This window comes from Macrobrachium nipponense, chromosome 35, assembly GCF_015104395.2.
Source record: "Macrobrachium nipponense isolate FS-2020 chromosome 35, ASM1510439v2, whole genome shotgun sequence".
NCBI classification, from domain to species: domain Eukaryota; kingdom Metazoa; phylum Arthropoda; class Malacostraca; order Decapoda; family Palaemonidae; genus Macrobrachium; species Macrobrachium nipponense.
Window position 1 is genome coordinate 54,151,655 of NC_061096.1, and position 72,089 is coordinate 54,223,743.

The 72,089-nt window shown below is 36.4% G+C and overlaps 1 protein-coding gene and 1 long non-coding RNA gene across 4 annotated transcripts; one reads left to right on the top strand and one right to left on the bottom strand.

Moving 5' to 3' along the window:
• The first annotated feature begins 8,612 nt into the window (after window positions 1–8,612).
• Window positions 8,613–32,412, top strand: LOC135208785 (protein CREBRF homolog). Of its 2 annotated transcripts, XM_064241307.1 has the most exons (10): window positions 8,613–8,798; window positions 13,950–14,003; window positions 16,074–16,104; window positions 23,340–24,426; window positions 25,275–25,379; window positions 25,656–25,860; window positions 26,720–26,810; window positions 27,012–27,097; window positions 27,912–28,162; window positions 29,104–32,412. In XM_064241307.1, exons 2-10 carry the CDS (start codon window positions 13,978–13,980, stop codon window positions 29,268–29,270), a joined length of 2,049 nt encoding a protein of 682 aa, XP_064097377.1. In that variant the 5' UTR covers window positions 8,613–8,798; window positions 13,950–13,977; the 3' UTR covers window positions 29,271–32,412. The 2 variants fall into 2 exon arrangements, with proteins under 2 accessions (XP_064097377.1, XP_064097378.1); XM_064241308.1 differs by lacking the exon at window positions 16,074–16,104.
• Window positions 32,413–53,219: 20,807 nt separating this feature from the next.
• Window positions 53,220–67,441, bottom strand: LOC135208786 (uncharacterized). 2 transcript variants are annotated; one of them, XR_010313216.1, is made up of 5 exons: window positions 67,251–67,441; window positions 63,001–63,218; window positions 61,064–61,236; window positions 59,868–60,069; window positions 53,220–55,952 (listed from the first exon to the last, which is right to left on the bottom strand). It is a non-coding gene; the product is annotated as an uncharacterized LOC135208786 (long non-coding RNA). The 2 variants fall into 2 exon arrangements; XR_010313217.1 differs by lacking the exon at window positions 53,220–55,952 and adding an exon at window positions 55,996–56,830.
• Window positions 67,442–72,089: the final 4,648 nt, after the last annotated feature.

Sequence of the window (72,089 nt, forward strand, 5' to 3'; positions counted from 1 at the left end):
TCTCTTTCCCAATAATATTTCCACAAAACCATTGCCATTCTCATTTCCTCTCATGAAGTCCATATATACAAAGACCCAGTTTTTCATTTTAAATCATCTCGAACAATCATCTCTCACATTCACCAAAATCAGCCACACACATTCAGATTTTATTAAGCCTTTTATTTGGTTTTCATTCTTTTATCATCCAGGACCTATAAAACCTTTCCTCCTTCCACATTCAGTTTTACCCATACAGTCCTAAAACCGAGGCAGCTATGCACTTTCTCTCATCCCTAGTGTCATGATACTATAAATGCTATCCTTGTACTTGCACACACACACACACACACACACACTCCCTTTCACCTTTGTACTGCTAAGAGCCAGATCCGCCAGCTTCCTCTTTGAACAAATTAGCTGTCAATGTAAAACCACGTCCATTTACAACCCTTAAGTTTTATCACTTTATTTTGCTCGGTTTGTTCTATTATTGGTCATGTTTAATGGCTTTTAGATTCAATGCGCTCAACCACTCAGCAACCCTTTATTAGGATTTCCTCTTCACAAAAGTAAATTACATTTTCATTCAAAACCACTGGTACTTTCTAGGGAAGCGATATCTAGGTTTTGCCATTTACTACCCGATCAAAAATAGTCCTTATTAAATACACTGGCCGCACTTATGTGGTTGCTCCTAGCCTCAACCGAGTGAGAGGTTCATCTCACCAAAACATTTAAAACATTTCCCCTCTTATGGGATCCATAGTTCCCCCTTTTGCTTGACACAATGACACGATGCCATAAGCCATAGTTTCCATGATAAGTTAAAAATGATTTCGTTTATAATAAAGGAGTTTTAAAGAAATACAAGAAAGTGAATTACAAAGATGGATTTCAGCTGTGGATGACTTGTCGGTATCGGCAGGTGTCACAAAGTTACGTGTGCATAAGGACCTGGACTCTCTCTCTCTCTCTCTCTCTCTCTCTCTCTCTCTCTCTCTCTCTCTCTCTCTCTCTGTTTACTAGACGATCAATTGAAGTCGATAACAAGTTGAAGATGTACTCTACCGTTATCTTTGTGAGCAAGAAAGACATCGCATAAACAGGTAAAACAAACAAAAACCCCAAAACCCAGTATTATCTCCTCTCAAGTCCCGATCACATAAAAACAAAGAGTTACAAACATATTCATACACACGCAGCATCAACAACACAGCATCCATGGATAATCAATGATGCTATTTCGAACAGCCTAAAGGTAAACAGCCGAGACGAAACTCCCAGCCACAACTCTCCCGTTGTTTACGTGCTGTGGGAAACACATGGACGTGTCGGGGATTCGTTGCCATAACAACAACCACCTCATCCTCTCTCTCTCTCTCTCTCTCTCTCTCTCTCTCTCTCTCTCTCTCTCTCTCGGTCCGATGCCGAGTTTGATATGCCTGGTGAGCGATGCCTCCCGCTCCGTGACACGTTAGTCTTATTTTTTTTCTTACGTTTCAAACTGCTTTGGCGGACGAGAGCAAGTGGAGACGTGTGCAATCATTGACTCATAAAATTGATTGCCGGTTCAGACGTCGTTTCCTTTATCTATTTTTTTTTTCAATGGCGATGCAATTACGGATTGCTCAACTCCGTATGGCTACTAATCAATTTGACAGGAGTATTTAATCGTTACAACTCCACCTGTAACTTGGAATAAATCCGGAAAAGTGTAAAATTTAACCAGTAGGTGATATCTATATCAATAAAATTGTATCAGTTTCCTAGCAGCTGTAGTAAGGAGAATTTGACGGCCCACACACATACACACGAACACACACTCACAGTAATATATATTATATATATATATATATATATATATATATAGATATATATATATATATATATATATATATATATATATATATATATATATATATATATATATATATATATTGCGTGTGTGTGCGCATGTATGTATGTAAGTGGATGTGTGTATATATTTCATATATCTTCAAGCCAATTTTCCTAACGAGGGACCTTTCCATTGAAAAACATTAATCACTGCCACACCTATACACTCGAATTGCTGAATCACTGATAAAGCAACTTTATTGGACAATGCTTCGACAAGCGCAGCTTTCAAGGACAGAAGAGCACCACGATACTTTGAGGAAAAACTCGTTCGCAACTTTATAAAATCCTCAAAAATCTCACACTGAAATTAGAACGTTAAAATAAACTAGAAGCAGAGAAGAGACAAAGTCCGGAAGAGTCACACGAACGTAATCTTGGAGAGTAATCGGGGCTTCACAAATAATTGGCTGAAAGTTCTCAAAGATAATTAATCAGTGGGGATTTAGGTAGGAATCTTGAAGTTCCCTGAAAAGGAAGAAGCAATACGACTTCTTAACCGTCATAGAGCCTGCATCAAAGAATTAGAATTTCGAAAAGACTATACAATTCCGAAACTGCTCGTCTATTGTTTTTCGAGTCCCTGTGATTCATGCCAAGATTACGAGGACTCAGTGGCCAAAGATCTTGATTCTTATTTTCAGTTTTTCATATCAGCTGTTTTTCATCTCGCACTCGCTCGGTTTTCTTATCCTTTATGAGAGGGTGGCCTCCTTTGGTTGCTAAAGCTCATTTGCGTATAACAATTCAAGACTATTTCTAGAGTTTTCTGTGAAGAACTTTTCATCTGGCATATTTTATACTTCTGTAACTTTTCCTGTTTATAAGTTTTCTTCTGATTTTCTAAAGTGTCTCCTGAAAGTCTAAATTTTGCTTTTTATAACAAATTAATGCATTTCTTGTGTTATTTTCTAAGTCCTCTTAGCCTTGGAAATGTGATGATGAGTCTTGCAACTTTTGGCAATAAAGACGATGAAATATGTTGTCTCCGCAATTTCTAATTCCCCGGGCTTTATCCACAATGCAGCAATTAAAGTATGGGTGTAGAGATTAACATATATATATATATATATATATATATATATATATATATATATATATATATAATATGTATGTATATGTAGTGTGATATATGTGTATATATATATATATATTATATTTATATATATATATATATATATATATATATATATGTATGTATATGTGTATATATATCTATATCTATAATATATATATATATATATCGTAGATATATATATATATCGATATCTATATATCTCTTCTCTATATACTCTAATATATATATATATATATATATATCTAGATATTATGATCTATATATATAATATATATTATATAGATATATATCTATATATATATTATAATAGTATTATGGGATATATATATATAGAATAGATATATATATAGGAATTATATAGATATATATAGATATATATATGATATATCTATTTATATATATCTATCTATCTATCTATATATAATATCTATCATCTATATGTATATATATAATATATATATATATGATATATATATATATATTGACTGAATCACGAAAAGATGGAAAGTGATCACTATATAAATACAGACCAACTCCACGAAGGAAAGAGCAACAATGGAGTACTGCAAGACCTTTCGACTTCTTGTCTTTTACTTATCTAAGTAAAGAGACAATTAGTCGAAAGGCCTTGCAGATCTCCATTGTTGCTCTTTCCTTCGTGGAGTTTGTCTTTATATATTTATATAATAATAACTAAGCTGTTTTCCATAACAGGGAGTGACTCCTAAAAAGCACAAGAGTGGAGTCTGCCACACCCATACTTTAACTCCAGAATCATCATACATCATCCTCTTTATTGCATCTTGAAGAGGAAGAGATAAACACAAGGCGCTTCTTATAAGACGGGGGAACTTAAGGGCGTTTATATGTAATACAGTGCACCTCATGCGGTGCACTGTATGCATGACTTAAGGTTCTTTGCAGCGAGCCTTCAGCCCCTAGCTGCAACCCCTTTCGTTCCTTTACTGTACCTCCTTTCATATCCTCTTTCTTCCATCTTACTTCCCACCTTCTCATAACAATTGATTCATGGTGCAACTGCGAGGGTTTCCTCCTGTTACACCTTTCAAACTTTTCACTGTCAATAACATTTTGATTCATGGTGCAACTGCGAGGGTTTCCTCCTGTTACACCTTTCAAACTTTTTAATGTCAATTTCAGTTTCAGCGCTGAGTGACCTTATAGTTCCCTGAGTTTGGCCTTTGGCCTAAATTCTATATTCAGTTCAATGCAACATTACTTAGTATACCTGATAAGGTACATACTTGGGCACTGATTGGGAGTACAACAGGTAATGGATAGACTGACAGGAAATAGAGCTCTGCGATGGAAGTGTTGGCATTTCGAAATGGGAGAGTGACTGGTTTGGTGTAAAAGTGGACAAGAAGCTAATGTAGTATTTCGCCATGGCTGTTTATAAGCTTTAAAATCACGTTCATGTCGGGTTAGTAAGCAATCTGTACGACAATTTTCTTTTGAAATGAGTAGATATACACTTTATCATATAAATGATAGGCATTAAAAATCTTGAAAGTCAGAGAGAAATATATAAATATATATTGAGTTAACGATGAAATGTCAGCCGAGTTTTTGTATTTTTCATCTCTGTAACATTTTCTTTTTTTATTCTCTGTTTAATTGCATTTGACGGAACTCTCTGACTTCATATGTCATGCACAAGCATTTTTTTCAACTTTTAAAGATGTCATTTCTACTAGTACACTCGAGGCTTCCTGAGTAAGGCAGCTGATCATAGTGCCCCCTATTCTGAAATATTCAGAGTAGCGATTTTTCATTATGAGACATAATCATTACTGTACCTGAAAGAGTAGAGATGTAATGAAAATTTCCTTTCAAAGTACGGATTTAAAAAACTGTAGTACCACTCACATCCATGGACTCTACAGCAATGTAGATCAGCTCTGTATTTTATCTGTCGTATTATCTTCAACTTCCTCATAAAACACATCATTTTATCCAGTCCTCCATTTATATAATGACCTCCTTCAGACGATAGGGTCTCGAGCTCTTCATAGGCCAGTGGATGTGGATCGATGACGTTTTCGAGGTATGAAAAAAAAGGCAGAAGAAGAAAAAGAAGAAAAATGAAGTAAGCGAAGCAGTCTGTCTCGGGGACCACTTCATGCTTGCAGTGAATAGCAAGGTCCCAGGGATGAGGCTTGACCATGGCAAGCTCAAGACAAGGGCCTCTCTAATTTTAATGTTCATTTCCGTTTGTTCTTTGCAATTTGTATAAGTGAAAACATTATATAAATGAAAAAAAAATAGTTGATATGCCGGAATATATCAAGAGACGATGCAAAGACAAGAAGAGAATCGTTTCCTCATTCTCTCTCTCTCTCTCTCTCTCCTCTCTCTCTCTCTCTCTCTCTCTCTCTCTGAGAATACATAGTGATTGAGAGTTGTGAACTACTTACATGAGGATCTTGTCTGGAGAATTTCTGGGTCACCTCCTAATGCATAATGTTTTGCTACATTTTGAATTTCCACGTGTACTGTGGTTATCCTTGAATTTAATCTAGTTTAGTTATGCACTATCATTTTGTCTAATATTGCGCTGATTTCTCCTTTGGTCTGTGTCACTTCTGTTGGGATTTTGTGATTTTATTCATTTTTTTGTTTTTGTCCGCTCGTGACTTGTATTATTAAAAAGAAAAAAAAAACTGACACTTTCCCCTTTTCTTCTTTTTCTGCAAATGGATTTGGCTCAAGAAGATTAACCCTCGCGAATGCTTTGCATTTTTCACTTTTTTTTCCTTAAAACATATTTTTGCATATTAATCTTGCAAACTAATCTTCCTTTTATGGGATCTCGTGCTGTTTGCGACTGAATATTTTCTGCTTTCATCTATCCGTGTTTAGTACTTGTCTCAGTTTTGTTCCTAACCTTTTCGACAACCATTTGTAGATTCCTTCTTGCTTAATTGTATGCTCTCGACACACTACCAAGTTCATTACCGGGCAATTTCCGAGGTCACGTGATTTGTTTCGCCAAGAACCAGCCGTTTTACTTCGGTCTAACAGCTGTCTGACATTTCTTTAACTTACCGAATATGCATTATACTTACAAAGACTCTAACGGCATCCTGATTCCTTATCTTGCAAAACATCGTGCTCTGCAACTTGCGTAATGCAGTCTTCTTTGGCATGTGATGCTTTTTCACACACAGCAGGGGAAGCTGTGGTTGGCTTATGCCCGTGTAGTGATTATTGCTTGAAATGTGTTAGACATGTTATGCATTATTACAAGCACAACGACCCGTGACAGACGTAGGAAATTTTGTCATGCCACTTTAGGGGTAACAAGAGTGTAGATCTTTTATCGTATCATCTTACTGTTGTGCATTGGGCTCATTCATACTGATATTGGTAATAGTATATTCATTCTTAGAAAAAGAGATATCAAATAGCCTAGCGACCACATTGAGTTTGAAGGAGAGAGAGAGAGAGAGAGAGAGAGAGAGAGAGAGAGAGAGAGAGAGAGAGAGAGAGAATAAGAAGTAAAAGTGTCAGTCTAAAAGATTAGCAACTGTAGCAGTTGTGACTTCAAAGGTTAGTCAGTTAATTTTTTTTTTCTTTTTGAAAATGATTATCATCCTCAGGCGAGTTGCTGCTTTCCGGAAAAAGAGGCCACAATCTGCAAGTAAGGATTTGTATGGAAAGCGGACTGATAAATCCCTTCGCCACGCTCAGTGAGCAACAGAAAGACGTTATCCTGGCCTGACACATGATTGCAGTTAAAAGGTGAATCATTCTGGCAGATGTATCTATTTTAACATAAGTAGCTGGCCTTTCTCCTTAGGTTCTGTGGATATCTGGGCAGATATAAGGGAGGCTAAGCATCACTCAAAGTTTCAGCTAAAAAAAACAAATAAATAAACTTAGAAATAAACTTTAAAAAAAAATAATTGCACCACATCATTATAGATCAGAGGCCATTGGGTGCAGTTTTGGTACATCTTACATTTCTCCTTTCTCCTTGGGTTGTTATGGATATCTGTGCAGATATAAGCCACCTAAGCATCACTCAAAGTTTCAGCTAAAAAAAAAAATTTAAAACAATAATTGCACCACGTCATTATAAATTAAAGGCCATGGGTGCAGTTCTTCATACATCTTAAATTCGGACCATTCTTTAAGGTTTCTCTCTGTCATCATTGCAATAGACTCGGGTTTGGCACTCCCTTACTAACTTGAACACAACCTTCAGCAGTCTAACATACTCGTTACGTCACCATGTATTATATATATATATATATATATATATATATATATATATATATATATATATATAATATATACTATATATATATATATATATATATATATATATATATATATCTATATATATATATATATATATATATATATACACACTACCTATGTATCAGTATGAATGAGTCGCCGCTACATAGACTGGTTATGTATCATATTACAGAAAGTCACTCTTGACTGCTGCTTAAGAAATTTTGTCGTCAGACTTCTAATTTTTTTTTTCCTTACTCTTTAATATCATATGTCTCATTCAAGATTACAGGCTTCAGGGGTTTCTCCTCACATAGTATACGTAACTATCAGCCATTTTTCTGCAGCGATGCTCAGAGATAACTAGAGATAATCTTGATAAGTCCAGCACAACATACACTATTTGGTTTTATCTGTCTTTTTCAGTCTGCTTCGAAATTTCGACAGGATTAAAAAAAAAATAAAGGATCTTACAAAAACACCTGCAGCTAACGGATCTAATCCCTCCTCTCTTTCAATGAGCATTGAATAATATGTATTCGTCTTTGTTAAGTGTTCTTTTACATTGATCACTAACAATATTTTCGTTTTACTTCATTGTTTCTGTTTCATAAATAAAATTTCTCTTTGATAATCTCTTGTTGACGATATGCGCCACACAGCGCCAGAAAAACCACGTAGGTATTTGATTTTGTTGACAATGTCCTGATCCAACAACTTCTCCCGCAGCTGTTTACCAGAAGCGAACCTTTTCTGAGAAATCGTGGTTTTGCTGGATACTGGGTACCAGTTGTTGCAAAATGTGTTTTCACATGCTGCCTCTGCCACTTGCTCGGACCATTCTCGCACCACGGCTGACGCAATCCAAAAACATTGCCAAATGTCTACCTTGTGACGTGTAACAGAGGCCTCTCTGATGCTGCAGTCTTTCACGCGGATAAATAGGAGAGGTTTATTTCTACTTTTCCGTAGGAGTTCATTCGATTCTAAGCCTTGTTTCTTGTCATGACAGTGTTTGTTGTGGAAGTTTGGCATAACAGCCTGCGAGCTGCATTTATTCGTTCGTTCGATGGCATTCGAGGTAAGATGTTAAATGGTGATATTTATTGTAGTTATTTCGTGGCTTTGAAATAGCGTATAACATTGGTTTCTTATAATTATTATATTTTATTCGACAAATATTCTCTGAGAATTATCCTATCTCAAGTGAAATCGTAAAAAATAATATAAAATGTGAAGAAAGATTCGGCAGCACTGACGTAAACACAGCACACCCCCTTCTAACTGGCTTGTGATTGGTTCCTGATATGTAGCTGCAGAGCTGACCAATCATAGCTCCATGTTGCGTTGACGTCACTTCTCCCTTGTCACATGAAGAGTTAAAGAGTTTAGTAGTGAAAGAGAAATCTTAGAGCGAGGTGGTAGTGTGCTCATGTTCTGATTAGTGCCTGTCTGTGGCAAGTGAATCAGTGTCATTAGCATTGTATCTTTTGTGAGTTGATATCAAGGCACTTGCGAGTGATTATTTACAATAAAGTGCTCGGAATTAAACGATAAATCTTCAAACTATTAAAAGGTGAGATGGCGCAGTATTGGTGTGTTACATTGCGGTCGAACTCTGAGCCCTGGCGTGTGATCCATCACTGCCAGCCGTAGGATGTTTTGTATACATTTGCATTAAGTAACGTTATGTAATTGAACTCTATTAATATAGATGCATGTTTACTTCTAGAGATAATATAAATTCATTCCAGTCACAATTAGAATGTTGTCGTTTGATTTTGAGATCACTGCAGTTACACCCTCTTGTGAATCTTGCATTCGTTTCCAGGAAATTGGACCCTCCGTTGTCTTCTAGCCAGCTCATAACAATAGGAAATGATTAGCGTGTCAAGCAAGGGTTAAGTAAAGGCGTGTCTCCTTAAAGTAAATAGTTTCCTTCTTTTAGGAATGATATGGTTAAGGAAGAATGTTGGATAGCCTGCAGCGGAGACAAGCTCAATAAGCTTCGTTCGAAGGAGATCGATTGGTTTTATCTTGAATTTACTAGGTTGTGACAAATTATATATGTACTTAACGTTTCCTATAATAGAGAAAGTGTCGTCAAAAAGTAGGACCTTGATCTCGTTATTAGCTTTCAATTTAGGTATTTGTTGAATACGTGAAATATAACGATACGATAAAGTAATACAAACTTTGTCGTAATTTGTTCTCGGTCCAAGCGTAGTTTCTTTGCCAACATGGATGCAACCTGGGTGCCCTTTGTTCAAAATATTGAATTTAATGACTGAAACTTGAACAAATACATTATGGAGAATTTCAGCAGCACCGACATTGCCATCTTTACGGGTAGAATATCACTGAATGATCTGTTAGTTTTAGAAACTTGGCAACTTTGGCTCACCTATTACTAAGCTAGCTTAGTGAAAGTAGGGATTTGGAACAACTTTATCAACCCCCCCCCCCCCCCCCGGCCGACTCGCATTGACTTTATGAGGCTGTCCAAGGTGATGAAGACGTCTGTAGTGGTTAGAGAGATATCATATTCACAGCGTTTAGTCAGTGTCATCCTAGTTCCAATCCAACATGGGTAGGGGTGCTTATCACAAATCACCTTTGGGTGTAATCTTTTTCCAATAAAAAGTGAGTTAGCTAGATGTTAAATTGTCATTAGTAAGTCTTATATAAGTCTTATATATGATTGAGCAATATACACAGCTTACACTTGAAATTACAAAAGGACAGAAGAAAAGGAGTCAGCAGTTTCGTGAAATCATATTATATTTAGAAAGGTCTCCAAGACTACAAGATCACCTTAGCCCCGCTACTCATTCATGGCTGTAGGTCAGCTGAAGGGGTGATAGGTCAGATTGAAATATGGATGGACCTTTCAAATGTCATCGCAGTTGTTTACCGCACACGCACAAACAACTGAAACCTTTTTTTTATATAGTAAAACGGAAGCGAGGGCTCATGGCTTCATAGTCGTGTATGCTAGTCGTATGCATGGTTTTTTTTTTCTTTTTTTTTTAATTGTATGCCCACGAACAAATGTGCTATACATATATTGACACGAAGTGATGATTATGCATATTTTAATTCGTATATTTGTATAAATAGTAATTGTATTTGTGTATATGTGATTACGTGCAAGCTAAACTGAGCTGGATGTAGTTAGGATCTCTAGTGGCACAATATATCCAAGTGATATCCCACACGGGGTGTTAGGGAGAGAGAATGTGATTTAATATATTCTTACATATGTTGTTATTGTGTAACACTTTCTTATCTCTGGCAAAGTTTGAAATGGCAGTGATCTGGAATGAAAGAGGATATCCTTCTTTGGCTGTGATATTTGTTTTTCCACTGTTGAGTACGAGTTAGATGTTATCTTAGGATAAGACACCTGCATTAGTTGTGTGTGTGTGTGTTTTATCATTAGCATTTTACTACATATATAATAGTGAGAGCCACTTATATGTTAAAGTTCTTTTATTGTTCAATTTATTCTCAGTGTTTCGTTGGCATATTAGTGTTTGTGCACAAAATGTTCAATGGATAATCGTTTCATTTCATGCCACCAATACATGTTGCACCCAAGCATGAGAAACATAATTATATAGTAAAATATGCGCATCTGTGTGACCTAATATGAATTGGCTTTAATTATGACAGATGTATTTTCGTGTTTTGTGAAGCTCTATTGAGGCCAAGCGACTAATGCGGAAGGAGGCTGGGCAAGGCCGTTGTACTCTTTGATTAGCACATTTTTATCATCATTGTTATTGTTAGCATTAATATTTTATGATGTTGCCCACCCTCTTATGGAACAGGGAAAGCTAGTCAGTAACTCATAGCAAGATTCAAGTTGAAATCCATTACTTTGACGGGATGTTTGATTCCTTCCGTTGTCATTTGTTGTGACTTCCTTGTTGGTAGGAAACTAGGCGAGTTATCCATCATGTTTAAGTAGATTTTATGTCGCGCTCCAGAAGTCATAAATGAGTGAGTCGTTTCCCCATGGTCTGACAGCAGTTCGATCCAAATTCTCACTTTCTGTATCATGAGCCCAAGCTCACTTTCAGACAAAGCCAGGTAGTAAATAAGTGAGCAGCTGTATAAGGCTCTGTGTTTATGCTACAACACGGTTCAGTATTTGTGTGGCGATTTACAATCAAGAGGTGGATCTATCAAACTTCCTAATTAACCCTTAATCCGTTTGATTTGAATCTTTTAAGACTAACACACAATATCACTCATGTAACACGAACATTGCTGGAATGCTGATTAAAGTTGACCCCTCACGTCTTAGGCTTCGGTGGGTCTGTTCACCTGGTTGCCATTAGGTATCGTAGAGGTTGAGCTCTAGAGGGTTTCAAGGGCATAAAGTCCAAGTGTGTGACTATTCTGCCACCATTTTCAAAAGCCCCCTACACCCCCCACACAGACACACACCCTACTCCTCAGCTTGGTTTCTTTCATTTTGAAACTTGAAGATTTTGAAGTGGCGGGAAATGTGTTTATTGGGAGGTTGCCACTTTATTGATGTCCAAGGGACCCCAAGATATTGATTCCTGTTGGTTGACGTGGAAACATTAATTAGAAGACCGAAGATTTTTCCTTTTAATCTTTTTAAACAGTTATTTTTTCCCCTTGAAATTACAAGACATTTCGAAGCCTTTGATGAATTTATTGAGTAACTTCTTGGAAATAGGCTTTGCTTTTTTTTCCCCTGATGTTGAAAATTGCAATGCCACTTGATTGGCTGCTTTTCATGTGTCATCACGACCCAAAACGTTTTCGTTGTCCGTCCCTTCTTGTGTATTCATAACCGAGGCTTATAAGTATATTGTATATTCACAGCAATCGGTACTTCCTTCTTGTTCAGCTCTTCTAACATAATAGTTTGTGCCCTTCGCTCTAAAAGTCAGTTTAGCCCCTTGGCGAAACTTAATTTGGTACGGCTAAACCCAAGGCTTTTTTTCACTGAGAGGCCGTCTCACGCAGCTTAGTTTGGTAGCTTTGTTTTGTGGCTTATTTACACATTTTTTTAATGGTTACGAACGAATTAAGAGTATTACAACAATGTTTTACTGATTCGACTGGAAATGTAGTTCTTTCTACACCTGAGGACTGTAATATCGAGAATTTCAATTCCCGTGAACGTCGTCAACTTTTTGTTATCTCGCATATTTCTCTGATTTTTATTTCATTCCCAATTTTTTTTGTTTTTTAGTAGAAGATTTTTATATACCGTAACATACTTGTTAACCTTATATTTAAGCCTTTCATATTTACATTTTCAAGTTCGGCTTCTTAGTAGTCCTACGTGTAATTGTAGTCATTGTATTTTGAAAAGTTCAATATTCTTTTATAGGTACTATTTCTTTCTGGGCTTTCATAATTACTTTTTGTAATTTGAGAGTTGAAGTTCTGTACTTGAGTTTCCTTCATAGCTTTGTTTTATTTGATTTTATTTCATTTTTTAAAAATAAACTAGGCTTATCATGGTATTTACTGTATAATACAGTCTACAGAAAATGCAGGTTTCGTTACATCTACTTAGTTTTCTTGGTAAAAGCAGTTCCGGGCTGCTCCTAGCCACAAAAGGATGCCAGACCTGATAAGTGGTGAAATCAGCAGCTTATGAGTCGGACTTTCAGCAGACCCAAGATTTTTTGTGGACCAGTTGGAATAGTGCCACGATTCGTGTTTGCTGATGACACTGTCCTCAGTGATTCCAAATATTCGACAGTATGTCTTCTTCTACTCAAGTTTTGTTGTTTTATATTTCACACAACTTTAACATACCGTGTAAGACGAAATGGGGTTTTTCCGTTTTCTATATTAATAACTTTCTCAAGAACTTCAAGCACACTTTTTAGAGCTTGTTTTCCTGCTTGGTTGTAAGCAGCAGCCCAGAGTCTCTTTCTCTTCCTGAAAATAAAAATGTTCAAAGTGGGGTTTAATATTTCTCCAGGTGTGGTATATAAAATTTTAACCATCTTTGAAAGTTTCTTGTTGGTCTTCTTCCATAAACTGTATTTCAAGGAGGGGTTGGGGGCGAATGGGGCTTTGGCTAGCAACTGCATTTGTTTGCTGTACCTGTGTGCTGTTCCCTCGGTATGTCATCAGCATCACCATCTCTACTCTGTTCATTGGATACGAATGTTTCACCTCTCAGGAAGGAGGATGCTTTCCTTTGCCTTATTTCTTTTTTATTGCTATTAATATTTTAAGTATTTACTGATGTTTAGTCTCTATTTTAGTCTCTATGTTTGCATATATCATATGTTCAGGGTAATTTGACTCACTTTCTTTGTGGCCAATTTTGATGTTACTCGAGTCTAATTCTTTGGGAGTTTGGGTTTTTATAGTGGCTTGTTCACCGGTATTCTTTACATATGAATAATTATAATAAAAAACGGGTTATCTGTTGGCATAAATAAATTAAACTATATATGTATATATCATATATATATATATATATATATATATATATATATATTTATATTTATTATTATATCTTATATATATATACACACACATATATATAAATATATATACACTGTTCGCTTTCTTCATATTTCTAACGGAGGTTATGTTCAGTTTAAAACTTGCTTTTCAAGCTAGTTGACTTCTAGTCAAGTTAGTTTGCTTATTTTGAGTTATGGTATAGACGTCCTTCACTGAATCCGTTGTAAAAGCAGCCTTTCTTCTTTTTCAGGAATTTGGTGGAGTGCTAATTCTTGGGTATGAATCCAAATCCCCCACTACAATGGTAAGTTCAACAAAAGCTGAATCTGTTGCTTTATATTGATTTTTATTTTTATTTTATGTAGACATTCAAACCAACACACGTAGTTTTATACTTGTCTCTTTGTTTTTGTCAATAATATGACCGTCTCCAATCATTGCAACATGTGATACCAAATTTAGGAATTCACTGAGGATGGCAAACATTATAGGAAGTGTTTTTTAATACTATTATTGTTAACGCATATCTGGTAACATAGAGTGACCGTGAGAGACTTTTTTTTTCCCCTTCCTGATTTTACTCGGTTCAGGGCCGGTCAAAATAGAAGTTCCTGTATTTTTAGTGACTTTAATTCCCAGTTGGCTTGACTGTGCAACAGTCTTTGAAAAAAAAAATAATAGTTACTGTCCCGTTAGTTTGTTCACCTTGGCTCTTCCTTTTAAAAATGCGAAGGGAGTAATATGTTTGTGAATGGGAAAATGGGAAAGTGTTCAAAGACAGTTTTCTTTTTCTTAATCTGATCTGTATGAAGGGGGATCAAACTGTGCTCGCCCAGAGGTTATCAAATTGCTCACTCAAGGGAGAGTCGCGCAGGAATTGTGAACCTCTTGCTTTTCCAGAAAGATCTTTGAAGTATACCAGAAGATCATGATGCCATTACGTAATGTTATGTTTGAGTGGATGGTACGAACATTGAACACGACTGTTTTATACACGTAAACATTTGCTCACACAAATTCCCGATGTTAGTCCTATGCTGGTGACTGTTTCACGAGAGAGAAGTCTTGCTTGTTTTCTCTCGGCTGAAACTGAATGCTTTTATTTTCCTCTTATGTTTTTATGTTAATCTTATAAATTCATTCCATTTGTTTACTTATGTCAATTATATATATTTACGCGGAACAGGAGTCAGTCCGTGTTTCGGAGGACGTCATAACATTGCAAACAAACTGCATGCATGCATCGAGTTGCCTCCTTTAGCTTGGGAAATCGTGTACGTGGCGTGACCTTGAAGCGAGGAAGTCCTATTGATTCACGGGGTCGTGGAGTTCACGCTCTGGGTTGTTATTGTTCACGTTGTTGGTGTTGTTTTTGTGGGAGGGGACTCAGTTGCTTGGTGTGAAAAGTGCTTTATTGAAGATAGTACTAAAGTTGAAGATATTACGCGTGGGAAGCGTCTCATGACTTGCCATCATATTTGCAATGACATGCATTTAATATATATTTGTAGGTCGATATGGTTTTTTTTTTTACTTTTTAATTGCTATTTTTAGGGTATTGATTTATTTACTTGATTTTCCTTGTTGAAGAGTCTTAAAAAATCTTTTCGTTGCCACCGTGAGGGAAAGATGGTCTGTGTCTCCTTTTTACCATACGGGATCGACAGTTTAGTTAAAGATGTTGGTTGCTTCACGAGCAAGATGTGGACTATTATTTATTTTTCCCGCCAGTCATGCATTGGATGAAGATGAGTCGTTGGTTTGTCTCCCACTTATTGATCAGTTAATGTTCATTCGCCGTGTGTCACTTCCTCCCGGATTATAGACGATGATATACTTTTGACTGCTTCGGTAAACACCGCTGGTATTAAATGGTTTCTTTTTTCATTTATACATGTATTCGTGTTTTGATATGTATGTAGGAGGAGGGAGTGTGACAGGTGTTATGCCCACGTTGTTTGTTATGGGCATTTGCAATGGACCCACAAAATTGTGCCTCATTTTCAGTTGAATTCTCTGGTGGCAAAAAGCGGAAAGCTTCCTGTTTTCCCAGTTGGTAAAGATGGTGAAACTTTTGAGGCTCGTGTGGGGGAGTTTTTTTTTTTTTCTTTCTTTTTTATGCCAAACCCTCTGGCGCATCGCATACTTTACTTGAGGGTATGTTTGTTAATAATTATGGAAAGTATATCGTACGATTGAAGATACTTCAAGGACGGATTTTCTTCATAATCAATTGCATAATAAAAGCGAGCTGTTTAGGCTAGTATTTTATTTTATAAGTAGTAGAATTTTCAGTAGATTTATGGCTTTTATGTTTACAACAAATTTTATTTCTTTTACCACTTTATATTTTTTTTTTTTCTTTTCTCACTAGGTGTGCTGTCCTAGGAGAGCCTGTCCGACAGGTTTGTGAATTTGTTTTTGTCTCAAAAATAAACTGATGATGTATAACGAGACTCATGAGTGTCTTTAAAAAAAAAAAATAATGGTTACGACTGCATTGCAGAATGAAATGGAGTGGTCTGTGTTGTTTATTCAGTAACTGCTGAAATATGCCTGCATATCGTAACAAAAAAATCGTGGAGAACGAAACTATTTGTTCCATTGGTACTTCTAGGCTGTTTATTGTAAGGGGTTTCAATTGATTCATTCGAGTAAACGAATTGCAGCTGTTTTTGATGATAATATCCTGCCGGGTTGGTGGCTTAGGCTCTCTCATTCATCCTAAACCAGTCAGTCACCACACCCATGGCGAAGCGTGTTGTGGTCTTTTCGTTGACCAAAAGTATCCATAAGTATCCATTCGCACCGACTGATTCTTCTCCAGTTTAAAAAGAAACAATATAATTAACTGGTGCAGTGTCTCGGAGAACGTATTATTTTTTTCCGTCTATCATCTTGTTATTTACCTGATAACTGATGCTGTTTGTATTCAACTTCTGTTGATTGTCTTGTAGTGAATGGCGCAATTATTTCTTATCAGATGTTGTGACATGAGAGTTTCATTTTTCAAGTAAACTCGGTACGCAGAGGCAAGGAAGGATCAGCCGATGTAAAGCACCTGATTTGAAAGAATTTTAAATAACTTTTTTTTTTTTTACACGATAAAATTTCCACTTGTATTTGTATGTGCATGAAATCGTGAAGTTGGTTTCTTCTGTGGCCGAATTGGAAACATCTAAACCCAAAAATGCTTTGTACCCTGACATTACATTATACCTAGGAGCATTAGAATCTGACTTATCGCATGTACCCTATTCAAGGCTAAATTCCTTTCTGAAATATTCGTCTCTCCAAAACCAATCTTGTACAGCCCGGAAATGTGGTCAGTAGGCTACCTGAACACCGAACCAGTGTGTAGCCCGATCCTTCTTGTCGGGTTATTTTAGCAGAGGAAGAAAACACGATACGATGCCTGTTCGTAGCCTAACATGATCGTGTCGATAAATCTCTCTGGCCGCTCCTGGTGTCGAGGAGGCTTTTAGGGGGATGTACCGTAGGCCATGTTATGCAACACAAACCCTCCCAGGCACCGGCCCAGGATGGTCCCACCCTCCACGTGATGGGCTTGGCACGTGATATAATGCTGCTCTTTGCTCTCGTATAGCTTCTAGGGAGCAGACTCTCTCTCTCTCTCTCTCTCTCTCTCTCTCTCTCTCTCTCTCTCTCTCTCGTTTTCCAATGTAACGAAGTATGCTGGGTATTAGTGAGCATTACTAGGACAAGTTTATTAAGAGTACAGTTGCTTAGACCAACGTACCCTCAAACTTAGACATATTTAAGTGAGGGAAGATGACACTTGGCTAGAGAAGACAATTGTGAACGCAGACTTTATTGTGCTGACGTATCGTCTTTGCTCACACGAAATTTTCGGATGAATATTGCGTTTTATCATGTGTTTATGCAAACTGTATAGAATTGACGGGGCCATAATTGTATTCAATTCTTTTGTTTACGATGGAAGCCCCTGTGCTTTTGTTACGATAAGCCGAAGGCAAAAACGACTGAAGTATTTAATGGATTACTGTATGTATACTAATTTCACCTGTGCATTACTGCATGTTAAAAAATGACTCAAATTACAGTCCAGCGAGAGGCATCCTAACTGATAGTGGTACCCCCCACCCTACCCCCACCCTCTAGGAACCCCCGTTCTCCGCCAACGCCCTCCAGCCCTCCCTGCCAGTGCTCTTCAAGGTCACATTTTAGCCACGTGGAGTCATCTTTTCCTACTTGTTGTTCTGCCTCGATCGTGCTGTTGTTGCTTTGGGTGTTGTTTCCCACCCTGCGCTCTTTACTTCTTGCTTTGATCACCGACAGAAGGATCCACGAATCCGTTCTGAATGAATATGGGTCTCTCTCTCTCTCTCTCCTGCTCTCTTCTCTCTCTCCTCTCTCATCGCTCTACTCTCTCTCTCTCTCTCTCTCTCTCCCCCGATAACACACAGTGTCACCATACATATAATTCACTCCGGAAACGTTCAATCAAAATCCTCAAGTTCTAATGCTGATATTCGTTATAGTTAGCTATCTGTTGTATCCTGTTGAGCGAAACGTTTATCGTACTTAATTAAGTCAAGTAAGGTAACTATCATTGTCATGAAATTTGTAGCCCCAGTTTAAATACATAAAACTATGTACAGTTCTTTCATCTATGTACAGTTCTTTCATACATTAGCAATATTTGTTGCTATTTTATGCCAAGGACTCATTTCCACTGGTAAGCACTGGCATGAAATTACACCATTCGCTTGTTTGGTTTTCAGGTTTAAATGCATTAATGAGTTTTAGGTGAATTTCATGAAGTCATTGTTAACTTGGATGTGTTTAGTATAGCCTATGTATGTATGTGTAATATATATATATTATATATATATATATATATATATATATAGAGAGAGAGAGAGAGAGAGAGAGAGAGAGAGAGAGAGAGAGAGAGAGATGTATATAAATATTTTAGAGTGGCAACAAAGTACAAAACATTGCCGAGTTATTATCCATTTTACTGTACAGTAAAAGTTTATTGCCATAGATTGACTTGATTTTTTTTATTTAGATTTCGTATCTAGAGAGTTTCTTTCTCTTTTTTTTTTTATTATAAGACCATTGTGCCAAAGATGTCTTGAGAGTAATGCACTATAACAACTAACAGTCGTATGTATATTACATTTTAATCATATCATGCTAAATAATTTCAAGTAAAAATGCATTAATTGTGAAATCCATATAAAGTGCACAGTGAATCAAGATTTCCTGTCGCAATGTAGTTAGCAATAGAAGGTTTGAAAGGAAAGTAAGTGAAATACGCTCTGGAGATTTGGAAGGTAACAGGGACAATCGCATCAGGAATTACTTCATTAATACATGTTTGGTGATGAAATAAACCCCAGGCTTATGTTTTAGTTCAAGAGCAGGTTTCCTGTAAGCTACATTCGGTGAACCTTGGGAGTGGGTATATCAGCTGAACAGGAATTTGGCTTATAATATTAAAACATTTAGCAAAAACCCTAAAAGACATTCAAGGACACAGCAAGTCAGCAGTCTATAAAATCATGGAATGATAACAAAAAGAGTTACCATAATATGTACGAAATCAATTGCAATACCCAAAACAACCTGAGCGCCCCAGTGGCGTGGTCGGTTTGGTCTTGGTCTGCCCCTAGGTGGCAGCGATTTCAAATCTTGGGCATTCCATTGAGGGGTCAGAGATGTGTATTTCCGGTGACAGAAGTTCACTCTCAGCATGGTTCGGAAGTCACGTAAAGCCGTTAGTCCCGTTGCTGAATAATCGCTGGTTCCGTGCAATGTAAAAACACCATAGAAACAAACAGACAAACAAACCCAAAACAACCCGTAATAAAATTAGGAGGAAAAAGTTCCTCTTAGTTTTTATTTTCTGCAACAGACATGAATTTCAGATGTGCATTCTGGCAGTGAACTGTAATTTTTGATAATGTATAATAATAATAATTATCACTGGCAACCTTTGTCAAACTGTTTCTTGGAGTTATGGAGTATTAATATTTACAATTTACATGTTCAGTCCTGAAGAGGGAGGTGTGCGAAAAGTTTTCCTATGAGATTTAGTACCAGACTTACTACAGAGATTGGAGAATATGCAGATCATAACTTTCATTCATTCCAAATGATTGTTGAGTCTCTCTCTCTCTCTCTCTCTCTCTCTCTCTCTCTCTCTCTCTCTCTCGCTCTCTCTCTCCTCATCTCTTCTCTCTCTCTCTCTCTCTCTCTCTCTCTCTCATTTAGATTATAGTGGGTGTAGCATTATTTGTCATGCTAAACTCTATTGCACTTACAGCCATCTTCCAAATAATTATGATTTTATTTGTGTGATTTTTTGAAAATTTTATTTGTCCATTTACAATTTAGTCCCTAGAAAAGTCTTATTTCATACCTTGGTTTTAAATGTTAACACTGCATCCTTTATATTGTTTTAGTATAGATTTATATAGGTAAATTTCACCTCCTCTGCGCGTTGATCATCATTGTCATGATCAGTTGGCCTTTTGTCTGGCAACATAGGAGGAGCTTTAATACATTTGCCTTGCCCCCACTCCCATGCGAGTTACTCATGAGACTGGATTATCTCAGTAGTTTACAAGAAATTTTGTTTGATACAGTTGGTGTAGTTAATAGCAAAATATGTACTCTGCAGGGGCTATCTTTGGTGTAGTTAATAGCAGAATACGTACGTGATCATGGTCATTGGTAGTTGGGGGATAGGTAGTGTCTCAGTCATTTGGATTTGTTAAACAATATGTATTTGTTTTAAAGGTTTAAAGTGTAAATTCAAACGTATTGTATGAAAAAGTTGTATATCGCGGCTGGAATCCAGTGAAAAACATATAAATAGATCATCTAATTAAAAATTGTAAATTAACATGCAAAAATTGGCCCTTAGTGTCATCTGCAAAATTGCATGCAACACATCTGAGATTGATTATGTCAGAATTTGTATTCACAGCAATTCAGAGTTTGTGAATGACTGATTTTTTCAAATTTGCTAAGTTGTAACATTAAAGGTAAATTTCAACACACATTACAGCCATTTTCCCTACTTCACTTCCTTCTGTATGCACAGCTGAATGGAAAATAGTGTGAATTAAAAAGTGTAAACTTAAGCAAACATGGAAATATATAGGAAAATATATATACTGATTGAATTTCGTGCATGATCCCTTTTTGTTTCATTGTTTAACATTTCATTGTCTAATGTGTGTGACTGTGTGAAAGTTCACACAGTCAATTGAAGCATGAAATAAATTAAAGAAATCATCCTACTGAAAGGTTTACATTTAAGTGCTGTATAAATAAAGTTTACATTAAATGGCTCGTGAATACAAGAAAGTAATCCATATACAAGAAGTAGCTATTTCTTGTAGGGGCAGCAAAATGTTCATATCACCTAATAGAGCTATATAGAACTATGTTAGGCTGAGCTTAGTGAGAGGAACAGGCAGTACAATACATACTACGTGCAGACAAAATATGTGAATAGAGTTAAAAATTCATGGCAGAAGATATGGTTATTAAAAGGATTTTGAAAATACAGTAATGCTTAATATAAACAAGTCTACGTCATGGTGGATAGATGAAATACGTATAGCATGATACTAATCTAAATTGACTCTCAGATTGTCTTAGTCTGTGGTAAATGTGTATTAAAGCCAGATTTTGCTTTGATTGTTGACTGATCTTTGAAATCAAACTGTTGATAAGAGAGGAGTGTATCAGACTCAATTTCCAGCATATCATCAGATGAAAATGCATCTTCTTTATAGTAATCGTTTGCTATTCATCCTACCCAATTTCCAGTTGTTTACATACCCAGATTCTATTTATTATCAGTGGCTAATAGCACTACATGCCACGGTTTCTGGGTATCTAGAGCATAGCCTTGACCTTTGTTCTTGTAGTTCTCTCTCTCTCTCTCTCTCTCTCTCTCTCTCTCTCTCTCTCTCTCTCTCTCTCTCTCTCTCTCTCTCTCTCTCTCTCTCACCAAAGATGACTAGAGAGCCTGAACATGTATGGCTTAGAAACACGACGATTGGGGCATAACAAAAGGAGACTGTAACCTATTTATATTAAATGAAAACCAGACGAAATAATGGATGGAAACTAGAACTGAAGAGATACAACACATCCCAGTGTGGGAACTTCGTTACATACAAGATATGGGACACATGGAATACACTGCCACCAGAAGTTGTAAACAGCAACAGTGTGGAAGAGTTTAAAAGAAAGCTAGACGAAGTCATTAGGACACTGTGAATGAACAGTAAAGCCTGCTCCAAGAGATAAGTGAGCACATGATGTCTCCTCAGATGGACTATTAAGTCTTTTAGACATCCTAATCCTTGTAACTCAATAAACAAACAAACAAGCAAGCAAGCAAGCAAAGATTTAGTTGAAGCAAGGAAAATGATAAGTTTCAGGACAAGTGATGCATAAAAATTGCATTGATAATACAGATTCTTGTTCTCTTTGCTAAATGAATCTTGCTCAAATAATATTTTTAATAAATGAGTCACAAGTAAAATTCTGCTAAGGATGAAAGTTAAGGTTCATTCAAACTCTTCAAGTGCAAGACAGTTCCACTTTCCCAATATATCTGGGTGTGTACCAAGACTTCACACAATACACAGACTTTGGGCAAACAGCCCCTTGAGTACATGCTGAAAAGTAGGGTAAGGTCTCAATTCACTTTTATTTTTTTTAATTGTTCTGGCATCATACACAAAGTTGATGCTGTTAAATGCTTTTGTAACAGATAACAGACAGTTTTTTAATGCTCCAACAGTTGTAGGAATGCAGAGAACCATAGGTACATTGTACCTAACCTTGAGACCATCTTATCACAGCTCTTTTTGTGGAGGAACTGCCTCTAGTTTGGGATGGAATACATACTGTAAAATATGTTATATGTTGGCATGTAAAAAAAATTCACCAAATATATTTGTATTTATAAAAACTATTTTAAATTTTGAAAGAACATATGACCAGAAAAATGACATATAGTTTTCACAAGGTACACAATTTATATAATGTCAAAGTTACAAGAGTAACTTCTCAGAATTAAGGTTTTTTTTCTTCTTTTTTTATTCAATTACATTATTTTTTTGCAAGTAACATTACAAAAGTGTCCAGTGGGACTAATTGCTTTGAAAATTAAATTGCTCATTGATTCTTCTTCATTAACTCATGAAGTATATTTCAGTTTATGACTCATTCTATATAAATAAATTGCATCTATTTGATATTACGTAGTCACTGCAAAATAGTAGCATTTATTTGGAGTAATGGTTAACGTTTATTGTTCACCTAAATGTCATGATTTTAAATCTTTTTAACAAAGTGCTTTAAATAGTTATTTTGTGTTTTTTTCTTCTAATTTTTTAAATGTGCAAAAGTCACTAACAAATTGCATCTACCTAATGCTTTGGTTAACCAAGAAAAGTTATAGTTTGTGTGATGATGGCTCTAGCTCATAGTTTTTAATTTTTTAAATGAGATGTTGAACTGAGCATTTTGTATAAATCCCATGGAAATTTAATATTATTACAGATGTAAGAAAATGCTTCTCAGTTATTATAACTAATATTGTATTTTTTTCTTTTTTCAGAGTGACTATCTGTTTGATTGGTGTGATAACGGAATGGGAGTTGACACACCCATGACTGGGGGTGTCCCCATCCCTCGAGGTCCTGGAAACAGAGCTCCTCAACACACAAATCCTTTTTCAGGCCTCTCTTCAATGGCTCTTCATATGGAGGAGCACAGCTCACTCCCCAACCAACTTTCAAGTAACAGTTTAGGCCCTTATTGGGAGAATAACACAGGTATGACTGTCCCCACAAATAATGACAACAGCAGTCTCTCTCCAGCTGGGCCAAACTCTCCTTCCCTTTGGACACAGTCAATGGATTTGGACTTGGATATCAAGTTAGAACCACTTGATGATCTTCTTGGAGTTGATGACCTTCTTCCAAATCATTCTATTGGTTTGAATTCAACTGATGAGAACAACATTCTTGATGATGTTAACTTAGATGACCTTCTAATTCCAGAAAAGTTTTCTAGTACTGGAATGGAACAACCCAATTCCCCAATGACGATGATGACTGTTCACCCAGATGAAGTTATGTGCAACAGAGGGTATTCAACACCCACTGGTTCTGGATATATCTGCCCAACAACTATGACACAACCAGTAAAGCCAGAAAGCTCCTCTTTGTATTCTCTCTTAGCTTCATCATTCCCTCCCCAGGGAGGAGGGTGGAGGGATCCACTCCTAACATCGTCATCTCTGCCTGGACAACAAGCCAACAACCAGTTAGGCAGTATTGAGGAATGCCCAGGCTCAAACCAACATCAAAATATTTCTCAGCCACAACATTCTCAGGCATCTGGTTCTACATCAGCATTGCAAGAGCTATTGCTGCGTTCTCCCACCCCGTTGTCTCCCCACAGTGTAGCATCACCACAAGGAGTACCATCTCCCCAAGAACCACCAATGGGACAGTCAGTACCAAGACCAACTTCTCTTACTGCTGCTAATCCCTTACTCTCTGCCAGGCTTTCATCTTCAGCACCAACTCGCAATTTTTCCTTTGAGCAAGCATGGCAGCGTAGAGAACCACGACAGCACTTGCTGTCAACTGGATCTCTGGCAGAGGAGTATGGTGGATCAGCATCATCACTAAGTACAGGTTTGTATTTTGAATTTTAGTAATGATAAAGGTTGATATAACATGCTTTTCCTTTTGCGGTAATGATAAAGGTTGATACTATAATAAACGGTTATTCTTTGGCAAAACATGTAATCTTTTTCAATTTATTATTAGTTTGATAATCTGTTAAATTTACTAGATGATTATTCATGATTTTAACAAATTTGATTTTTTTTTTAACTTTCCCATTGTAGATTCCATAGATTTAAGACTAGAATAGGGTAATGAGGTAAGATAAAGCTGAACTTTTACAAGGGTTCATTACTGATCATGATTATGTTATAAAGTAGTAGTCAGTATAGCATATATACAAAGAATTGAAATAGTAATTATTTTACCTTGTTAGAATATTTGTGTTGGAGCAGATATAACAGGTTCATTAGAATTCCATTTACTTTAAGAAAACAGCAAGTTTCATTTTGTGTGTTGTTATTTAGGATCCATATTTGAGCCAGGGGCAGTTTAAAGTTGAATGTGGTGACCTGGATTGCATAAGGTTGGCAGTTACTGGAAATTGAGTTTAGCTGTAAAAATTGGAAACCTCATTTGTCTGTCCTTTAACACTGAAAATGGACTAAGGGCCAAATAGCTATTCAAGCTTCGTTTTCTGTGGGTATATGTCTTGAGTGAATTTGGACTGTTATTTTCTTCTGCGCCTCTCTCGTCTTGATGTAGCAGTCATCATGTTGTTTAGTATCATTTTTATTAGTTAGATATGATTTATCTAGTTACATTGTCAAAGTGCAAAGTAGTATAACTTTATTATTCACTGTTGTTTTATGAAAGCAATGATTTCCATTTATCAAATGCCTTTGTTGTCTTTCTAGTTGGTGGTATCCTTTCCCCTGCTGCCCATGACTTATCCATTGATGAAGGCATTGATTCAGAGGATGAATCTGATAACGAACATTATGACTCTGAGTCTGATAATGGCAAGTATCGTGAGATTAGCTGCTCTTTTCCTTCATCATACCTCATGGAAAGCTATTTAACAGTACTCAGACTTTAGAAGTGTACAAAATTAAAATTTTCGGATTTTGTGTAATTGATATGTATTATATTGAAAAGCAGTAGTATACTACAAGATATTTATATCCAGATCTTTAAAAGTTGCATTTCATAAATGAAGGATAAACTGTATCTCTGTGACAGGTAAATTTTATCATTGGTGCTTGCCATTTTTTGAGCTATGGATGTCTCTTCAACAGATTCTGTTGTTAGTGAAGACACTGGGAGTGTATCTGGTTCCCTTGGGAAGAAGGAAAGGTATTTTTGGCAGTATAATGTACAAGCAAAGGGACCAAAAGGCCATCGTGTCAGCATTAACCAGCAGGAGAAAGACCCTCACAATCTCCCATCGGTTATGGACCCAGTGTTTTCGCCTTTGTGTTCTATACAGGGCATTAAACACAGGTAAGAATCTTCTTGTTAAAGGATCATAGTTACAGTGGTATGTTTGTGAGGACTCGGGAGTTCAATTAATTTAATTAAACTTTAAAATTGTGCAGTTTTCAGTCTTTTTGCAGGAAGCTTATGAATTATTTGCAACTTCAATCAGAAAGTCCATCCAATTTAAGATAACAACACATAGATAGTTTGACAAGACCACTAAAAACATATAGATAGCTTAACAAGACCAATGAGCCACATATCTGGATTATGATGGTCTCACCCATAGACTTTGTTCTCTAATATCTAAAGTAGGAGAAAATTAAAGAATGATAAATAAGTTGTAAGAGGCAAAGGGAATTTGAATAATAAGAAGCAAAATGGAGTACATTTGTGGACTTAAGGAGCACTAGAAACATTGAACCTCTGGTACTGTCCAAAAAATAGGTCACACAAGGAATGCAGCAGAGTACAGCTACAGGACTGCTTGTTTATAGACTTGTATTGTTATGATTTTGTTAATGAAACCACTGAGTCATTTGTAGACTCATAAATATTTTCAGATTGATTTGTTCTTAAATGAAAGGTGAAAATCAGAGGAAGATACAGTTAAAGAAGTGGAACAGTTTGGTTGGTAGAAACCAAAGGGAATATACGAAAGAAAAAGTCATTAAGCAATGTAGGTACACTATCAAGAACCTTTATTATCATCAAGAATGTGTCACACAAGGATAGTAAATGGTACTTCCCCTAGTGTTAAAAAATACGTACACAGGCATTTCAGTTGAAAGTGGGAATTTAGTTTTTCAAAACAGTTGTAAGTAATTATGTTAAATTGAATAGTGTTTGGGTTCTGGCATTGTACCCATTTAATTTCTTTCAGCGGGAAGGCCAGGAGAGGAGACGGTAATGATCTTACACCAAACCCTCGCAAGCTGGTGAGCATTGGTAGAGAATTGGAGAAACTTAATAAGGTAAGCACTTTAATCACCATTGAAGTTTATGAAGTACTACTTTGTAAAATTGTGATTCATCATCTTTGTTTGTTTTAAAAACTGCTGATGCACAATTTTATAGATAATCCACAATGTTAACCTGTAAATATAGAAGAATTCATTGTGTTGAAATGGAATTTTGATCCAAGTTTTTTTAAGTAATTTTTTTTTCCTTCTCAGACTATTAATGACATGACACCTGTATCGGAGCTGCCTTTCAATGTGAGACCAAAGTCTCGCAAGGAGAAAAATAAATTGGCTTCCAGGTAAGCAGTTTCTTAACATTTATTCCATATACAGTATTGCATCATGGCAATCAGTGTATGATTAGAATAATTTTATTGGTAATTTGTATTGGTCATTGGGCTGAAACAGTGTACTCTGGGCAGGCTACTCAAGAATTTGAGTTGTCTTGGATGAACAGTTCCCCTGAAAGGAGATGTAACTTTATTTTAAACTTACAGTCAGTTTGGGACACAATAAAATTTCAGCAAATATTTCTTGACATCAGCAAGATCTCGCCCAAGAAGCAGTATGGACATCCACTTTAGGTTTAAAGTTAATGATAGTAAAGATCTCATCTCACGAGCTGCGACTTCTAATTGACATACTTCACCTTCTAGTAAATAATTAGTATCGTGACCCATGAAGAATTGTATTTCTTATGACTGATCTCAGTTTTTTCTGTGAAAAAGAAAATGAATGAATGACAAGCAGTGGTATAGTTACCATCTGTGAAGCAAACTTCTGGAGAACAATGAAGAATGCAAGTATTATGAAACAAATTTGTTTTTCTGACAGACAAAAGACTGGGGGAACCAAGAAATCTTCTAGACTTACATATACAGATTATAGTGAATGGGGCTTATGATTAATATAATGTGGTTCATGGGAGACTTTCAATATCAAACCATATGGCTCTGAATATGTTTTGGAAGTGCAACTGTTTTATAGAGAAGAAATAATGTTACAAAGTTGTAGAATTTTTTTGAGGATGTAACTGATTCATAAACTAAATATTTTTATTATTGTTATTTTGTGAGGCTGAGAAATCATTGCCTTTTTATGTCAAATTTTCAGAGCCTGTCGTTTAAAGAAAAAAGCTCAGCATGAAGCCAACAAGATTAAATTGTATGGTTTAGAGCAAGAGCATAAAGGTTTACTGACGTTGATTGAAGAGGCACGTTCATTCCTTCTGAAGAAAGTTGAAGGTGGAGCAGCTGGTACACAAGTCAGTTCCTTGCATCTCCAAGTTGCGCACGATTCTTCTTCTCCGGGTCAGCAGGCACAAATGACGCAGACTTTGGAGAAACTTGTGAGAATGAAGAATAGTAAGTTATATGCATTTTATTGAGCAGGCAATTAGATTTTATTGGGTGAGGTGAAAATATGATTCAAAACTCATCTGTAGTTATGCATATTCTGTTCTGGCTAGCTGCAGTTTTAATGAACAGTTAAGCAATTAGATTTTAGTGGGTGAGGGGAAAATATGATTCAAAACTCATCTGTAGTTATGCACATTCTGTTCTGGCTAACCACATATGAACATAGAAATAATTGTATCGTTTACTGTAAATTTCTCTTCGTGATAGACTGTTGGTTGCATTTTCTTCATGAAACCAAGTTTAGCATCTTTGAAAATTAAGTATACATAATTATATAGTCAGAATGTTGAGCTGAAGTTAGCTGAAAACAGGAATAAGTAGTACGTATTAGAAAGAAGACAAAAAAAATTGTAAATTCCTTGTGGTACAACTTGAAAAAGTATGACGAATCTCCTTTTTACTGTATATTAGCTTTGGCAAATATAACAAAAAGTAAGAAAAAACCAGGAAAAATAGGCAAATAATGTCATGATTATGTAATATTGACTGATTTAATGATAATTATCTTTGAACAGTCTGTGTTTGCATAGTGGGTAGAGTTAGAATATACTCAACACTTCAGAAGCCTTCCTAAAGTTACCCAGCATCAAAATATTGATAATTAAATTTTTGTCTCAAGGAATGAAGTTTACGTGACTTCAAACTTAACAGGATCTGAAAGGGTTAATAATAGATATTAGAATAAATAAGAAAGGGTTAATAGTAGATATTAGAATAAATAAGAAAGGGTTAATAATAGATATTAGAATATTTATTTCACTTTTGTATAAGTAGTGTAAAAACCAGAATATTCATCAACCGATGCACAGCACTTTGAGTTACAATTTAAGGGAACGTACATTTTGTGTATATAATATTGAATATTGAATATATTATGTTTTTTGCAGGACAAAGAATTGCTGGCCATACTACAGAGTTTGTCAACAAAGTGATAGAAAATTGTCAAAATGGTAACTTCACTGGAGGGTTGGAAGAAGTAACTAGGACATTTAACAATACTAACCTCATTACCAGTCCAACATCAAGTCTTAGTGGGGGTTTCTCTCCACATTGAAGGCATTCACCTGCGGAGAAACACGTCTGTTGAGTTACAGATCAAGGTGCTGTTTGAAATGACATCTCTTTGCATCTGCATTCAACAAGTAGCAGAAGAAAAGATGTGATCATTTTCCTATAAACTTGAAAGTTTATATTTTATCATATTTATCCATGACCCTTCTTAGTTCAGGTGAATCTATCATAAGCTACCATTTGTATGGTCTTCAATGCAATTCATAAACATAGTTTTATTTAGTTGTAGGACATGAAGTAAATAATACTTTATTCATTTAAGATAATGCATGAAGAATCGGCACCAAGTTAAAGTTTCTAAAATTTGGTTTGAAATTCTCTTTGGTAGAAATGGTGGATCAGGCTCAAGGGGGGTTGGTATAACTGTACCTCTTACAGAGATTGTTAAGTTAGGATTAGTATGATTCATGAGAGAAGGTAGGGTTAGCTAAATTCTGTTTATGCTTTCCCATTAAAGATGTAGGCTGTGACTGTCAGAGATGTGTTTGAATAGCCACAAAATGTGGATGTTGTTATATTTTTAGAATGAATCTTGGAATGTGGAGGTCAGTACAGTTAATAATCATTATCTAGCATGTAGTTTTCATAGCTGTGTGTGCATGCCTTCTCATGCACTGAGTGTTTGCATATATAATGTACGTATACTTGTGTGTCACATTTTTATGTTGAGATATATATAGCACTTGAATCTCAGTATATGCCCACCATTTTATATTACGTTTTGTGTCAAGTATATACTTCTTGGAAACGTTAAACTTTCGATGACTTAAAGATTGTGTATGTGACATTTTATTTTAGGTTACTTAATTGGTATGAGGACAGAATTGACTGTGCCACATGAACCAAAAAGTTAATTGTAAAGTCAACCTCAAGTTTTTCTTACGCCTTGAAGAAAACTATGTTTAATGAAAATACAAACTCCCATCTACTAGAGTTGCCTATATATTTATAAACTTGCTTTGAGGTTTATAAAGAACCTTTTAAAGTAAAGTTGAAGCAAGAGTTTTGAATATATGTTTTTGATTACACATTTATGCTTTTCCATATTTTGCAAGCGAACATGTTTTGTTGGTAGAATAATTTATTGCAATTACATTTGGTAAGGCCTGGCAAGTGTGTTAGGTTTAGAATCTGTTCTTTTGCTGTTTATCACAAAGTATAACTTTTTGAGTGACCATGTTTATGTTACTGGTTCGAGATACAGCGTTAGGATAGGAAATTGGTGTCAGTATATTTTCCATATACTACATCAGTTGCATTTTAGTATGAAATCATTAGTTTTGAATATGTAAATATATTGAACAGAGATGAAATGCAATTTTCATGGTGTAGATGGTTTGACAACGGGATTATTTCTAATTTCCCTAATTTGTGGGATTTCTAACTCTTGAAGGAGGTCTATGTAAGTTGCATGGATAGTTGAAGTTTAGTAATTTGCAGAATTTGGAGGTTCAATAGCTGACATGCTCTCGTAAATACAACAAAATAAAACTTGGAAAAGAGCTTTACTTGTGGAACAAAATTTTTATTTTTATGTACTATTAGTAATTACAGTTGCCAAATTTTATCTTTGTACCCAAAGTATATTGAAAAGAAAGAAGTAATTTCAGCATAACAAAAGAGTATATTGAATGAATTTGGTGTTGTAGCCAATGAGCTTAAAGTTTAGTCAGTATAGGAGAAATAAAAATGTTGTTACTTCTCATTATTTAAGTTATTTATGCTTATTTTTTCACATCTTTTATGAATTAGTTAATAAAGGCATAACTGTGATTCAAGTGTTAATACATACAGTATTAGTACAGATATATATATATATATAAATTTTGTATGTGTACATCCAACATATATGTTCCAGATTTTTACATTCTCTTCATCAGACCAGTTGCAAATTCATGTTAATTTAATCATAATTTGGAAAATAGCTGATATGCAATAAAAGTGTTAAAGTGGAATAAATTCATCCATTCGTATGTGAAGATATTTTATAATATTATGCACTGTATGCACATTTCATGTACGTACTAATATGAGAAAAAAAAATTATGATGTTCTAGTCAGTTATCTGTATCACAATACTACGTCTAATATGCAAAAATATTTTGAGGATACAAACTTCAATGATAGGTGGTAGTATCTTGAAAAATTAATAATTGGTTGCCTTATTTAATTTGATTTTAATGGTTTGCCAAGTTGGTTATGGTGAAGGGTCAAAGTCTTATAGTACACCACAGCTTAACATCTGAAATTGTGTATGTTAATACCTTGTGTTAGGATGGCTTAATTTACTTTTAGGGTCATAGGCTTGAGGTCACATTACTCTTGACTTATTCATAGGCAATACAAAATTAAATAATAACAAAATTTAGGAATCATAATTAGCTGACTTTTGTAGAAACTAAGTTACATGCCAATATTTGTACAGTACAGTAGTTTTTGTGCTTTTTTTATGAATGCAGTACGATTTTGTGATTTTGTTATATTTTATCATTATTTTACTGTAATTGAATATATCAATATGAGATAATTTCTGGTTTAACCACTAAAAGGAAAGCTATTTGTCTTTTTTTACAGTTTTTTTTCTATATATGATAACTTACAAATGGCTTGTTGTTGCAGCTTTGTTATACTGTTATCATTAAAAGCTACATTTATTATTTCTATTTTCCTTCTTTTTCATAACTGTTTGGAAGGTGATCTGTAGCATTCCTTTTGGTTGATAATTATATTGTAAGTAATCCTAAGGATAAAAAGTAGGCTTAATTCCTGTTGAACTGAAAAAAAGTTCTGTACATGTATGTGTGTGTTAGTTCTGGCATTGCCATTTTTCCCCAAATATACGATTTGTTTTATATTTTTGTATACTGATTTATAGGAATACATATTTTAAAAAACAAACTCTGTTCTACTTTGAAAAACATCTGGAAGAAACTGTTCACAGCATGCGTTACTGAAGTTGTAAATAAATAACTATATGGCAAAAACTCATTATTAGTAACAGTAACATAGCTTCCATTTGCAATATTAGAGTCTTCTGTGTTGTGATAATAATGTTGCTGATATCTTTTGATAGAATATATAAATGTAGACTTTCAAAAATATAGCGTGAACATTCAACTGGAAAATGTAAGGGTTTTTTTCTCTATAGATATAACTGCATGTCGCATCCAGCCAAGTAGGAGCAGATAACTGAGGAATGCCATACATGCACCTTTGTGCTCCATCAAAAATGCATGCATGACAATGAAATTGTCAAATTTATTCATAAGAATAAATTTTCAAAGGAAATCAAACTTTGGAAAATGACAAAAAAGTAAAATGAACCACCTTAAAAATTTTGTGAGATAAATTTTTACTCTTAAAATATAAATTACTCAACCCATGTTACTGACCATGGCATTGCAGGTCTCATACATTACATTTTATTCCATAATGCTTTCCATTCACCCCATTTAATTCTAGTAAGATGACAGCGTCCTCATATGTTTTCATGCAAAGCAAGCTGTGATGTTATTTTTTCATGTATTTCTTCAATGATTTGCCTTCAGCTGGAACAGGAAATTTGACTTATGTGAATCTAAAACCCTCATAACTTGACCTGTGATACAAATTTTTATAGTCAGAGAATAAAAATGAATTGTACATAGGATTTCAGTATTGTTCGTGTTGATAAATAGAAAAAGTTTTCTTTCTTTCTTTCTTCATCAGATAACATAAAAGGGAAATATTGGCAATCCAAATCTAACGCATTATGGATGAGTTTGTGTACCTGATAATGTAGGTTAGAGTTACCTGGTGCCTGTCTAGTCGCACTAATTTTGTCGGAGTGGAAATTACATTTTATACACTTATCTATATATATATATATCTATATATATATATCTATATATATATATATTATATAATATATATATAGATATATATATATTATATAATATATATACACATATACATATACATACACATACGCATACATACATACATACATACACATTCAAAGTGTATATACATGTGTTGGTTGTAAAGATGCTTTGTAAAATTATTCATTCTAGTACTTCATTGGCTAACTTAATTGTAATTTTTGGATATGGTATACTGTACAGCTCAATAGATTTAAGGTAGTGGATTTGCATATTGATTGTACAGTAGTATATACTAATGTTAAATGTTAAACTCGGTCATCGACAAAAACCTTGGTATCGAAAAGAATGCTACTGTGCTTTTTCTTTGTCAAGTTTAATACCCCTGCTGTATTTGCACCTGTACTTGCATACGAGTTTATATACTGTAGTATCTTTGCTGTTTTTTTTTTTTTTAGTGGACATTCAGTGAAAGCATTAATAGTTGAACAACTTTTTATAACTAGCCAACAAAGCATGTTGCTCCATGTGAAAAAATCTTTTATAGGAGCTGTCAACACCTTTAAGTATTTGTAACGTTAAAGACAATGAATAGGAACTGACGAAAGGTAGTGTTATTGTTGGTTCTCTTACATAAGGAAATAAGAAAGGAGCAACAATTTGTTAGTACTACTGTATTACATTAAGGTCATTAATCAACTCCTAGTACTTTCACGTACAAAGGAGCCAAGCAGTCAAAATATTATGAATGCATGCAGACTTGGACTTAGGACCAGATAGTAGATTAAAGCTCTGTAGGAACATTTAACCTTTCCCGCTACATGCAGTCACGACAGATTTGACGGCTTATAAGAATAATAGAGTAAAGATGGTGTAAAGTAAAAGCAGGGACAATGGCAGACTATTAAATACAGTGAATAAAAGGTGCTTGTTATCTTATACCTTTTTATTCTTCTTTGGATGTGACGACTTATATATACTATATATTTTTTTTACTCTATAATTGTACGAAAAAGCTTCTGAAATTTCTCGACAGGCTTTTTATAAGTAATTATTACCAAAATGTTCATGTTTAGTTTTACCTGTTTTAGAGTTTTTTGGATTTCATGTCTTAATAATGTTCAAATTTGATCTGTTTTGTAGTTGATTTTAATTTGCTTATGCATGAGCAGTAAGCAAAACTTAGAAATGTTAATTAACTGGTTATTTTATTCATTTTATTATTTGAAAGAAAATCTTTCATTATATTTGATCAACACTATAGCTTCTTTCAGCAAATATGCATATAGTAGTTAAATTTTAAAACCAGTTTCATTTAGAAAAATCTAAGTTTTTCTTGATGAGTAAGTGCATGAATCGAAGTTTGTTTCTGATGTTGGTACTTGTTGGAAGCATTAACACTTGCATATGCTGGAATTAATTGTCATGTGGTCTGTCTTATATATATCAGTTAATTGGGTTTAACTGTAACCCTGTTATTTTTTCATGTAGTATGTACTTTTATGTACAGTTATCTGGTGGTATGGTGATGTCAGAATATCTCCCCCCCGCCCCTGCAGTTTTTACATCCTAATGAAGGGAGCATTTGGTAATGTAACTATACTTATTATATTTTCTAGCAAAACTAAGGTAATAGGACATTCTCTCTCTCTCTCTCTCTCTCTCTCTCTCTCTTCTCTCTCTCTCTCTCTCTCTCTCTCTCTCTCTCTCTCTCTCTCTCTCTCTCTCTCTCTCTCTCTCTCTCTCTCTGGTTTTTTCATGAGTTTTAAATACTGCTTTCCATATGTTTGAAAATTTTTGTGGAATGTTGCAAACCTTGTTAGATATCATTATTATATTATAAATAGAAAGGGAATCCCTTGCATTTAGAATGCACTAAGTAGTGTTAACTTTCTTTTTAGACAGAAAGTTTAGTTTGTTGAATTGTTTTTATTATAATCAGATAAAAGGTTTATCCTTGTGTTTCTTTGAGAATCATTTATGTGAATGTTAGAGGAACTCATGTAGGGAAGTTGGTGAAGGGGATAGTATTCCTAACCCCCTTTTTAAGTTTTAATAGAGTGACCAGTACAGTGTGTTAGTGGCCCTTCATCTCATGAAGTTAGAAGTATTTACATACATACATACATACATATATATATATATATTATACGTATATATTTACTGTATATCAATTTGACATATCCTTTACTGCATGCCATAAAAGGGTTTGTGGTGAATTATATATCTGTTTGGATGACAGTGTGTACCCACTAACTCGTGGTCATTTCCAAGCATATTCTGTCTGGCAGATGATTTTCTTGATAAATATTATAGCATTGCCATTATATTTGTAGGACCCTAATTGTTTGAGTGGCTGATGGTCAAAATGTGAAATTAACATTTCACTCTCTTCCTGATGTCCTGGAAATTGTGGAAATGTCTTGATTATTCCTAGTGACACTAATTTGTGTTACTTAGTATTTGTTGGTTTAGTGTTCATTTTTATCTTTTTATGTAAATATTGAATTTGAATGACAATGATCTGGAAGTTTTACAAGATCAGACATGAAAGCCACCATTCTATAGAATATATATTTATTTTTCAGCAACCTCAAATGTCTACTACAGATCAATCATCTGTGATATGAATTCAGGTTTAAATATATGTCCATATAAAAATAAAAAAAAATAAAAAAAAGACAAAAGGTAAAAAAATTGGAGGAAATTTAGGGTGAAGTGACCAAAGCCTCATATATATATATATATATATATAGCTTTTGATGTTTTCTGAAATGACCACAACCATTGTAACTATTAATCAATTTCTACTGATATTCTTGAACTAAGCTAAGGCATACACCAATTTAGATTTGCCACTTAATATTCAATATTGATTGTTCTCTGCATATGTAGAGGCTTCTTGCTTATAATCTCTTCAGCAGACCTCACATACTAAAGTGATGTTAGTGCTTTTGTCATGTTTAATAGGAGGTCCGAGAATTCAGTTTTGTAAGTGGTAAAACTTGAGTGATAAAGTCACGTGGGTTTATATCAATGAACAAGGGATTTTGCCAAAGTAAGGCCGTGTTAGTTTTCATGGCATACTTTGTCTAGTTGTAGCTGTAACTTTTTAGGCTTTCACAACTACAGTACAGTCATTATAAACATTCTCTCTCTCTCTCTCTCTCTCTCTCTCTCTCTCTCTCTCTCTGACACACCACAATTCTGTTAAGTAAGCAAAATGTTGGTGTTTATACATAATTATACGACTCTTGAAAATGGGTAAAGCAAATGCAGTCATAGCAGAAAGACAAACTCATCCAGCCTTATGGCATTGTTCTTGCATCACACCCACGTATCATGATACATTATGTATATACACATTAGTGATCATCTGTCACTTGCAATATATAGCAGAATTTTTTGGGTAAGGTGGATGCCTCAGTTCGTTGAGGAAGGCTCTGATTCTGTGGAAGCCTTTCTGCCAACAGTTCATGAACTGTTAGGCTGAAGTTACTTGTGTGGTTTTGTCATCAGTCAGATGTTGCCTTTTAAACCTTTATCTATGGAAACATGGTTGCTCTTTATGACTGGCGCTAACATGAGTGTCTGTTTGTTGCTGGCAATTCTGCAACAGTGACCTTTGTTGACTTTATATCCCTTCATCTTCAATCCAGGTAAACTCCCTCTTATTTTCTTTTTCTTGGCAGAGCTGCACAATGTAACTGTAGTCGTTGAAGAGCCACACAGCTGTTTTGTGTGATAGTTTTTCAACTTTCTTGCATTGCAGTTTTTAGGTACAAAGTTGGTGCTGAATGTTTTTTCAGATTTTTGTGATGCCAAATTTTTTTTTTTCTTCAGAATTTTGTAAAGCTAAAATTTTGTGACTGTACTAAGAGTCCTGTTGTTCAGTGGCTGCAGTTATTGGAAAAAAATGCGGGAAAAATGAACCGTCGCAATTGACGCGTAATTACACTGGCTACTGATGCCAGTTGCGTTTTGTTTGTTCTATTTATTTTTACTTTGTATTTTCTCACCCTTGATAAGATCCTGAAAAATTCAGCTGATTTTCTAGACTTGTTATGTCCAAACTCTTGACTCATCTGTATTACTGTTACAAAAAATATGTATATATGAACATTATTTTTATATTGCTTTCACTTCTTCAGAGCCTCTTGAAAATTGTGGTTAAGCACACTGTAGTCTTCTTATGAACTGTTCTTATTGGTTTTGTAAGTCACAGTTGACTCACCTGACGTTTAATTTTATTTATTTGACTGTATTTTTATTTATCTGAAATTCGTAAATGGGATCTTGGTAGTCATAACATAGTATGTGATGAGAAGCTTCTCACTCAACATAGAGGACGTGCGATCCCAGTATTACTTATCTCTATTTGTCTTATTCATCACTTGTTTGTAGTCCTTTGCTATGTTTTGGGGGAACATGGTTGAGGTGTTCTTTGAAATTATTATTATAATTGTTATTGTATTTTTATTATATTGAATTTCCCTTTTACGCATTATGTTTTAACTATATTCTTTCTCATAAATAAACCTTTTCCACCCTGTGCACAGAACTGTATATCATATTTAACTGAATAAAATTAGTATACAGTAATGTTTATTTGTATTTCTGTCTTTACCAAAGTTTCTCTGCAGTGTATAGTTGAATTATCATAAGTATGGGTGTTCCTACAGGAATGCAAACCTACGCTTTCATTAATTTTCTGTTTTTACAATGACAAAATTCTTAGTGATGTTACATTTATCATTGTTATTGTTAGATGGCAGTACATCTCATTGCCCCAGATTTTTTTTTTTTCTTTTATTTAATTTGAGGTAGGGTTGATTATTTGAAGAAAGCTAGACTGAATTTGGTTGAGGATGGAGTTAGACAACATTCCTTTCACGTAGAGGATTGGAGTACCTGATGTGATCGAGCAAAGGTAAATAATGAGGGTAATAGTGTCAAACTTTGTCCATGGTTCTGGGTCTAGTCTCGGTGGACTTGCCATCATCAAGGTAACGAGGGTAAGCTTTATAATTCTAGTAAATTTGCCAGTGCAGTTACTCATAAAAAAGATTCCAGTACAGTATTGCTCCTCACCTGATAAGTCCCCTCTTGTTGGTAGTTACTCACTTTGGATGAATCTTCTTTTCATATTTTGAAAAGGAAAAAATAAATTTAAAACAAGGTAACAAATACGGATCATCAAATGAAACAGTAAGAGGCAACTCTCCCAGAAAACTGCTGAATGCTCAAGTATCCAATTTTTTTAACCATGTCAAAATGAAAGATAATTGGTCCTGCCAAGATACTTGTTCCTGAAGACACTTCTTTAAACCAAGAAAATAACCTCTCAAAAGAACTGTCATTGTACTGAAGAGGGGGATTGAATCTAAATGCCAAATACATTGGTTCTTTTATAGCTAAATAACTTTTGCAATACACCAAACTATGTACTGAGTGAAAAACCAGTCTTCATGTCCTAAATCATTAAAATCGAATTCAAAGGATAATTGTTGCCATCGGAAATTATAAAACTGCTAGGAAAAAACAGAAATGCAAAATAGTTTATGCCTAAACCTCGACAGTACAAACAGTGCTACTAATAAGAGCCCTAAACGCATCAAACTGGCTTTAAACACAATACAAAGCTGAAGGTGTGTTGGTTCATCCTAATACAGAAATTACATGTAAGCAAGAGGAGCTGAATTAGAATTGGTGGTTAGAGGACTCCATGACTCGACAAAATAGTGCCTCAAATTAAGCACTTCTTTTTTACACTAATATGTAAATACCCAAAAACAAAGGAGTCTGGAAATAGACTGTCGTGCATTTGAGTCATGTAGAAGCACCATTAACCGTAGATTTTTGTGAGGGAAATAAAGTGAATATAAGGAAAAAAAACTTACAAACCCACGAATGGCTGAAAGCTTCCATTGACACGTCCAGCAGTGGCTAATATTGTCTTATCATAGGACAGAAGGTATGGAGGAGTAATGATAGTTTATGTTTTACAACGTCTCCAAAGGTTGTGTGTGTGTGTGTGTGAGAGAGAGAGAGAGAGAGAGAGATTGGTGGAAGAATGAATGGGAGCGGTTAAATGGCGGTCGGAAGCATGTCTGTTGTGGCGCTGTGGAGTATGTCAGTGGAAGTCTGTTACAAGAGTTGTAAGCAGTGAGGCGTCTGGTGAAGTCAGAGTTGGGTTTGGCAGCAGTTATCCTTTGGTGGTTAGTTGTTTTGGTGTTATTTGATAGATTTTTGGGGTTGTGAAGTTGTTGTGCTTGTGTCTGTTTGGTTGTGGTGAGGTAGAAGAGGTTGGTGGTGCATTTTCGGTGGCTGTGAGTGGTGGTTGGGTCAGTGTTGGGTTTGGCTGGTTGTTGTGCTTGGGGAAGTCGTGTGGTTGTCGTGTTCTTTCGGGCTGTTGGTGTTCGTCTGCAGTGATTTGTCGGGTTATTGAGTTGTTATGGGGTTGTGGGTCTCGGGTGGTTGGTTTGTGTTTGGTTGTGTGTCGGCTATCCTATAGCCTATATCCAGCGGACAGCACAGCCTAGCCCTGAGTATCAGAAGCCAGAGGAGAGTACCTGTTTGTGTTTTGTGTGTTTGGTATTTCATTGAACCAATTGTACTGCAGGTTAAAGGTAACGTAAAGGGGAAAGTGTGAGTGGGGGAAATTTTGTTAGCTGGTACGATTAACGTAACTGTGGGAAGTTTACTTATTTTTTCTAAGCTTGTGATCCCACCACATTATTTTTGGCGCCTGAACAGGGACTGCTGGTGTGGCAGCTGCAGGACGATTGGTCTAGGCCAGTGTGTGTGAGTGGTGAGAAAGTTTGGGATGGAAGGATTGAGTGAGGTGGAGAGGCTGAAGGAGGAGTTGAGGTTGGAGAGGGAAGTAAGAGGACAATTGGAAGTGGAGAATGAGAGGTTAAGGGTAGAGTGTGAGGAGCTGAAGAGCGAGTTAGAGGAAATGAGAGGAATGCTAAGGAGTGCAAAAGTGGAAATGAAAGAAGTGAAAGGAGCTGAAGAGAGAATGGTTGAGAAAATGGACGAAAAATTCTTAGTGATGATGAATGCAGCGCAGATGATGAAGGAGTTCATGGGAGAGGGAGCTGTAGGAGGTAGGCTTACTAGGTCTTGTGATAGGTCAGAAGTGGTAAAGACAGTGGAAGAGCGAGTGGATGAAACTACGAGTGACGAAGGTGACTTGGTTGTGATAGGGAAGGGAAAGAGACAGGATAAGGATAAACCTGAGGACAAGAATAAGAAGGGGGCTGAGGAAAAGAAGAAGGCTAAGGGAAAGAAAGCTAGTAAGGATGACGGACAGGATGAGACTAGGACTGAATACATTGGGGAAAGGGCTGAGAGTAATTTACTAGATAGCGGTGGGTAGAAAGAAGGGTAAGAAGAGCGTAATCAGGAGCATGGATGTTAGTATGGAACTTTATTCGCTGTATTCGGATGAGGTTAAGAGGGATCAGAATGGAAGTAGTGAAAGTGAGTGTGAGAGTGAGAGTGAGCGGGAAGTACGAAAGGCTGTATATATGAGAGAGATACCTAGATGTGCACAATATGAGGAATATGGTAGTAGGAACATAGGGGATTTTTTTAAGGAATATGAGAGGTATTGTGAGGCAAAGTATTGGGATAACAAGAGAGTCTGGGCAAGAGAGTTGGGTAGCTTTTTGACTGGATTTTTGTTGAGTATGTATGGGGTAATGATGAGTGTGGGGAATGTGCCGTATGAGAGTTTGAAAGCCAGGATTGTGGAACAGGCAAAGAGGATAAGGAGTAGTGTTAGATATAGGAGAAAACATGGTTTTGATGAGGTAAGAATGAATGTTGGTGAGTCGTTGTCGATGTATGTGTACAGGTTGGAAACATTAGCCAGGAAAAAGTTTGGGGATGAAGGGATAAATGAGTGTAAAGAGTTAGTGAGGAAGTTGTTGGCGACTGTGCCTGAGAGTGTGTAAATCTGAAACGTAAGGAGAAAATGCGATGGATGAATGAAAGGTTGACGTGGAACGACATTTTGGAAATAGTAGAGGATTGTGAGTTGGATAGGTGTATGAAAGAGAGTAGAAGTGTTAGTGTTAGGACTGAAGTGGCTGATGTTATACCAGAGTTTAAGAGCAATATGGAGGCAGTTTTGGAAGGGCCAAGGCGAATGGCAGAGCGAGTGGTTGATATGAGCGTTAGAGCCAGTAACGTAAGTATGGTTAGCCTTAAGAGAGATCGAAGTGCAAGCGTTGGAAGAGTAGGGTCGGTTAGTTGTGAACGAGAGCAGCAGTGTTACAGATGTGGAAAGTTGGGGCACAGGAAGAATGAATGTCGGTGGGCGTTAGGAGCGTGCTTCGGGTGTGGGCAAACAGGGCATTTAGTGAGCGAGTGTAAGAAAGATAGGGATATTAAATGCTACAGGTGTGGGCAAGTAGGGCATATAGCAAGTGGATGTCAAGGTACTCATGTGACTAAGGTTTGCGGTAATTGCGGGAAGAATGGGCATTATGCTAGGATGTGTAAGGAACAGCGGGCAAAATGTGTTGAATGTGGAATGGAAGGTCATGTGGCGAGTGTGTGTAGGCGAAAGAGGATGAGTCAGGTTGGGAGTTCAGGAAACTAGGTGCAAAGGGGATTCAGTTGGGTGGGTCCTCTGGTGTGCGGTCAGTAAGAGTGATGCTTGTGCGTGAAGGATTGTTGCATGAAAAAGGGTTTGGAGGAAGAGCTCATGAATGTATGAGTGTAAAAGTGAGGTGCAAAGGGGTGTGTTTGGTTGCTTTGATTGATACTGGGTGCAGTGTCAGTGTTCTTTTTATGAATGGATGTGACAAGTTGCGGAGTGAGTGTGAAATTGGGAAATGTAAAGGGGAGGTACGAGGAATAGGAAATTTGGGTATGCCTGTGGTGGGAATTTTGCGTGAAAATGTAGAAATCGAAGGGGTAGTGATGGATGAAGGTGACTTTTATGTGATTGAGGGAATGAGTGATAAGTATGATATGTTGTTAGGGTACAGGTTCCTGAAGAAGTGTGGGATGGTGGGCCCATCCGAGTGGGAATATGATTGAGTTGCATAGGAAGGGGAATGTATATGGAGAGTTGTACTTGGATAGGGATGGAGGGCTCAGCAGTAAAAGATGGAAGGGAGTGCCGTTGGTTGCGAAAGAGAGTGTAAAAGTGCCGCAAGAAGTTGGAGATATTGTTAGTGTGAAAGTTGCGTGACCCGATAGTCTTGGGATTGTCAAAGGTGACAATTGTGCATATGTGGTTGAGGGTGTGGATGCGAACAAGTTGGTAAGAGCGAGCGTTGATGTTTACGACGGGATTTTGGATATGGAGAATCCTCGGGTTTTTGTAGCCTCATTGCCGAGTGTTAGGAAAAAGCGAGTGCGGTGTATACATGAAGGTGATTGTGTGGGATTGTCGTATACATTGGTGGATGTGGACGAAGAAAGATATGTTAGGGTGCGGCGGGTGATGACAGGTAGCATGAAAGAAAGTGATGAGTGGATGTATGATGAGTTGAGAGAAAGAATCAAGGTGGATGAAAATGTTGGTGATGACGAGAGGGAGCGGTTGATGCAGATATTGTGGGATAGGCGGGGTGCGTTGAGTCGGGGTGACGAGGATTTTAGGGGATCTAAGCTTCCAGAGTTCAAGATAGTTTTGAATGACGATACCCCCATATATCAGCGTCCCCGACACTTTTCTGCGCCTATGGCCCGAGAGATTGAGGAACAGTGTGAGGAACTTGAGAGAGTGGGAGTGCTTGGAATAGTCCCACAGTCCTAGTACGCAAGACAGATGGGAGTTTGAGGATGTGTGTGGATTACAGGAAGGTGAATGAAGTGACTGTGAAGGAGCGATTCCCGATGAATTTGGTGTCTGATTGTGTGTATAAGATGCATGGGATGAGAGTGTTCACAAAATTGGATTTGGTAAGGGGCTATTACCAGATGCCTCTTGAGGAAGGGAGCAGGCATGTTACGGCTTTTTCGAGTGGTAGCTGCCACTATCAATTCAAGAGGTTAAGTTTTGGATTGGCTAATGCGCCTGGTGCCTTCCAGAGGGCGATGAATGTAGTTTTGGCTGGTTTTGATAGAAGGAAGGTGACTGTGTTTATAGATGACGTTTTGATTGCAAGTGAGACTGTTGAGGAGAATGTGGAACTGCTTGAGAAGGTGTTAGAACGGTTGGAAGAGGTTGGAGTGAAAGTGAAGCTGGAGAAGTATACGTGGTTGGCTGGGGAAGTGAAATTTCTTGGTCATAAGGTGAGTGCGAGTGGTGTAAGGAAGAGTGAAAAGTTTGTGGAAAAAGTAAAGGAGTTTCCACATCCCCGGACCGTGCGGGAGTTAAAGGGTTTTTTGGGTTTGATTGAGTTCAGGAGGAAGTTTGTTAGGGATTGTTCGGGTATAGGGAAGCCGTTGACTGAATGGACTGGGAAGAAAAATTGTACTAAGCTGAGGTGGGATGAGCGAATGGTGGGAGCATTTGAGAGATTGAAAGAGGAGGTTGCTAGGGACGTCACCTTGGCTTTTCCAGACTATAGTGAGGATGCCAGTAAGCTTGAGTTGTATGCTGTTGCTATTAAGTTTAGTATGGGAGGATGCTTGGTGCAGATGCCAGAGGTGAATGGGGAGGGACATTTAAGAGTGATTGCGTATGTGAGTAAAGCTTTTAATAAAGCAGAGCTGAAGTATTCGGTGGTTGAGGAGGAGCTTGCAGCAATAAGGTATTGTGTGAAAGCGTTGAAAGTGTTTTTGTATGGGGTAAAATTTGTCCTTAGGACAGATCATTGGCGGTTAGTTTATATGATCAAGAAGGAAAGTGTGAATGCTAGGATTGCGAGGACAATTGAGGATTTGAGTGAGTTTGATTTTAGCTTAGAATATGTGCCGGGGAGTAAAAATGTGATTGCTGATACGATGTCTAGGATGCATGGTAAGGATAGTGGCGATGTGAAAAGTGACTGGGATCCGAATATGGTACCTGAGGGGTTGGTTGTAAAAGAGAGGTTCAAAGGGAATGACAAAGTGTGTGAATGTTTGTTTTCAGCATTGAAAAACTTGGAAGGTAAGGGTCTGGTGGAAGAGGTACCCGGTAGTGTGAATGAGTTGCGAGTGAAGTTGATGCGTGATGTGCAGAAGGAAGTGGTATATGCGGAGGAACAAGTTGGGGAAAGAGAAATGTTGCATGAATTGTTGTCGGCAGTAGCTGAGTTGTTTGGAATAAAAGTGTTGTTGTATTTGGGATGGGACAGACTGGTTGAGTATCGAGGAAGGGTGAGTACAGGTAATGAACGTGGGGTTTTGATGATTCAGTGCGGGGAACGTGGTTGTAATTGGTTGGTTACAAAAGGGGACTGTGAAGGGGATCTGAGTCAGAGTTGTGGAAATGGGGAATTACCTGAGGATGAATGTGATGAGGAGGATTGTGATGTGGATAACCAGGTGGACGTGGTAGTGAATGTGTGTATGCATGGGACTCGAGGGAAAATGGTGACGTTTGTCCGAGTAAAGGATGGTGAGTCTGTAGTTTGGTTGACACGGGGGTACAAGTTTCCTTGGTGAGTGGGTCAGTGGTGAGTGAACTTGAGAGATGTGATTGGAAAGTGAAAAGGCAGTCTACAAATGTAAGAATACATGGGTTAGGACAAGGAAGTGTTTTAGTATGGGAAGAGGTACGGTTAAGGGTTAGGTTGGGAGATCTTGAAGTAATGCATAACTTTATAGTTTTGGGAGAAAATGATATGCCACCTTGCTTTTTAATAGGGATAGATTTTTTGAGGATCGATGATATAGACATAGATATAGGAAATGGAATTCTTAGAAAGGGCGGCAAACAATTAGCTAGGACTCAAGATGGTAATGTATTTTTAGCAAACATTGTGGGTATGATTGATATTGCTAAGAGTGAGAGTGATCTGTTGAGTGAGGAAGAGATTGATTAAGTGCAAAATAAGTGCCTGGAGATAAGTGTGTTGCGACAATGTGTTTTGGGAGGAGTGCGTGTGGAAGACTGGCCATGTGAGTTGGATGTATATAAGAGGGTTGCTAAACGGTTTGTGGTGTGCAAAAACATAGTGTACTTCTTGCATCAGGAAGGGGTGTATGTGCTGGTGTTTTCTGTTGAGTCAGCTGTGAGTATGTGTTTGTTGGTGCATGATCGGGTTGGGCTTATAGGGAAAAATAAGTTGTGGGAATGCATGAGAGAGAGATTGTATGCTCCTGGGTTGAAGAAGATTTGTGTGGATGTGGCTGTCACGTGTGAAGGCTGTCAGAGGGGAAAGTGTCAGAGTGTACATGCAAGTACACCTGTGTTGTGATTGCAGATGAAAGAGCCGTTTGAAATGCTTGTGATTGATTGTGTTTCTTTGCCTAGGACTGCGAGAGGACACGTGGGAATGATTGTGATGGTGGATCGCATGAGTAAATTTGCCTATGTGGTTCCCATCAAAGATAAGAAGAGTGAAACTTGCACGAATGGTGAGTCAAGTGATGTTGCCCATGTGTGTGTGTAAGCCGGCAAAAATGTTGAGTGATAATGGACCTGAGTTTGTGGGATGGGAATTTGAAGGAATGGGGTATTGTGCATGTGTATTCTACTCCGCATATGCCCAGTGCGAATGGGTTGGCTGAAAGGACTGTTAGGACGATGACTGAGATTTTGAGAATGATGAGTAAGGGCGACAAGGATTGAGATATGTATGTAGGACGTGGAGTTTGGGTATATAACGCCACACTGCAGAAGAATATAGGTATGTCTCCTTGTAAATATGTATTGAATTTTGAAAGGGTTGTCAGACCGCGTTTGGGTCTATCAGAAGGTGATTGGGATTTGTGGAAGAAAGCGAGTGAAAGGTTTGAGAGTTTTAAAATTGGGGATAAGGTGTTGAAAGAGGTGGTTGAGATGGGAAGAATGAATGTGAGTAAGGTAAGGGAGAAATTTAAAGGGCCTTTTGAGATTTTGGAAGTGAGCTGAGTGGATTGAGTTATGTTTTTGGGAAATTACAAGTAGGTGGGGGAATGGATGAGGTTAGGGCACACCATAACCAGCTCCATATGTGGAGGGAAGTACCACAGTATGTTCGGGAGAATGCGATGAGTGAGTGGTTGAGGGTGAATAAGTATGAGCCGACTGACTGTCTGTGAACAAATGGGTCTGGGAGATCGACAGTTGGTGTTGGTTGAATATGGAAGAAAACGGAAGAACGTGGAGAGAGGAAGTGGAAGGGAAAGCGTGAACGGCATGGTAAGGGCCTTGGTGGTAGGGTGCAAATGGTTGATAAAGTGTGTGCTACAGATGACTTTGAGGGAATGAATGATACTTGTAGTGTATGTGGGTTTGAGTTGACAGGGACAAATAAGACTTCAGTGAGGAGGAAACTAAGTAGTGAGGAGGTAGTTGATAGGATGGATAAGTCTTTGCAGGAGTTTGACAGAAGTATGAATGAACTGAGTGGGTTGGTGGCCGAAATAGGGGAGATGTTGGAACCAGAGTTAGAAGACATCAGTGAAGTAGTGAATGGAATTTGGGAGGTAGTGAGGGAGATAATGGGAGTTTGAAAGAACGTGGTTTGGAAGAAGTGAATGGTGATGTAACTGAAAGAGTATATGATGGTCCCCAAACAAGATCCAGGGGGCCTGCATCTGAGCATCCTTGGGTGTTGCAAAAGGCAATTTAGTGTGGATGTTGTGAGTGTAAGGAGACGTTGTCAAATGTAATGGGGGAGGTAATATGGAGGAGTAATGTAGTTTATATTTGACAGCATCTCCAAAGGTTGTGTGTGTGAGAGAGAGAGAGATTGGTGGAAGAATGAATGGGAGTGGTTAAATGGCGGTCATAAGCATGTCTGTTGTGGCGCTCTGGAGTATGTCAGTAGAAGTCTGTTACGAGAGTCTTAAGCAGTGAGGCGTCTGGTGAAGTCAGAGTTGGGTTTGGCAGCAGTTATCCTTTGGTGGTTAGTTGTTTTGTTGTTATTTGATAGATTTTTGGGGTTGTGAAGTTGTTGTGCGTGTGTCTGTCTGGTTGTGGTGAGGTAGAAGAGGTTGGTGGTGCATTTTCGGTGGCAGTGAGTGGTGGTTGGGGCAGTGTTGGTTTTGGCGGTTGTTGTGCTGGGGGAAGTCGTGTGGTTGTCGTGTTCTTTCGGGCTGTTGGTGTTTGTCTGCAGTGATTTGTAGGGTTATTGAGTTGTTGTGGGGTTGTGGGTCTCGGGTGGTTGGTTTGTGTCGGCTAGCCTATAGCCTATATCCAGCGGACAGCACAGCCTAGCCCTGAGTATCAGAAGCCAGAGGTGAGTACCTGTTTGTGTTTTGTGTGTTTGGTATTTCATTGAACCAATTGTCCTGCAGGTTAAAGGTAACGTAAAGGGGAAAGTGTGAGTGGGGGAAATTTTGTTAGCGTGTACGATTAACGTAACTGTGGGGAGTTTACTTGTTTTTTCTAAGCTTGTGATCCCGCCACAAAGGTACCCAGTTTACGTCTTTCAGTACTATGGGAGCAGTGTTAGAACTGAGTTATGGTTGAATACTGTCAGACTTCTGTCTTGGGGTTGTCTGTGCCCATTAATTCTGTTGCTTCAACTTTGTTAATTGCAGCACTAATAATGGTGAAGATGAGAATATTGTTGCAACGTAACTTCCGGCCTCTCTCTCTCTCTCTCTCTCTCTCTCTCTCTCTCTCTCTCTCTCTCTCTCTCTCTCAACCTTTTGGTCTTGCCCAATGTTTGTCTGACCTTTGCTTTATCCTTTACAACACAGCACTCTCACTGATTAGTAATGTTCTTTATACATCAACCAATGGCACCCAACTGCACTGCCTTGAATTTCATACTTTTCGTTGCTTTTAACATTTATTTTCATTAACGACCAATGGGCCATTATCACCATTGAGGGGTGAGAGATGTGTATTTCTGGTGATAGAAATTCACTCTCGACGTGGTTCGGAATTCACGTAAAGCCGTTGGTCCCGTTGCTGAATAACCACTGGATCCATGCAACTTAAAAACACCATACAAACAAACAACATTACCACCTACTACAGCGTGCCTTTCATTGTGTTGAAAGTTCTCTGAAGTGCCCCTTCTCAGGCCTCCACCTGAGATACTTTCTGTCCTTTGCTTATCATGTGTTCCCATTGGTCTCTTTCCTTTTATCAGTCTAAAAGCTTTATGTTTCATAATAATAATGATAATTTATGATGAATTTTGGACATCATTGTTTAGAACAAAAGAATGTACGTAATACTGAAACCTTCATGTTTTTCTACTGTTTATTGAAACGACATTGCAAAGCCAGCAGATTAAAAGTGGGTATCTGTTCACTCTTTGACTCTAAAGTCAAATTAAGTCTGTTAATTTAGATGTATAACATAAATGTAGATTAAGAAACTTCCCTTCGATACGTTACCGTTTGCAGGAAATTCTATAGAGTCTTTTGATGAATCACTGGAAATATTTTTTACTGGAATAGAATATACTCTCTCTCTCTCTCTCTCTCTCTCTCTCTCTCTCTCTCTCTCTCTCTCTCTCTCTCTCTCTCTCTCTCTCTCTCTCTCTCATTATCCTCTTTAGCCTTTGCTAGTGCTTTAAAAAATCTCTATTGATTCAAAGTGTGTGAATGTGCAATTTTGATGATACAGTATTGGATGTTTTTCTGAGGCACGGCAATAAAATACGACATTCTTTATTATTCTTAGATTAATTGTAGTAAGTTAATGGCTTTTAGACCTCCAGTACGACAGAGAATGACTGAATTTATCCGTAAATTTTGGACGTTTAACTTCTCCCAAGATGACTTCTCCAACTTGAAAGATTGACAGTCGAACCCGATATGATACAAAGTTTGATGAAGTACTCAAGAGTAAATACGTATCATACACTAACCCATAGTTAGTTAAGTGTTGAGCAGCTGTAGTGAAAGGCTGCGCTTGACTGGTGCTCCCGCATACCTAGTGAACAAATACTATAATTTTCTACTTTCGTTGAAAATGGTTATGGTGTCTAAGGTGAAAAAACCAGTTCGTAGAAAATAAGTTTGTCAGTGACCGTGCATCATGGCTTCTAGAATTGGAACGTTGTCTTGTCATTTTTGCCGATCTGACGAAGGAAAAGCTATAAAGGACTCGATTGAATGTGAATGTGATTCGTGGTATCATCGGAAGTGTGTTGCCTATAGATGGCCTCAGTGAAGATAGCATCAGGAAATTGATGTGACTCTGCCCTAGTTGTAGTGATAAGCACCTTTCAATGATGGATGAGTTTACGGATATGAAAAATCAACTACGTATGATGATCTATGATCTCCAGAGGCGGCCTTTATGGTTGCTGAGCGTGATACTGTTATCGCTGAGCGGGATGAACAAATTGCCGAACTTCAGAGTATGCAGCGGGAGTCACGTTGTAGACATTAAGAACTTTCTTCGGGCCATTAACTCAAAGGCTGAGAATATCATGCAGGAGATGGAACTGTAAGAACTGAAAAGAAGATGTCAGCACCTAGTATGGAGAGGAAAAGTAGCGCAGGTATGGTCAAGAAAAAGCATTTCTTAGTGACCAAATCAACAGAAGCTTCTGGGAAAATGATTGTGGAGAAAACTGGTGTTGCTAATGCCCCTCGGGAAATTCCAAATGTTATTCAACCGAACTCTACCTCAGAGGGTAATGTTATCAATCTTGGTGATGCAAGTAGTAGAGACAATGTTGAAGGTGCTAGAACAAAGATGACTGGGAAATCGAAAACAAAAACGATGGTAACGTCTATGATGAGGAAAAGGATGAGGTTGACGCGTTATTCAACAGAAACCACTTTCTACAATCTTTCTACAATCTATCCCCGATGTAAGGGCAACGATGAAGTTCTTTAGTAAACCTGCTTCAAATGAGACTGCCCGCTTCACTCTAAAATGTAAACCCGAAATTCGCAAGGCTATATATGAGAATGGTGATAAGGTTGCCTTACAGTGTGGAACATATAATGTACTACGTGACAAATGTCATTTGCTGACCTGCTCCTATTGTCAAAGGTATGGGCACCTGGAAATGGATTGAAAAAAAGAAAAAAAAATGGAGGTGAGAGTCTGTGGCAAGTGTGGTGGTAATCACGAAACGAAACATTGCAACTCGAGTAAGGTAAATTGTATAAATTGTTCAAGACAGAAAAGACAAGACACTGCACACCGAGTGAACTCACGAAACTGCAAAGCTTTGCATGCGGAAATAATAAGAATAGCTGCCAACACTGACCGTGTATATAAATGTTAAAGTTTTAAAATGTGGATCTGTAAATACTAGATTTAGGGAATAAAAAACTACAAATGAGAGAGTAGATAAATGAAAAGTCTTTTGATATATTATCGTTTCTGAAATGTTATTGAATTATTTTGATACAGCTATGATAAATGAAATGACACCTTGTACTACTCGTATTTCTCTCATTCCGAGAGTATGTGGGTCGGACGTCAGACTCTTAGTAGCAGCTGTTCTTATTTTGAACTTACAAAACGAACCCAGTTAACTGCCTTTGAATACGTTGAAAAAAGCTTCAAATTTTGTTGAGAAAACCTCATTTATTGTTGCCTATAGGTTTCCATGGTCAAGTGTAGAAATGTGTTCATAGAGGAATTTGGCATACGAGTACTGAAAATGATTGACACTTGCTGCAAAAGTGCAAAAGTTGTCTTTAATGAGTTATTGGAATCACATCGGTTGATTAACAATGTTGAATGTGCAACACCCTCGACTGGACACACATTACATCTAGCTTTAAGTGACTCCGAAAATAACTGTATTGTATATTAGTGTGGAAGAAGTGTGCAGGAATAGTGTTGATATGGCAATTAATGTAAGAGTTCGTCGTATAAATCAAAAGTGATGATTATAAAGTATAGGTGGTATTGGCTGATGTCAGAACTTTTAACTAGTTATACCTCAAAAGAAGACCAGTTATATATGCTGTATGACTCCCTGTACTTACTTTCATACAGAATCTTTTACACGAGTGCTAAGAATTTCCTGAACTAACGTTTTCGCAAGAGCTAACGTTGGCTTGTTAGACTAGTGTAATTAGTTCTTGTAACAAATTGTTTTGAATGAAAGTTGTACCCAATGATAATGATAACTTTTATAATTTTTTGTAATGCTTGAAAATTCACTGATGATTTTCGGTAGTAAATAACTGCAATTTACCATGGATGTGTTATGGTTATTTTGGATTATCCCCAATTTTGAGTCTGTAACAATTGTTTGTAACATTTTATGCCCTACTTCCAGAATAGCAAATGCCGCTTGGCCAGTAGTTAGACGCAGTACTAACCAATGAAGAACAGCTGGCAATATTTTACGGACTACGCAATATAATGAGACTTAATACATTGGTAGACCTAACCATTAGAATGCTATTGGAGGACGGGTTAATTGGCCTTCCGTAAGATGCAGAATATTCAACTAACTGCCATTGTGAAAGTGAGTGGGGTGGGACTGTTGTTTGGTAAGTGACAAATAAGAGTTGGTAAAGCTTTATTTGCCAATGATTGTTAGGTGTCAGAAGAAATTTGGTACAATGTTATCCATAATGATTAAAGTGTTAATTCAATCAGGGTGGGCGGTTGATAAGTTTGTAGGGTGGGAGAGTAATAAGTGTTGGGGGGTGGGGGGTGGGGGTTGATTGCAAGTGTGTAGGGGAGGCAGGTAGAGTTATTGTGATTCACTGCTGAACTCTCTTCTCGGCTCTTATATTTGTCAGTGTACGTGGTTAAATATGATTTCTAGGTGCTTTGGACGTGCGTGTGTCTGAGGTGTCTGATAGACCTCTCATGATACCGACACAATTTTGTGCTTTGCAGGAGCAGAGAATGTGTTTGGAACTACCCTGCCGCCCTGCGATATTTGTCGAAGGTTAGTTGTTCATGCACCTCCGTTCCAAAAGGGCTCTTATCTCTCCTTCCTTACTCGTGCTGTGACTCTTAGCGACATTTATCCCGACCTTGGCACCTGTTACTCCACAGACCACAGCTTCCTTCGGGCCCACGAAAGTTGACGCTGTTTATCCTTCTAGATGACCGGGGAAACTATTTAATCCTTAAATTGAGAAAATAATCAGTCTTAAACAGCCCTCCCATATACCCGCGCGTATCAATAGATGCCAAATCTAGCTCTCCTCGAGAAGTGCTAACGTATAAGGTAGGTCTTTAAAACTAAGTCAAATACTTTACAATGTACTTGGATCAACTTGCATACTTTTTGTTATTCTAAATAAGCTTTGGCAGGTAATTTGGTCGTGTAGACCACTTAATAAATTTTGAGTAGAAAGCGTAAGCTGACCTTGTATAGTATATACACGTAGAGAAATACTATTTGTGCATTTGCTACATTGTCAGATAACGAATAATTTTTTCGGGAAGTTCCATTCTGTGGGCATAGAAAGTAGCATAGGATTTTCTTTGAAATCAATTTTCCAGATTAAAGAATCCCACCTCCCTTTTCAGGCTATTACATTAAAGTAAAGGCGATGACTAGTAACTATATAAAAAAGATAAATGAAAAGAAAAAAACTGAGTGACTAAGTTATTGTACTAAAATATTCATTTTTCAAACCCCCTCCCCCTCCAGAGTATGAAGTTTATAATTTCATGAGGTATTTTCAGATTGCACTCAAGTACAAAATGCAGTGTTTCTATTTAGTTTAAGAATATCTGAGCATATAAAAACTACCCTCAGTACACAGCAATTAAACTTCGTTAGCGACAGCACAAACTGGGTTGTGTAGTTTTAGCACTGATTTGGAGGCCGTCGAAGAAATTTGAACTGATTTCGGACAGCATAGCTGTCGAGGGTTTTTCACAAACCATGAGTGAAAAATGAGCTTTTTTTGTAGGTCAATAGTCCATGAAGTTTTATCTTTAATTGAATAGTTACATTTTCAAGGTTTCCTGATGGATGTAAGCTTCATTGTTGATGATTAGTTAATTAAACAGAAATATCAATGGTGTTGTATTTGGTTATCAAAGTTATAATGTAGTGACAGCTATTTCATGAGGCCGTCTGATGGAAGGCATAAGTGTTATCATTACGTATAGCATTATTTCATGTATGATTTTTCAATGTCTCCTGTTTTAAGTACGTACATGTAAAATTGACAGATTTAGGGACAATCAGATTTAACATTATTGAAATAGAACGCCAGAATGGAGGTTACAGTTTTTAACGTAATATGCTCAGGCACTCGAGACCATTTTGGTCGCAAATCTTAGACGAGTTTGGCAACCTTTCATATATACCTACATTGTTACGAGTATGTTTATTTGGTGTAGTGTACAAAATAATTTAAAGTAAGGTAGTGTTCTATTTTGAGGGGTTGGAGTTGACTTTGTTGGTATCGGTTAATAAGTCTCTGTTAAGAAACTATTTAGTTGGTAGGAATTTATCCAAACACATTGGTGCAAACAAGTAGGGAGAACTAAAGGTGTGGCCGTTACAGCGTATTTTATAATGCACTAATAAAGCTCTTTCAGGAATAATTCAGTTTTTTGTTTCACGGACGACAACGGTATATACAACGGTAATGGCGACTGACTTCAGTGACAATGGTACCGGCTGAGACATGTGCTGTGACTTCAGTGACTACGTCTTATCGATTGAGGTACGAGTTCTAACTGTCGTGTTACCAAAAAATTTATATTAAAATTAATTTACAAGATTTACTTTAGTACATATCAAAAGAACGTTAAAATTTAACCCAGTTCAAAAGAACTTAAAGTTTAACCCAGTTTACGAGAGAATAGGCAGAGTTTCTAGTTTTGTGAATATTCAAGAAATCTCTGTGCGGTTCGTTGAGTACGACTTGGTTTAACATTCAATAAGGTTTTTTTTTTCTGTGCGGGAGTATAGGAGGTAAAATGTTTTTTTTTTTTTTTATCAGGAAAGGTTAATAAAGCAGAAAATACTATGATTCCTGTTTTTTTTTATCAGGAAAGGTTAATAAAGCAGAAAATACGAGGATTCCTTTTTTTTCCAAAAAAGTACCCAAAAGACCTATACTCAAGATACACAAAACATCTCCCCTCCTTCAATGATTCGGGACCTCCTGCTCAAGAACGTCACTTTCTAGATTCTCTATTAGAAAATGTCTTTCCAACTGCAGTTCTGAAGAGCTGCAAGAAAGTTCTCTACAAGTAATCTCTTTCCAAGTGCAGTTCTGAACAAGTAACGTCACTTTTAAGGCTCCCTACTGAAGAATCTCTCTCGAGCTGTGGTTGTGGTAGGTACTACTGAAGAATCTTCTCTCGAGCTGTGGTTGTGGTAGGTACTACTGAAGAATCTTCTCTCGAGCTGTGGTTGCAATACTACTGAAGTTAACTGGAACTGGGGTACGGAACTACTGAAGTCCTCTCTCGAGCTGAGGTTGTGGTAGGGTACTATAGAAGTTCTCTGGAGCTGTTGTGGTAATGCTACTGAAGACATCTGGTACTGCGGTATAATACTACTGAATATGTCCCCTCTCGAACAGAGGTTGTGGAACAGAATTACTGACAATACTACTGAAAAAGTCCCTCTCAAGTTATGTACGGTACTACTGAAGGCCTCTTTCGAGCTGTGGTTGTTTCTTCTGCTGAAGTTTCCTCTCGAGCTTTGGTTGTTTCTGCTAATAATTAGCTTGAGAGCTGTGGTTGTCCTGCTTTTACTTAATTCACCCGCTCTCGAGCTGTGGTAGTTTCTTCCTCTGTAGTAGTCCTCTCTCGAACTGTGGTTGTTTCTTCTACTGGAGAAGTCCCCTCTCAAGCTGTGGTAGTTTCTTGTACTGAAAAAGTCGATCTCTAGCTAGATTGTGTTCCTACTGACGTTCTCTCTGTGTTCCTACTGATGTTCTCTCTCAGCTTAGCTGTGTTCCTCCTCATAAAGTCGTCTTTGGAGCAGTGGTTGTGGTAGTACAGAGGTCCTCTCGGGCTCTGGTTGCGATACTACTAAAGCAGTGCTTTTCAGCTAGACTGCTCTACTACTGAAAAATTCCTCTCTCGAGTTGTGGTTGAGTTAGTACTGCTGAAGAAATCCTCTCTTGAGCTTTGGCCTTTTTCTTCTATTGAAGTAGTCTTTCCTGGAGCTGTGGTTGTGGGACTCCTCCTTGGTTTTTTGTCGCCCAGAAAGTCACTGTCAAGATACTCTAACAAGTATCCTCCCTCCCGTTGCAGTTATGTATGTCATCTCTCAAAATGACACACTCAAGCCTTGTATTCAAGAAGTCTCGTCTATACCTGCAGTTCTGAACACGACTAATGCCTTTTAACCCCGGAAAGTCACTTCCAAGGCTCCCTACTGAAGGATTCCTCTTTCTAGCTGCGGTTCTGGCACTACTTACTTAGTCCTCTCTTTGGCTCCTGTTCTGAAAACATGGCTGATGCCTTTTACTCCCAGAATATCACTTTCGGGGTCCCTTACTGAAGATGTAACAGTAGTAGTCACCTTTTTAGGTCTATTATGATACACTACACATGCCGTATACTGAAAGTCACCTTAATGACCACCTCTGCTCAAGATTAGCTGAAGTAGTCTTTATTCCATCTCTCTATCTGGTCCACTACTGATGCCTTTTATCTCAAAGAATTTAATTTTCATGCTTGAAAATGATCAAGCATCCTTGAATATCCCTGCTTGGCATCTTGACCAGATTTATCCTCTCAAGAAATGCATCTGCTTTTTCATTCGCAACTCAAAATCCTGCATCTTCCCATGATAAAAAGCTTCAATGTAATTTTGGCAATCTGCTTCAGATGCTAAAGTGTCTGTTGCTGAGAATACCTTCAACGTGTTATAAAGCTGTCAATGTTCCTGGAAAAAATGTTACTGCAAATATTATTACATTAGTGTTCAAACTTTCTACTCGCGGAAATGTAAAACACACTTAAATATGATCTGCTTTAATGCATGAAAGGTCAACGACTACATGATTTTCAGATTTCAAAATATTTTTTTCAATAATTCCATTTATCATTAGGCTAATAATTTATACTTGTTTAATCTGCCGAACTGATTTGGAAGACTTTGCTAATAATTATACTAGTATTTAATCTTCTGAATTGTTATTATTTTGCAAGACTTTAATTTGTTGAACTGTAATGATTTTGCAAGACGTTGCTAAAAGTTCATACTTAGTTTTTAGTCTGCTGAATTGTAATTATTTTGCAAGACTCTTCCATCAAATAAAAGTTATGCTAATATATTCGCCCTGTTATTTTAATTTTAAATATTACTTGTAGATGAATAAAAATTATTACTAATAGTACTTGTAGATGAAAAAAAATAAGAAACGCTCAGATAAATACACAACCCATAGAAACAGCAAAATCAAATATGCTAATTAAAAAAAAAAACTTGCTAGTCTAGCATATATTAGACTATGCAGCAAGTAAAATAAAAAAATATATGGTAGAAAGTTTTAAAGGTAAACCTTAATGTACTGATATGTATATGATAGATAGCTTTAATAAACCTTAACGTACTGATAATATGGCCTTTCCTGTTAATGTATACGTATCACAACCTTTCTAAAGGTTGTGCCCAAAAAAAGCTGATCTTAAGATTAAAACCACGTTGACTTGACGATAATATAGGCTCTTGCAAAAAGATCACCTCTGCTCTGGTGAAAGAATTTCAAACCACGTTGACTTGACAATAATATAGTATCTTGATACAAGACCCCCTGTGCTCTGTTGAAAGAATATCTATATAAATAGTTAACATAGTTGTCTACAAGGAAATTCTGAATAATTCTTCAAAACTGCAAAATATTTTACATTTTCTAAATTTTGCTAAAAAAAATCCGAAAACTTTGCCGCATAATATGAAGGCAATAATTTGTATTAGAGCGTGAGAAACTACATTCCAAAGAACACTGACAATTTTTTACCTTTTCTACGTAAGTTTCAGCAGCAGTTAACTGTATTAACACTGCCACATAAAAGCCAGACTCCAACAATGTTGCCTTTGAGAATCAAGTAGTATACGAAATGTTAAGAACGTAATATCCTCTACTTTAAAAAAGTTGAGGGTTTGGTTAAGTATTACAGCCCAAGAAGTTTTAGAAAACTTCAAGCATTATTCTAAAATGAAATAAAAACTTATGACAACCTTAGAACTAGAACTTATTCAGAACAAAGTAAACGAGGAAAATAAATCATCACGGCAATCAATTTAACTTTAGTCAAATACTTTCGAATTCTCACATCCTTTGATAATACTGTATAGGAAGAATTACTTTCAAGATTTAAAACAACATTGGCCTGTCCACACTAGCGGGCATGTCCATCGGGCACTTCTAGCTCTTTGTATCTTCTCTCGCTTCTGAAGCAGTTTTACCAGACAATCGCCTCGTTCTGGCTCCATACTCTGCCAGTCAATATAGTAAAACGGGTTATGGGAACACAGTATGTCGTCGGACAGTTCTTGCTAGTGTGGACAAGGCCAAACACCACTTTGTTAGCAGAGTAACATATGTTTAGTTTAACCTATGTTTAGTTTAACCACATTCTTCATATGTACACTTCAGTATACCTTTAAATTCAAGCATTCATGAGCAAAACTTGCTGTTAAGAGTTTGCCTAAATACTTGCAGGTCATTCCCATTATAATGAACTTCTTGGAAGGTAATTACAGAAAGCAAAACTTGACAATGATTAAGTTGTGCCACCACCTATTTTACCACATTCCTGTTCCAATATTTCATTTACCTTTGACCTTACTCATTTTCATGTCCACCAAATCTGATGTAAAGAGCAAATTTAAGTCTTTTCGAGTCACACCATGCATTGAATGATACATCAAGCCATGCATATGAAACTGCTATCACACTGTAAGACATAATACCTAGAATATACAATGAAAAAACGCTAAACAATTTTCTTCTTAACTTACAATCTTCATAGGGTCAAAATCCAAGTGCCTTTTATCCACAAAATTCTTATAATTTCACAGCTGTGTTCAATATAGATTTACAAGGCAATTACTTATATACATTTAAGGGTAGGCTCCACTTTGGGGGGTGCCGATCGTAAAAAATATTTGCCAAAAATACACTAATCAAGACAGGTTAATGAAATTTTCAGGCATTATTAGCACTATAATAATGCATATTCCCTGTGAGTTTTATCATCCTACAGGGAAAATTAATGATTTTATGAAAAAAAATGTGAAAAAACGGAAATTTCCGGCCCCTCGTACTGAAGGTTATTTGGTGATTGGTGAGAAACTACAGTCTTGAATAGAAATTCGGTCTGACAAAATGTTGGTATATCCACCTGGAACATGCACAAAAAAAATTATCAAAATAGAACAGTAAATAAGCACGTAATAACAAAAAAAAGAGCAACAACTTTGTAAGTTCAGCAAAAGCCCCGCCGAAATATCAGACTATAGCTAGGAAGAAATATTCAGGAAAAATTCAAATCTCGATTTAGGGACAAATCCTTTTGAGAGTTTGTAGTTATTATGTCACTTGATAGCCTAAAACATCTAAAAATTATATTATTTAGGACAATCAAAGAAAAAACCACCCCCACCCTTTTTTTTTTTTTTTTTTTTTTTTGGAGGTGGGTTTTCTTTGATTGTCCTAAATAATATAATTTTTAGATGTTTTAGGCTATCAAGTGACATAATAACTACAAACTCTCAAAAGGTTTTGTCCCTAAATCGAGATTTGAATTTTTCCTGAATATTTCTTCCTAGCTATAGTCTGATTTTTCGGCAGGCTTTCGCTGAACTTACGAAGTTGTTGCTCTTTTTTTTGTTATTACGTGCTTATTTACTGTTCTATTTTGATAATTTTTTTTGTGCATGTTCCAGGTGGATATACCAACATTTTGTCAGACCGAATTTCTATTCAAGACTGTAGTTTCTCACCAATCACCAAATAACCTTCAGTACGAGGGGCCGAAAATTTCCGTTTTTCACATTTTTTTTTCATAAAATCATTAATTTTCCCTGTAGGATGATAAAACTCACAGGGAATATGCATTATTATAGTGCTAATAATGCCTGAAAATTTCATTAGCCTGTCTTGATTAGTGTATTTTTGGCAAATATTTTTTACGATCGGCACCCCCCAAAGTGGAGCCTACCCTTAAAAAAAAGTGTAAAGCGATAATTTTGCCAACATTAAAAATAATGGGATTTATATATAGACACTACAACTCTGATATACCAAAACGAAATTCGAAATAAGATACTAAATCAACAATCTCTACTGAAAAAAATTAAGCATTCGTTAATCGTTGGTCCTTACTGACAAGTGAATAGGGCTGTAAAGCAGAAGGATTTCTCTATTGAAACTTCTGAAGACTCCTCTTAAATCATCAATTTCAGTTTCCATAATTTAAAATTTGCTTTTCCAACTGGCCTGCTAACTCAATGACAGTAAATTATATCTAGGCATTAAGTCTGGTCCCGTTGCTGAATAACCACTGGTTCCATGCAACGTAAAACCACCATACAAACAAACAAAACATTCCGATTAGCATGAATTATGAACTTCTACGGTTGTGTTAGTTGTAGCATGCTTCAGAAAATTTTGTGGAAACATGAAAACACTATAGTTATCAAAACCCTACAATTTCCAAGAACCAAGGCCTATGGCTTATTTGTAAAATTAATCAGCGCCAAGTTGCAAAATAGATGTCAAAGCTACAGACTTTGACAGTGATTGCAAGATTAGCCTATGTACTCCAAAATTTTGAATAGTGATTCACTTACAGCTACATGTTACCAACTCCGGTAATATGTAAACAGCAGTCTAACTTCAGTAGAAAGTCTGTCTCTACGTCAAACTTAGTGGTCAAGTGTTTCCAGGAGCCTCTCCACGACCTACAAATATCAAGACATCAGTTTTCGTCCTGTAGGCCCGTTATCTCTACAATACTTGAATGATCCATATACTTCAGGTAGGCAAATCAGTCTGAAAAGAAAAATAAACTCGCTATAGCAATATATGGCAAGTACTGCAGTCCCCTTTTATTTAAGTTTACCTTTCAATTCGTTGCTGGTCTCAAGTCTTTATAAGTCAACAACCAACTTGGTTTGTAAACCTCCTTCAGAGAGGAATTAACTTGAGAAACTTCAAAATGGCCGATTACTCACTTTTGTAATTTACTCAATCTCCACAGTAACATTTCCCTCCAGATTTTTATTAAAAGTTCCATAATGTGATATTGAAAAATTCCCTTATCTCGTCCCCTCAAAACAAGTATTTACCCGCCATATTTAAAGAAAACCAACCAAGCTTTTCTCTGATTTTGTGGTAATCATATAAGCTTCCAAATAAATACTACAAGTCCTTTATCAATGCATCGTCCTACCTGATGTTTAAAATGAGACTTCAGTTTCACACAGCCTAGTAAATTTGACTCACCTTAGGTAATTAGGTGTATTTTTGGAGGCCCTTTTGACAACTCATAATGACAGTTGGTCCTGTTAAAAGTTAATTGTACCCCAATTGAGAAATGTTCATAATTGGTAACAGACTAGGTCAAAATCCCATCGAGCATTACCGATAAATGGGGTTCGAAAACTCAGATGCTCTACATTAATTTAGAGGGCCCTAAAATTGGGGCTTGCTCAGTTGCAACGGTCTTTAGCCAACAAGAGACATTGCTTTTATGAGCTGCCGGAAATGACAAATAGCGAAGCAGATTAACTCCACACGTGAACTGAAAGCTTTAAGTTACACTTCAATAAAACCTTTAATTAGCTTATGATCTGACCATGTTGTCTACGATATTGTTTAATTATTATTTGCCCTTGCTTCTGCAGCGTAATTCTTCCTAAGTTACTACATATTCAATATCCATTGGCCTGTTTACGTCATCGTACCTGTAAACTATCGCACCTTCCCCTTTACCTCCTCCTGAAGACTATCATCAACCAAACTGTATTGTTAATAATGCACTTACGTTTAACGTGTTGAAAACTTCGGGAATACATCAGCGGTAGTATTCAACTTCGGGTTCAACAGAACAACGACATCCAAACTTGCAAAGTAAGCGGTTCAAGAGCCATCTTTATCAAATTTACTCATATTGTAACTAGATTTTTCAACAGACTTTGCCATTGCTATCATTCTCTCCTGTGAAGAAAGAAAATGAACCGTTGAATTTGTCACTTAGCTAGTAAATCTCATTGAAAAAAATCAGTCAAGAATATTTAGGGCTAGAAGACAGTATATAAACTGAAGTTTCATAGAAAAAAAAATAAATGAAAAACTTCTAAAAGGTTAATATTAGCTCTTTATATTTCGCGCGGCATGGTGCGTAAAATGTGTGCACATTATATTGATTTTCTTTAACCTCTAAAAGGTATAGGACAAATTTACTAGCATACTGAACGTTACCACAAGTACAACGATTTCTGAAGTGTTCTGTTCCCCCATTGTCTGTGTCCTATAGTACGTCTATAGCACAAATGGAATTTTCTCCACTCCAGTTTTAAACAGTTTAAAAGCTTGATCAAGTTAAACACTTTACAAAAAAAAAAAAAAAAAAAAAAAAAAAAAAAAAACTAAAATAAAATAAAAAAATCGTTGAAACGACTTACAACGTCCTTAACATATGTACTTAGCTTAATTCCACTTACCCATTTTGTTTGGATTTTTCCGAATCTATAATAGGCGCTTCAAGAGCTACTTCTCAAAAGAAGAACTTTGTTCTAGGTGTTTAAATAAACCTTTGGAACCTATCTAATAAATAAACTAATAATACTGTCTAACTTAGGAGATTTACACACGAATAACATTGCTATAAATCTATAGCTTATCTTTTTAGAATTATTCTATCTAAACTACAAGGGTGTTTAGGAAAATGGAAGCTATGGAATGTGTTACACTGACCAATCATTCATTCACAGTTAATAAAACCGGGAATTATAAACTTGAATATATCCATATTTAAGAACTATGCAGGTTATTTTGGAATATAATCGAAATATCCGCACCTTATTAGTCACAGTTTCCATCCCACAGTTAAGGATCATATAATTACAGTTAGCAAAATGCTTTTAAGTTCCAAAAAAAAAAAAAAAAAAAAATTATTTATAAGTTCCAGCAATATATGACAATCACTTCAAAAACTTTAAATTTTATATTTGATTTTCTACAGGAATTAAAGCTCCCTTGTACCAAGACTTTATATTTTCCACAAAATCCAACAACCACGTAACTTGTGGTAATCCAGATTGCTCAGTTTCATAACTTAACTAAGATTTTCCCACCAAATTATTTCCAAGCTTTTCACAATGTTTTGTGAAAAGACAAATTCCCTTATTCCCTAAAATAGCGACCACCTAATTAGCCAGTTAGGATTCAAGGGAAATGAATTTTAGGCTAACCAATTATTTACAAAATATGACAAATTAACTTCAGACCCATAAACTTACTATAGTATGGAATTTACCTTTAATATATTTAATACAAGTAGTCTTACGAAGCAGAGCTCTACCAGAACGTCTACAGCAAATCCTACAGAGTCGTCATTTTAGTTTTGATAGTTCCCCTATTACCATTCATTTTGTCAAGTTTATAACTTAAAAACTTAATTCACAGCAAAGTAGTACGCCATTTTTCACTTATGTTATCCAGTAAAATTCCTGTCCCAACTAAATTCGTTAGAACATTGTCAGCTGCGAACAAATTGTGGGGGCTTCTGTGTGATACTGGTCTTTCACTAGAACGGGTTCTTGCTGTCATTAACGGCCATGATAAAGGCTGGGCTCCGTCAAATCAGTAGGTTGTTGTGCTACTGCATTACAGACACCATGGAAGTGGAATTCGAAGATTAATATCACTCGAGAACTAAAAGTCAAAAGTATCACTGTTAAAAATTAAGCTAGTCCTTACCTGGTTGCATAAGATGTCCTTTAATAACACTCCTCGTTCCCGTTACGAAAATCTTCCAGGCTATACGACATGTCCATTAACATTCGTAGGTTCTTATTGGATCGCTTTTAACCAACTGAAAATTAAGCCGAATTCAAAAGTGCAACCAGAATACTTCTAGAATAAAATCAGTTTCCACTCGAAACCTTACTGAATTGTCTCTTCCAATCCAAATGAACCTGCAAAAGCAAGTTTCATCAGTATATGACAATTGCTACAAAATCTATTTAAATTTAGTTAACTACAGAAATAAATGTAGAGAAAACTATGAAATTTTAAATCTAAGACTTAGTCCAATTTGTCTCTTGTAAGATACTACTACTAGAGTAAAAGTTTAAAAAAAAATTAAAATCATATATAATACATAACTTTTTGTATAGTACAGACTATTCAACAACCAGCTTACCGAATCTAAATTGAGAAAAAACGTAACCTACGTATTCTGGCAATTTGTTTGATTTCTTATGAACTGAAGGTACACAGTATTTCACTCTGCTTTAAAGATTTCCATAGACCGCAGGGGCAAGAAAAATTCCTTGAATTTAACAATGAATTGTACTTTAGCTCACACTTCAAGGGTATTCATCTGAATTAGTTGACGGTTAGGATTAAACTTCGATTAACCATTTTACACAGTAATCAACTTAACTTCAGGCTCTTCATGTTTAACATGCTACGACATTTATCAGTGTAAGTCTTCTTAACAGATTATGCAAAATAAAAGACCAATGAAGTCTTAAAAAGCAACCATCGGACTCTCCTCTATGCATCTTCTACAGCGCCATCTTGATTTCGTTTCGGTTGCTGACATGTTAACCACACATTTTGTCTATCTATAATTTAACCTACGGCTAAAACTCAACAAGCATAGCCCAAGTGTGCAAAACATTTCCCTGGTAGTTAATAAATTAGACATTAGAATCCTTCAAAATCTTCAGTTTGTCGAAAATTGTCACTTGTGAATAAATTATTTTTTTATATAATGCAACAGCCTTGCCATCACAGAGGCTTACCGCAAAGAATAGCCCTTATGGGTATGCACCACAATAACTCAAGCGAACTACGTACAAGTCTAGTTTCATTCAAAAATAGTTTGATTGGTCTTTTGTTATCACCTGGTTACAAGGTACCTGTTAATCCGTCATTTTTCAGCACTGACAAATCTTCCACGTTACGATATAAGCATATAGGTTGTGTTAGTTCGCCTTTGATGTAAACTAGACAGACTATTCCCGATGAAAACTCGAGCGTTACTCGAGTACGCTCAAGACTTCCAGTTTTAATTAAATGGTCATTTTGATGCCTTCATTTTTATTTGTATTCCATACGATCAAATAAATGTTTATCTGTAACTGTTAAAAGGATTCTAAGCATTCAAGCGTTCAACTTGAGTAGCCCATTCAAATTGCATATAAAAAAATTTAAAACCATCCTCAAAAAAGTTAATTTTAACTTGTAAAAGGCGGTTCTGTACTCAAACATTTTAATTAAAACTAGATACGAGCAGTCAGTATTGCATTCATCTAGGCTGGGACTATAATTACTAAAATTTATAGTTTTTGAATAACTCTCCCCCAGCCTGCCACGATGGTTAACCTTAATGGCTGAAAAACCATCATATTACCTTACCAAACCATTCTGATCCACATGAAGTTTTAGACTAGCATTTTCGTAATATAAGCAACGGCAAATGAACCACGAAGGCTGCATAATACTTGAAGGGGAGCCGTTTGAGAAATTAAACCCTAGATATGAATTTTATCGTACACAACTCTCATACCATTTCAAAGGCCAATTAACATTTTAAGAGATATGAAATGCAGTTTTGAATGCTTCAGATTTCCTGTGGTCCTTCTGTTACTTAGTTATCCTAATGAAATTGCTGATGATCAGCAAACTGTAGAGAAACATTGAGGAATTTAAAGTAGTTATGTCCCTAACAATCAGGCAATCGTAACTAAATGTCTGGTTATATTTTTGCTCACTGTGTGACTGGTGAATGAGACCAGTCCATGAAAAGTTTTAAACTACATCATGGATTACCCAACTCTGGTTGTCTTGTCTGTTAGCCTAATTACAAAAGTGGCACTAAGATGACATGCATGGATATTCATCTCGTTAATACAGGATTTGAAATATACACAGTCTCTGCAACTACATTTCAGGAGCAAGGTGGAGGTTTCAGGCATACCAGCATAGTTTTAGTGTCTTTGGGTTGCGTCCCAGACTGATTAATTCAGTCACCTATTCTGGTTATGCCAATCAAGTGGAATGACCATTCAGTTCACTTCATCCAAAACAATTCTGACACCACTGGTCACGCTGGTACAAAGTGCATGCAAAAAGACTTCGCCTTCATAAGGAAAAAGCCATCTATACAAATGTTACCTTTCAAGGAAAATCTTCAATAGTTGACCGTCACATCTAATACTATATCCTGACCGGGCTTCCAACATTCAGCCCATTCATATTACAACCATCATTCCCTTTCTTTTAAGCATGTGTCTTGATATAAACCTAATTCAGTAACATCTTGATTCAGGCAAAAAAAAAAAAAAAAAAAAACCACTACACTTGTTCCGAGTTTTACTTTATTACTAAATGTTCACCTGTTTCTAACTGCTTTGACGAAACATGTACTATGATGGAGTCTACACTTCAGCTGCTGCTATCAGCGAAGATTAACTCTCTACAGATTATGGCTGCAGCCTATTTAATTTTTGCAAAATTGGGGGACTAGTTCACCATCTTCCCTTAATTTATAAATTTCACTATCGTAGTTCTTAAAAACTTTATTAAAGACTTTGCTTCATCTTAAGAGCTGCTTCGAGCGTGTTAGCAAAATTTATTTTCTTTCAAAGTCATGCTTTTAACCGCAATGCGTTCGTTTTTAACGGTCAAATTACATATCTAAAATGCAATACGGTATAAAACTAAATCTAGCCAAATTTAATTTCAGGTGAATATATATGTCGACTAAAATCTAAGATAACTTATCAATTTAGCTACATATGGCTCTGGATGCCATTACACTATTCCAGATAAAATATTGTTAAACTATGGTAGATCTAGGTAATAACTCCGCGTCGGGCGTTTCTTTGAAAATTACACTTTCCCATAGCATTTGGGTTGCTTATTAAAATTTTCCTTATTTTTGGGGGGTCGACTGTAATTATCCCACGGGGGCTAACACTGAACACGGCGAAATGCATTTGACGAACCAATCCCTAGTGGCGGGAAAGTTCCATGCAGTCTGTGCGGAGTTATTGCCTAGAATTACCTTAAACTATGTTCAAACTGTTTCATGTCAGTCAAAAGCACCTGAAATCCCGTTTTACCCACATCAAAATGTTTCTATAGACACCCACTCTAAAATCTAAAACTTCAAGAATTTGCACTAAATGCAACAATTAACATCAATCGCAAGAAACTTCAGCAAGCTCAAGATTTTCAAAGTTACATAGAATTAAATACTAAAATTATCGGAATATCAATCTTATGATGAGAGTAACATCAAATGCTATAATTTAGGCACTGTTAGATTTTCAATTTTATTCTTAGCGAGGGTTGGAGTCGATGATTAACGTTAATTTTTTTGGGTGGAGGGAGCCGAGTCTTGATTAATGCTATAATGTCCTTGGGTTTGACTTCAATACGCTAGTCTTACATTGAGAATTTAAGATAGCTCCAGTTATGTTGCAGTCATAGCACGACTCAAGAATGGTCAACCACAGTATCCTTAAATGTAAAGTATCGTAACTACTGCATAAAGCAGGAGAATAGAGAAAAATCTTCAGATAAAGTACAGAATCTTAAGGCAAATAGTCATAGCACTAATGACATTTTGGCTCGTGCCACAATCCCACAAATACATGTCAGGCCTAGACACAATGTGTATAACGCCAACACCCGATGCACTTAACGGCCGTGAACATTTCAGGAGCCCTTTCAGTTACGTAGAATAACTTCACAGCAAGATAACCTAAATTTTATTTAAATATTTCCTACCTCACCAATAACACTGGTGTTGAAAAGTAGATTTAAGCAAATACTGTGAAAGTCACAACTCTCTGATATCAATAAGGAAATGCTAACGTCCCCTTTTCGTTAAGAATAAACCTGGACTACCTCGCCAAGGACAACCTTTTTCCTTCATACCAGGTAATTAAAGCCATTTGCTCTCTAACAATTATCAAACAAATTATACTTACACCATTCGTCTCCGAAGTATTAGAAAATTAACGTAAATTCCTAAATGTACATCAGCTGAACAAAACTCGACAAAATAAGTGGTTTTGTACTAGTGCCTCGGTCTCCTGCCATTCATAAACTTCCTTGACACTGTTGTATGTTCTCGAGGAAATGGGGATACATTGGCACCGAACCTCGTCCTCCAACTGAATCTGACTGACGGTCCAAGAACAAGAAGTGAAACAAGGAATCAGGGGAATGTTCTTACGTCACAAGTAACGCAAAGGCGACATCTATTGGCTAAAAAATGGAAACAACCGAATGCTTTAAATCTCTACGAAAACGTAATATGTAAGATGAATTACATAAACACGTTTAACCCTATGAGTTCTGTCTAAACCTAAAAAGCTGTGAACATCTAATAAAAAAAAGTTGGCCAATTGACGAAAAAGTAATTGAAAAATTTTTTATTCAAGCACCTTTAAACCATGTCTGACAATAATAAGGGGCCTGAATGAAGTAAAAGAAGAATGCGTTTGAAAATGAACCTACTGTGCATTTCAGGGCCGTGTCTACTTGATTTTCGTCGATAAAATCTTACCAAAGCATTGGATATAGATCGTATTTTGGAAATAGCTATTTGAAGCGACAGCCTAATTGGCAAAACTATGCAGTGATGTATACAATATGGATAATTAAGCAACTATCAGAGTAAATCAAAGAAATTTAAAGGTAAACTAAGCTAAATTTAGTAAGCACCCAGAGAGAGGCTAGTTGTGACGTAAACTATATGACATCAGATGTGACAGCAGGGTTCCCAAATATTTGGCCCTCTTGTACAATAAGTATTGAGAGAAAGGCTAGGCAAATCATTTTTGAAAATGACGATAATATTACGGTTTCCATTGGTGATACCACGGGTAATAAATAAGAATTTGGTATATATACATATTAATATATTATAACAAAAAGAATGGGTAAATATACATATAGCAATAATACTATTTTCATTGTACATACAATGTTACGTTGACTATAGGAATATGAAATATAGCAATTATAACTCAATTTCTATTTACCCTTTGACTCTCAGTTATTCAATCCCTTTGGAATTGGTGAAATACTGTAATATTGAAATGAAAATACTATCATTTAGAGGCGTTTGGGACGATATTTTGGCCAGATATACCTGGTAACTTTCATTATAGAAAACACCGCCGACGACAAGGCGAGGGCAGCCGATCATTCATAGGTCAAAGCCAGGTTAAACGTGACTGCTGCTTCCATTTATGTATTATGTGTATGCGCATTTATGTATGCACCACATCTGTCTATATGCCTATGTATACGGCATATGTATTTATGTATACTCTATCATTCTCTTCCCTTTTGTCGAACTATGAATAATAACAATAATGATGAATGTAATATTAATAGTACGAATAATGATAATAACTGTGATGAATAGTAATGTGATTATTATCATTATGATTAATAGTAGCATTATCAATACTTTACATGGCTGTATCATTAAGAAAAGCAAAGTATGTTATATTATGCATTTTCATTCATTCGCTAAATACTTGTCTTGGTCCACTCAGACCCATCGACCGTGTGACAAATTTCGTGGTATCTGAACGATACTTTACGTATCCCTGAAACTCCAGGGTAACAAGTGTTTTCACAGTGAGTGTGTAAGACTTGGTGCATATTTCAAGTTAAAGGAAGAGTGAATTGTGCCATGGAACTTCATTATACAATTAATATTCTCATTTGATGCCCTTTCCCTTATTGTACTCTGCTTCGGGGTCTGAGTGAGAGAAACAATATAAGAATGCCATACACTACTATTCTACTACGACCCACATCTGAGTCTTCATTCATAAAGTCTAGTAAAGCACGTCATACTACAGTATCAATGAGTGGGAGGGACTTCAGTAGTGAAGTTTTACTAGCCTCTATCAACGAGCCTGCTAGATTTAGCTAAGTTTCCTTTTAAATTTCTTTGATTTCCTCTGATAAGTGCCTTAATTATCAACATCAGACACCACTGCATATTTTTGCCAATTAGGCTATGTCTTCAAATATCTATTTCCAAAATACGAGCAATACACGATGCTTTAGTAAGATTTTATCGATCAAAATCAATTAGAAACGGCCATGAAATGTACAGTAAATGATGTTGATAATGAATGTTGATTTAAAATTGTAAAATTTTAAGGAGAGGAGTGTGAATCATTTCTGTCAGTCTTTCCCATATCCTTTATATTCACTCTCCTAAGCATTTATGCTGATATTCCAAACATACTTTTATACTTGAGGGAAATTTTCACGTTCCCACAATGTACTGGTACTACAAGAATGTAGTTTGTCTGATGACGTAAGTCACGTAACTTATTTTCAGATAGTTTCACTTGAACTCGCAAATGTATTTTATAAAATTACCCTTTGTTATAGTTGTAAGGACTGCTTACATTTTTCTAATTGGCATTTACCATATTAAACGATGATATCTAGTTTAAAACGCTCTTTGAAGTGGTTGGCATGACTCGAGAATGGACGTCTTGAATCTGATTTACAAAAGATGAGGCACATTATTCCAAAGGGAGTTACGATATATTGTTGACAGACATATAATTACCTCTTCGAAGTGTGGGAGGATTTGATTTCGTAAACAATGACGTTCGAATGGTTAGCTACTTTTTTATATAATTATTTCTTGTTTATAAACGAAATTGTACGTGTCTAGATTTTTATAAGAATAAAGGTTTATCTCATGCTGTGATTTATGCTTGGAGTACATTTCTCACTATTTTATTCGTTTCTAATGAGCAATGCAACGAAACCGCTGACCCTTGGGAGCCCTCTTTCTCCCATAATTATATATTTGTGTTTTGAAATTTCGATGCTCCGTTTTTGCAGCTTCCGAGTTTATTAAAGGTCAAAGTTTATAGGAAACTCAAACATTAATAAACAATAGTAACCTCCTAATAATAACATGCAGACAAACAATGACAGTAACACCTGCAGCTACAGGAAGTGACAAAAAGTATAATAAAATTATCATAAAAAAAAGGCTTTGGCATTAACGGTACTTGTTCGTTTCAGCTATTTTTACAGGTAAGGATATCAATGAAGAGTAAAAACTTGAAAATTATCCATTTATAAGAATTACGGCATACCTCCAACTGTTGGTCTGAAATTCTGCTTATCGTAGTTTTAGCTATTTTATCCTGGCACGATTTACTTTGATATATTAATTATTCTAATTGTTTGTTTATTTCTTTATCGTTATTCCCCAATATTGGATTCACTGGGCTTTTATTAATATGTGATGTTTGATACTTACAGTTATAACTTATAAAAACTCATTGTCATTTTCTTGTATTGTTTTATTTTATCAAAGTCACTTAGTAACCAGTTCTACATTTTGACAAAATGCTTTTTAATAATTTCAGGCTTGCTATTTGAACCGGAATGGTGCCTCTCTAATAGACTATCTATTTATGAAACGATCCATCTATATCATTTAAATAAGGTGTGCTATTTAATGGCGTGCAACGTTTATGAACAGGACGAAGATAATATAACCACGTTACTTTTGTTAAAGAATGCTATAATAAAGCCATTAAAACGTTTTCTTTGTAACTTTGGTTTTGATATATAGAAAACGTACTTTTTTGGGTAACTAAATTATTTAACGTTCAGTAAACCCTTCAAGAGAATGTCCTTTTCTTTTCACTTAAAAAATTATTTTTACTGCACTAATGGAGCTTAAAAGCATTTTAATTTTAAAGCGTATTAACTCTTAGAGATCTTTAATTATAATTGAAATAGAAAGCGAGAAAGAAAAACTTACTTAAGTTTTACTGGTCCTACTCAACCGAAGGCGCTCTGTTGGAACTGCAAATTTGTTTGTCCTATACACAATAGTGAAAAGACAATAAGAGAGCCATACAGCGTACTTCATGTTAATTGTCCAGCTTATAAAATCAAAGCACTTAGAAAGTAAGTCTTTGCTATTTTTGCAGTCCTCCTGATACCAAATGGGAATTTATTGTACATTATCGGGGCTTTAAAAGTAGAAACTAAAACCAACACTTGATGTGTATCTTGGGTCATACAAGTTGAAACCATTTATAGCTAGTCTTGTGTTGATTTAGTTCTTTGGCTGTATTATGTACAGCAAGACTTTCATATATTTCAGACATCCAGTCTTGATATCATGAGAGTCATAGCCCGTATTTTAAACAATATCCTAGCTTTGATTGCTAACCAATACAGGGGTAATCCTGTCCCGAGATGCAACAATTCATTAATCTTGCCGATAGATATAATATATTCTTAATGTATTTTGCATCTTCCTAAGTTGTATTTTGGGTAGATTATGATAAAAAGAGTTGTAATAGTCCACTCTATTAATGATAACTTATCATTAGAATTTTATTTATAATAGAACTTTCATAAGCATATCTTCTAACAAAGACAATATTTCTTTGATGATGGCTAGTAACCCTTACAAATTACAATCCAGCAGCACGTCTACTCCACGAGCTTTATTAGTAATCAGTACTGGATTACTATTTTGTATTCAGCTGCTTAGTTTCAGTTGCTGAAATGTCATCCATTCTTAACACCTGTCAGAAGATCATTCAGTTTCTCGGTTTTGTCTCCCATGTTGTTTTCAAAGAAATAAAACAGAATGTCACATAACAAATATCAATTTTTTCTCACATCTCTGAGGTACATTTGACAAGCCAGGTGTATAAATACAAAATAGGATTGGACCTCAATTTTAGCGGACGACAGTTATGCGTTAATACAACTTTTTAATTGGAGTATTAGCGACATGGTGTTAC

What these genes read in the sequence shown, in the direction of transcription:
- LOC135208785 (XM_064241307.1), top strand. Translation starts at nt 13,978, where the DNA reads ATGAATCCAAATCCCCCACTACAATG. An exon ending in CCAAATCCCCCACTACAATG is followed by an intron (nt 14,004 to 16,073) that starts GTAAGTTCAACA and finishes TTTTCTCACTAG; the next exon opens with GTGTGCTGTCCTAGGAGAGC. An exon ending in AAAAATAAATTGGCTTCCAG is followed by an intron (nt 27,098 to 27,911) that starts GTAAGCAGTTTC and finishes TCAAATTTTCAG; the next exon opens with AGCCTGTCGTTTAAAGAAAA.